The 67,868-nt window shown below is 42.0% G+C and overlaps 4 protein-coding genes across 4 annotated transcripts; 2 read left to right on the top strand and 2 right to left on the bottom strand.

Moving 5' to 3' along the window:
- Positions 1 to 2,263: 2,263 nt before the first annotated feature.
- On the bottom strand, positions 2,264 to 3,725 carry pou4f3 (POU class 4 homeobox 3). The gene is made up of 2 exons (XM_061086246.1): positions 3,615 to 3,725; positions 2,264 to 3,178 (listed from the first exon to the last, which is right to left on the bottom strand). Exons 1-2 carry the CDS (start codon positions 3,723 to 3,725, stop codon positions 2,264 to 2,266), a joined length of 1,026 nt encoding a protein of 341 aa, XP_060942229.1.
- A 4,350-nt stretch (positions 3,726 to 8,075) lies between these two features.
- Positions 8,076 to 25,302, bottom strand: rbm27 (RNA binding motif protein 27). Its single transcript, XM_061086245.1, has 20 exons — positions 25,142 to 25,302; positions 23,501 to 23,619; positions 22,275 to 22,402; positions 22,028 to 22,104; positions 20,871 to 21,064; positions 20,070 to 20,381; positions 19,173 to 19,421; positions 17,359 to 17,505; positions 17,092 to 17,245; positions 16,158 to 16,311; positions 15,767 to 16,000; positions 15,536 to 15,670; positions 15,209 to 15,334; positions 14,947 to 15,021; positions 14,669 to 14,830; positions 14,351 to 14,455; positions 12,397 to 12,624; positions 12,191 to 12,274; positions 11,902 to 12,021; positions 8,076 to 10,622 (listed from the first exon to the last, which is right to left on the bottom strand). The coding sequence occupies exons 1-20, from the start codon at positions 25,198 to 25,200 to the stop codon at positions 10,530 to 10,532; spliced, it is 2,955 nt and encodes a 984-aa protein (XP_060942228.1). The 5' UTR covers positions 25,201 to 25,302; the 3' UTR covers positions 8,076 to 10,529.
- Positions 25,303 to 26,401: 1,099 nt separating this feature from the next.
- Positions 26,402 to 46,838, top strand: lars1b (leucyl-tRNA synthetase 1b). The gene is made up of 32 exons (XM_061086068.1): positions 26,402 to 26,503; positions 26,888 to 27,009; positions 27,613 to 27,700; positions 27,824 to 27,904; positions 28,302 to 28,439; positions 28,701 to 28,862; positions 29,193 to 29,305; positions 29,653 to 29,716; positions 29,986 to 30,074; positions 30,238 to 30,463; positions 30,574 to 30,661; positions 31,262 to 31,338; positions 31,715 to 31,768; positions 31,855 to 31,995; positions 32,590 to 32,667; positions 32,807 to 32,892; positions 33,130 to 33,195; positions 33,351 to 33,433; positions 34,704 to 34,842; positions 35,345 to 35,557; positions 36,079 to 36,136; positions 36,506 to 36,569; positions 37,755 to 37,938; positions 38,435 to 38,525; positions 38,789 to 38,929; positions 40,065 to 40,205; positions 41,715 to 41,825; positions 42,034 to 42,144; positions 43,717 to 43,821; positions 44,987 to 45,082; positions 45,617 to 45,749; positions 45,896 to 46,838. Exons 1-32 carry the CDS (start codon positions 26,498 to 26,500, stop codon positions 46,099 to 46,101), a joined length of 3,555 nt encoding a protein of 1,184 aa, XP_060942051.1. The 5' UTR covers positions 26,402 to 26,497; the 3' UTR covers positions 46,102 to 46,838.
- Positions 46,839 to 48,736: 1,898 nt separating this feature from the next.
- On the top strand, positions 48,737 to 50,836 carry plac8l1 (PLAC8 like 1). Its single transcript, XM_061086494.1, has 4 exons — positions 48,737 to 48,789; positions 49,204 to 49,436; positions 49,734 to 49,870; positions 50,279 to 50,836. Exons 1-4 carry the CDS (start codon positions 48,764 to 48,766, stop codon positions 50,408 to 50,410), a joined length of 528 nt encoding a protein of 175 aa, XP_060942477.1. The 5' UTR covers positions 48,737 to 48,763; the 3' UTR covers positions 50,411 to 50,836.
- The last annotated feature ends 17,032 nt before the right edge of the window (positions 50,837 to 67,868 follow it).

Genomic DNA, 67,868 nt, shown 5'->3' with positions numbered 1-67,868 from the left:
CAATTTGCGTAGGGATCGAACCCCCGGCTGAAACAACCCGGCGACACTCTCACTGGGAAACCCACACAGCCCGCGGTCGTGTTGACTGTGGGAGGAACCCGGTGGAAGCTTTTCATTATTTTGTGTTCATCTTAGTAATTAAATATATATATATTTATACGCACAGCTCTGCGAGAAAAAAGAAAAAACTCTCACGCAAGTTTATCCATTTCTATTATTTGACTATTTACAGTTTAAAATTAAAAGATGTTGTTCTGTTGTTTCATTTTTTAACTACTGACAAAATTTCTCCTAAATTACAGATTTAACAGACACATGATTTAAATGGCTGCCATGACATGTAAGATCTCTTTATGTTTCCTGAGCTAATTCTACTCTAAGAACATCTTAAAAAAGCACTGTTCTTAAAATTGTTTGACTGAAATAGGCGAAAAAAGATCTATAATAATAATAATAATATAGTAATAAGAAGAATTTACCCCTTGGAGGCCTATGTTATATCGAAATATATGATCATATCTCCCCTGTCCACTGAAAGTAAAAATATAACAAGAAATCAAATGACAACAACGATAACAAATACAAAAAAAGATACTTACTCAGTCAAACAAAAATAAATAAATAGTCCTATGATTAAAAAAAAAAAGAGAATAAAGTTCTGGAGGCCAGGTGCCGCTGTGACTTCTCCCCTCCGTCCTCAACCTGTTGTCGTGAATCCAGCGGCTCGTCCCCAGAGTCTCCACATAGCTCTGCTCCCAGCTCCTGCACATTACTGCGCTTTATACCCAATATGTACAATTAATATTGCATCGTCATGACTTAATCATCTCAGGGCCGCGACATAACCCGGTGACATGAGGCCATCCATAATGCACACGGCTCTAATTAGAGAGGAAGGGGCCATTAGCGGCGGCGCTGCTGTGAGGACGCAGGCGCTTGATTTTCCAAGGCGCTTATATCATATATACGACAATACATATTTAATCCCAACGGAGGTTTGGGGATTCATAAATAAAACAGAAGCAACACTTTGAATAAATGTGTTTTTACAATTTTCTTTGGTGCGTCTCTTTCTTTCTTCAAATCTAAACTGCAAACACACATGTACAGGCCTCATCCCACAACATCAACCTTACAAACTATAATTGCACAAAAAATAACAAACTCGCTGCTTCAGAGGATATTTTTCTTTTCTTTTTTTTTTAGAAAATAACCAATCATTTATTAAGTTTAAACTTCACACGTTATTTTTTTTTTTGTTCAAGTGAAATAAGGAGTGAGGAAAAATAAATGAATAAAATACTTAAAGCAAGTGATGTATAGGCCTATATATATACTGTATGTCATATCTGGGCTATATAATAAATATATAGCTCACCTGTAATGCTCCAAAACATGTCCACGTCAAAATATTCAAATATAGCAGCAGCCAAAAGCCACACGGATGTGCCTCATACAGCCTATAACAGTGTCATTGTATTATTCTATTTAATAATTAAAGATAAATAGATTCAGTGTGTGAAATACCTTGTGAAAGAGTTACTGTAAATACTCTTTTTTTGTGTGCGTAAAAGACGATCATAAAGTTCAGGAAAAAAGAGCAGATTCGTTTGCAAAAAATTGTGGTGCTGGTTTTATAAAAGTGTGAATATTTTTTTTTAAACTCCTCTTCATCGTTGAATTCCACCAAAGTCTTGATTTTCTGGAGTTCAAATAAAAAAATAAAGATAAATCAGGTGAAAATACAGTCGAAGATGTGATGGTGAACTTCTGCATAGTGAGCCAGTTAGTGACGTGAAGGATAAACCTCAGCCAACGATACAAAACCAATCATCTTTTCAACAAAAACCACAATTTCCTCGTCTTTCTTCACAAATCATCAGTGTTACAAACAAACGGCGTCTCAACTCTTTAAAAAAAAAAAAGAAAGATCCCTGAATGTGACGAGCTGTCGGGGGTGACTTTACAGAAAAGTGTGCGCGGAGATACACGAGACCCACAACACTGAAATCAACCCTGATCACAGATCTATAACACACGTCATCGATTAGTCCCGCATCCCAAAAACCAAAAAAAACAACATTTGAAAAAAGTGCAACGACGAAGAGTGAGTGACACGAAATGGAAAAAAAAAGAGAGAGTTTTTCTTGGAGATAATCCCAGATGAGGAGCTGCTGATAAATCCTGTCAGTGAGGCTACTCGGGCTTATTATTAATCACTCGATCAAAAATGTAGTAGGCTATTTTATTCATGATGTGAAAGTCAGTGCACCGCAGAGTATTTCATTCGTTTCTGTTTCTGCCGCTGGTTGCAAAACCACACTCGAACCACGTTCTTTTTCAGGTCCAGCTTCTCCGCGATGGCCGCGATCTTCTCCGAGGAGGGCCGCGGCTGGATGGCGAAGTACGCCTCCAGAGACCTCTTCTCCGGCGCCGCGATGGAGGTCCGCTTCCGTTTCCTCTCGTTCCCGTTGAAAAGGTCCGGCTTGTTGCTCTTCTCCCGGTGCGCAGCCTCGGCTTCCTCCAGCCAGGCCTGCAGCACCGGCTTGAGCGCGATCATGTTGTTGTGGGACAACGTGAGGGACTCGAACCTGCAGATGGTGCTCTGGCTCAGTGACCCCACCCCGGGGATCTTGAGGTTGGCCAGTGCACCCCCCACGTCCGCCTGGGTCACCCCGAGTTTGATCCTCCTCTGCTTGAACCGCTCCGCGAAGGCTTCCAGCTCCCGGGGATCCGACTCCACGTCGTTGACGCACGCCATGCCGCCGTGCACCGACAGGGAGTGGGGGTGGGCCATGTTGGCCATCGCCTGGTGCAGCTGCCCCATGGTCTGCAGGTGGTGGTGCGGGTGCTGGTGGTGGTGCGCCGCCGTCATCCCCCCCGGAGGCTCCGGAGCACCCATCCCGGTCACGGCCAGGCTGGTGGAGAGGTGCTCCAGGAGGTCCCCGGCATCCAGGGTCTGTCCGAGGTGGTGGTGGTGGTGGTGGTGGGAGATGGGCCCGGTGGTGGAGGACGAGGAGGAGGCTGAGGTGCAGGGGACACTGCTCATGGTATGGTAAGTCACGTCGGGTTTGAACGGGTGACTCTTGCCGTGAGAGACGATGCTGTCAGCAGCCGCCAGAGCCTCTGCCCGTGCCAGCAGGCTCTCATCAAAGCCTCCGAACAGATTGCCCTGCAGCTGCAAGCAAGAGTGCGCATCATAGTGGAGTCAGTGGGGAATAGTGTCAGGAGCAACTCTCAGGATCTACAAAAAAACAACTTTTCCAACAGGCGAGCAGCGCCGAGGAGAGGAGAGAACCCCCCCCCTCCCCCTCCTCAAAGCGCAGGTCATAAAAATTAATATGAAAGCAAGAGCAGACGTGGGATGGGATGGGGGGGGGGGGGGTTGGGTTGAATGGGAGGGGGGGAGAGGGGTAGGGGAGGGGGGCACAAACAGAAGAGAGAGTGAGAGAGAGAGAGAGAGAGAGAGAGATGGAGGATAGAACAAAGTCCTGTCAAATCAACTTTAACATTTCCCAGTGTGATAGTTTCTCTCTCCCTCCCCCCTCCCCACTCCCCCCCCCCACTCCTCCCCCCCACCCACTCCTCTACCACCTACCGGACCCTGAACGTACCTGCGAGGGGGGCAGACAGACTCTGCGCATGCCCTCCGAGCCCGAGTGCAGGCCGGGGTACTTGGGCTCGTGGAGGGCCGGGTGCATGGAGAAGTGCTGCTTCCCGTTCATCATCATCCTCCTCCCGCAGCACGGTGCTGGGCCCTGGACACATCAACTCCTCCCGGGGACCGGACACACGACACGGAGCTCCCTCTCTGCTCTCACCGTCACCCGGACTGAGCTGTTTAACACCGGCTGCGCCTCCCGGCATCCCACCACCTCCTCCTCCTCCTCCTCCTCCTCCTCCTCCTCCTCCTCTTTCAGCCTCCCTCCTCCCACCTGCTCCTCTGCTCAGCTTACAAGTTTCTAACTGTTGGCCTCTGTGCGCAAGCGTCAAAGGAATCCAACCCAAGATGGATGGACAGACAGATAGAGATGGATGGATGAATGGACAGGTGGATCCTTATTGATCCCAGACTGGGACAGTACTGAAAAATACTTAACATATTTTTAATTCATGAATTCGTTAAGAAAATCTTGCGAAATTCTTACTTTCCCAAAAGTTTCAAATTTTTTTGTGGCCTTCACAAACGTCATATACAAGATCGCCCACTTCAGAAAATAATCTGAATATTAGTGCTCCTCTGCTCAGCTTACAAGTTTCTAAATGTTGGCCTCTGTGCGCAAGCGTCAAAGGAATCCAACCCAAGATGGATGGACAGACAGATAGAGATGGATGGACAGGCGGATCCTTATTGATCCCAAACTGGGACCATACTGAAAAATACCTATACTCTATTAACATATTTTTAATTCATGAATTTGTTAAGAAAATCTTGCGAAATTCTTACTTTCCCAAAAGTTTCAAATTTTTTTGTGGCCTGCACAAATGTCATATACAAGATCGCCCACTTCAGAAAATAATCTGAATATAAGGGTTTATTATTCTCCCATTTTCCAACATGATTCATGTGGGGATTTGGTGCCGTGAAAATACAATTCAATTGAAAATGTTATATCAGCATTTGTTTTCAAAATCGTCACCTTTGTAAACGAGGGAAAACAGTGAATTTAACTATGTTGTCTGTTCAGGATGATTCACATCTTCCCTGAGTGTGTTAAAGAAATCAACTACAGGTCTTTGTTCCACCAGAAGCACATTTGTCGAACAGCAACAGGAGTTTGGTCAAGACATGTGAAAAGGACATGGATTCCTCCACCTAGTGTTTCAGCACCATGGACAGATCCCTTCTGCTCTGTCCATGGTGCTGAAACTCAGTGGCTCACACAGAAGCCTGAAGTGACCGAACAATAGTTTTGACTCTGTATGATTCAGGTTTGTATCTGTGTCCTGTCAGGTTTCCCAGCAGCCCCCCCACACCCCCCATCCCTACAGCTGCTTTACAGCCTTCTCGTGTGGCTGCCTGCTTAAAGCCCGAGAAGCCGGGCTGGACGGAGCCGAAAGAGGAGCCAGTCGGCAGAGGTGGACTGATGACACCGCGGGTCCATCCGATCCCGCCGGCCTCCTCTCTGGTTCCCCAGACTCTGAATAATTTAGCAGCACGGTGGCAGGCATCCATTACCACACTGGCATTTTCTTATTCATTACACAGATTAAAAGAGCCAAGGACTTTTTTTCTCACCATGCAAACCTGTTGCAGGCCGGATACCTGCTTGGGGATAGTGGAGAAGCAACACAGGTCTATGGACTTGATTGTCAAGTCAACACGTATCGATGAAGACAGGAGACCCTTTGAAAATATAAGAAACGTTTTGTTGATATCTTGAACCACAGAGTGGATGTTTTAGTTTGCTATGATTTTCCAGCTGGCGAGTGTAAATGTGAGATCAAAAAATAAAACATTTTTAACACTGCAGCCTGACCCTTTGATAGCTATCTTCGGTGTAGTAAGGGATGAGCTAAAGCTGTCCCGTCTCCACAAAAATGCAATTGCCTTTGCATCGTTGCATGCCCGACGTCTGATTCTGCTGAATTGGAAGGGGAAGAATCCTCCTGCTGTTCATTGGATTAGAGAGGTGATGTTGGGATTGGCTCTGGAAAAAATTAGATATACAGTACACGGGTCGGAGGTTAAATACGACAGAACCTGGTCACAGTTCATGACACATATCAAGAGCTTGCCTTTTGCCTGAATCCTTGTTCTTATTTAGTATGTATTTATTTTTCCTTCTTTCCTTCTCTTTCCTAGTCTTCTCAATGCTTATATTCTGACTGTTGGGACTTTTTTCTTATGTTAAAGGTCCAGAATGTTGGTGTTATGACCATAATGATCAACACAGATTGGATTGAGGTTTTGTTTTTTTTTTTCCTTTGGCCTGTCTCTTTTTTGTATTTGTCTATATTTGCTTTCTTCTTTTGGTGCTCTGTCTGTCAGTGTGATACGTGAGTGTTTTTGTGGATATGTTTGTGGGGATGCCACCTGGTTGGGGTGGGGGGGCGGGTGCACAACTTTTGTAAGAAATGCCTAACTAATGATGTCACTGTAGTAAAGTTGTAAAAAAATAAAACATTTGTGTTTAGACAGAGATGTGAGTGTCCTATTGAAAACAGGACACGTGTGAGAAGCTCTCAGGAAGCTGTGCCTATGGATCCCACTGAATTTCTAAGATGTTAAAGTCTGAATAAAGCATGAAGTCCCTTTTCTCACCCTCCCCTTTTTTCCCTTCTTAATAGCTGTTATATAGCTGGCACTATTCATAATTGAATGGTCATTGTTTACAACTCTGTCATCTCAGTGCATTTCATATTCTGAAGATTGCATCCGACATGTTTTGTGAAGAGTGCCCACATATCAGCTCTTCGTCTGGGCTGCATATAAACATCTGCAGCTCCACTCCACCGGACGACCTCTCTACTGTCACAACACTCATCCCTTCATGGTTCAGTAAAAACAATCTCCAAGTAAAGTCTGACTGGAAGAAGTTCAATCTCTTCTCAACCTACTCAGAAAATAAACATGTGCTTTGCTCATGTCTCTATTTCTTGAACTTCATTTCTGCCAACACGGCTTTATTGAAGCAACAGCGTTTGGTTTCAATTGATTAGTTTAGAAAATATTGTAAATATCTGTATATAATGTGGCTATAATGTGGCCATATCAAGTTTATTCACTAATTTATGGACAAATGTATGAATTTCACATATATCCCATATAAAATGTTAAAATGCCCAAATTGAAAAGAGTTGTTTGACTAATGAGCTCCAAAAAAAAAGAAAATCACTTTTAAAAGAAAATAAAACATTAAAAAGTAAAACTGTATAACTTGCATTCTACTTTTTATTATTATTTATCTACAAATATTTATGTCTATTTTAATTGTATTTATTACAATTATATTCATTTGGCGGGACTTGGCTTCCACAGGGCCGCCCTTCTACCAGAGCTGGTTCTTCACCTCAGTTACCGGGTTCTGCCGGGACTTGCCAGGAGATGAGCACTGCTCAGGCCCCAGTCTGAAATCCCTTCCCCCGGGGAAGAGCCAAAAGCTCTTGCATTAAACCAAACTGACTCTGAGTGTTTTCACTTGACTTCCTAAAGTAAGAAATGCTCATGTTTTATTCAGTGTTTTTTTAATATGTCATATTCACTGGGTGCTTTAATTGAAATGAGTCAGAGGTCAAATTCTGATGTGGTGGGATCAGTTCAGGGCCATGGTTGTGCGTCCATGAGTCACAATTAGAGACAATGGGAGGTATTGATTAACATGGACTATCCACCTAGATTCAGCCAGACATTACATCACATGTGATCAAGCTCCAAACTTATAATCCGATTCTGAAACCTTATTAAAAACCTTTAAGTCAGTTTAGCATCAAAAACATTAAATATGAATGGATTTTGATATTGAATATTACATTTTATAACCTATATTGCATAAATGTTGGATATTTTAATATGGCCATGTTTGTAATTGACAACTTAAGAGTTCATAAATACACAACCTGAAATTAACACTGTTCAGGTTACCTCGTCTTTCTAAACCCTAAAGCCAAGGGTTAAGCTTAAACAATGAATCATACATTTTGCACAGCTTTACTTTTGGCCAATGAAGTTTTATTTTATTTAAAGTAATGAATTTATTCTATAACAAATATGACGTGAGGCTTTTATGTTGCCGGGACAACTTGTCTCTGCTTAGTTGTTGGTCCTGTGTTTTACTACACATCAGGAAACTGATGAATTTTAAGTGATTTCTATTCAACATATAATGAAAGTTCTAAATAAATCGAAGTGCACCAGTGGGATTTTTAACAAACTGTTGTAGCTTTATGTGGAAACTGTTAGTTTTAAAGATCTGGCATAATGTAATTCCGATGTGTATTTGAACCCATACATGTATATTTAAGCAGATACTGGTGACTGACAGGGAAGTATTCCTGCAGTACTCTTTCCTCCACGACCGACAGCTACTAACAAATTAAAAAAATGAAGAAACGACACCACACAAGAGTTTTGGTTCATATTTTCAGGAATGCTTTTGCTTGTTTTTTTTTCTTTGCCAATGTCGACTTCCTTTTTTGGTCAGTTTTCTTTCTTCAACTCAAAATATATTTTTTTTTCCCTCCAAGATCCAATTGCAACTGATGTTTTTTTTTTTTTACTTTTCTTTCTTTTTTTTTTATCTTCTTCTAAGCACCCCATTCCTCCATCTTTATTGGCAAAAGCAAACATGCTTGTAAATTAGAAATTCCATTTTTACAAACAAAATACATGAAGAAAAATACATCCACACCCTGCAAATATAAACAGTTACAAATCCAAAACTATTATCCAATAAACATTTTACATTTGTTTTTACACTAGTGTGATAGTAGCATACAGGAGATATTACAAAAAAGTGGGAGAGAGAGAGACCATCTCTGCGTCGTCACTAACACAAGCGAGAACCCCGCCAGTATCGGTTTGTCCTTTAAAACTGCCACGAGCAAATCATAAGAAAGTACGGAGTGCTAAGGGAAAAGTTTCAGCTTTTCATCGCAAACCTAAACACCTCATTCTGACAGTGATGGTGAACTCAAAGGTTCGACTGGGACAGTAACGTCAATGGCAAGAGGCCTCGGAGCAACAGTGAGATATGAAATCCCAAAAAAGAAAACGCTACCGTCACAGTAGATGGGAGGAAAAAGATTTCCTGTGTTCACATGCAGGGAAAATACTTCACACACAGATTCCTGCCTGCATGACTGTTGCCCTCTGACTGGTTACGTCACTGGGATATGACCAGTTTACTTGAGTTATGATAAGCATACGTCTGACGACACTTCGTTAGGCTGCGTGTAAACCTTGTTAGTTGTTTGAGGGGAAGCAGCAAAAGAAAGAAAAAAAAAAGTGTTATCTTGCATCGAGCACATTTACACACAATTAATTGATTCTCATTCCTCCCACCCTGAGGATTCTAACGCACAGTCTGTGTAGAAGGTTAAACTAGTTCTGCACACTGGGGTTGTGGGTTTAGAGCATTGTGTGACCATAGTCAGCTGTAGACAAAGCTGCACTAATGAACACCTAGCAGTGGGAGGTGCATGCAGGACACCACATCCATTCTTTTCCTATGGTGGCTTTCTACAGAGTGATTCCCACAGATCAGAGCAGCTCTGAATGTTTCTTCAAACAATATGACAAACTTAAGAGAAACGACAGCGTGGCTTTGTGCTCACGAATGCAGAATTCCTGCCTCTCTGGTTTCTCTACCTGAAAACAGCCTTGTCATTCATTGCAAATGACCGAGAGAAAAAACTAAACTCAAAACAAAACAAACACTGTAATTTCTCTCACAAGCATTTACAAAATTTACAAAAGTAAATCACAAATCTTGTAAAAAGTCAGCCTTCTGCTGATTGTTTAAGGCAAAAAAACTAAATATATATATTTATATATATATATATTAAAATCAACTGTTCAGTATTACATTCAGTCACCTGTCTATGGATCTCACATTTTATGTAGAATTTTTAAATGGGTGATCTGATCCTTGTCCTGCCAGGGCCTTCGTTTGACCCGGTGACAGAGTAGAACAAGTGGAAAATGTTGGACACTCTTAGAAAATGTAGAACACCAGTTGATGGTGTTTGTATTTACACGGAGTGGCACCGGACATCGAGTGAACGACAAAAACCACACAAGGGGAGAGAATCTGTCTGTGACGTGCATGGACGCGGTAATTTGTAAACATCGTTGTTGTTCTTTTCTATTGCACTAGAATCCGTCTGTACCTGCACTGGCTCGAATGTGGTCGTGGTACAGCATCAGCCCCTTTGGGTGCTGGGGGGGAAGGGAGTGGCTCTGTTTGTTAAGAATACAACATGCACACACTAGGCTGGGTTCATGCCAGCACACAGAGGCCACTGTCAAAGAAATGTGAGGAACCATACCAAACTGTGCCAATATAGGTACGGCACAGTGGGACAATAAATAAGTTTCTCTCCGGCAGCGACAGAGAACGTTCTGTTGGTGATGGAATGGCTGTCCCTGAACGGAGGACAAGGTCTTTCAAAAAACTGGTGAGAAAAGAGCTTAAATACAGTATGTATAAAAATACCTATTCACAGTAGACACAAATGTTGTGCATTACTGATATTAATCATCTGGTAAGCACACTCCAACTTACATAGGCTTTTTTTTTTCTATCTATAAGAACAACTTAACATTTATCTTTCTCAGCAAAAGTGAGATGTTTTAAATAATTGTTTAGTCGAGGGATACAAAAATCATCGACCCCCCTAAACTTCTTGCGATGTACAATAAAGTAAAGATGTTTTTTTTACTTCGATCAGAGTTTAAAATGACTTAGTTTGAAAATACTGGAAAGGAAAAAAAAAAAAAAGTGAGTTCCGTTGAATCGATGTTATCTTCACGTCAGGGTAAGTACTGATTTCGCTGAAGAGCAGGTGACGGGCGAATCAGGCAGCCTTCACCGCCTCCATGATCGGCTTTCGTACTCGTCTTCTTCGTCGTCGTCTTCCTCCTCCTCCTCTTCTTCACCAGGCAAATAAGGGCCATCCTTCTGTTAGAATTAAAAACAAACAAAAAACAGATCATGGTGTTTAGTTTGATACATTTCTCACATCAGAAAAACACTGATGAACACACTACGTCAACATCTCATCCCACATACACATCAACCATATACAGCTGCACAGTTGTGTCACTTTGTGCCAGTGTGCAACATGACAAACCCAGGCTGGTCCTATAGAAACCACAGTTGTGTTTGTTACTGTGTGACGTCTTGAAGTTGCATTATTTACGACGTTCTTGAGTTCGGTTGCATTTAAGACTCGAAGGGCACCCAGAGAGCACACACCTCCCATTGACCATTTATTGAGATCACGTACGTACAACATGTACAAAGAAACTTTCTGCAAACTGCTCATATTAAAAACAGACACAACTTTCTGACATAGTTGAAAGGAATATTTGTTATCATACAGTAACTGAATAAAGATCAACCTCTTAGAAATACTTATTGAGTCACAAAATTAGGATCATTATCCAGATCTGCACCAAACTGTCCCCAATTCATAGATATTAGCAGTCGACATATTTGCATGAGAAATGGGTCCTCCCTGTCCCAGACTCCCCCCTTCCACCAAGTTTCAAGAAAATCTGTTCAGTTGTTTTTTTATAATCCTGCTAATAAACAGAAACACTGCCATAAAAAAAACAAAGGGCATTAGAAGCTTTCCAAAGGAAGGATTTGTTGCATTAGATTGAAAAGGTATGTCTAATAAAGTGGGTGCCATAAAAAGGAAGCAATATTGGCAGCATCATACTGAGGGTTTCTGGAAGATATTTAATAAATGATGCACCTCACACTCCAGAACAAGTTGGAATGAAATGAGATGGGCCTCGAGTGTCTCTGAGGGAATTTCTCCCCTTGCATTAAAACATGTGTTCAGTGATTTATCATAAGAATTGGAAAAGTTATGAAATGCCAACCGACGGGATCTGGAAACTTAACTTCGACACAAGGAAGACCCCCAACCTCATGAACGCAACTCAAAACATGAAAATACAGTATGAGGATTTCATCTGACAGTAATGCAGTTTTACTCAACGGGCTGAAATGCTCTTAGAGGCTCGCCCTGATTTTCCATTGGGAGCAGCAGTGAAAAATTTAGAAGCACTAGAATAAAATGTACAAGTAAAATCTGTGAATATAACTAAAACTTCCAAAAGTTTCCCCACTTAAAATCTCAGGTTGGACTGTATATGGACGTCCTTCCTGGTTTCTCTCAGGCTGCACGTTACTAAATCATCAGAAATCGAGAGTTTGTATATCGTACCTTATTGTCCTCGTCTTTAGCTTCTTCCTCCTCTGGCTCCGTGTTTACAGAGGGGGTCTTGGGTTTGTACCAGGAAATCTGCAGTACTCGACCTTTGAACTTAGCTCCCTGGTTCGCTGCCTAGAAAACCAAACGGGAGGAAAATGGCAAGTTAAACTTAACAGTAAAACCAAACATAATTTTCTTTATTTTACCACACAAGTAATCAGAGAGGATTACAAGGAAGAAAACAGTAAGAGAGTAAGAAAAAGGGGAGAAACAGACTCCGATTTGGAATCATGTTACTTACATTCTCTGCTTCGCTCCGTGTTTTAAACGTCATGACGACAGTGTTAGCGTCTTGTTCACGGAGATCCTCTATCTCCCCGTATTTCTAAGATAATAAAAGGAAAAATAATTTCAGTACTTGTAATATTCAAAACTGTGACTACCAGTTTATCAGTTACTGCGACACTAACTGCTCGGCCTCTTTAAATAATACAGATGGTGACTCACCACAAAGTGCGGCATCAGCTCCTCCTTCTCCTGCTGAGTGACCCCCAGAATAGCCAGGGCTCTGGGTCGGTGGTCGACCGACATACGGTTCACGGCCCCGCCGCGACCCATCATCTCCCGGCTCCGGCCCCTCCCCCGGCCCATGTGCATCGGGCCAGGCTCGTGGGCCATCTTCCCTCGACCCCGACCTCGACCTGTTGGAGGCCGGATCAGCCCAAGCCGCGTCGCCTATAGGAAAACAAACAGGAAGGTTTAATTGTATTCAGAAATCAACAGTCTGAATATAAAGATGGACAACACGTCTTCATTTCCTCCCATGAACTGGAGATCCAAGCTATTTACTGGATGCTTATTCATCGAGTGTTTAATAAAAAAAATAAAAATGGCAAAATCAAATCTTAATTTAATCACAATTAAAACCCCTACACAGCACAGGCCGAATATTGCACATGTATCTTCAGTGATGAAATATTCCCAACACGCTTGACTCTGGTCTCCTCCGCTGTCACTCTCTGCCCTTTACCATTAGTTGTCACTCCTCCATTTTTAAAGTGACATCTCCTCACTTCTGAACCACTCCGCAACCTCACAACCACTCTCTTACATGTGTCCCTCCCTCACTTCTCCCGACTAATTGTCATCCCGCGATTTTCCTACGAGCACCAGCGGCTCAAACTTTAATGAGACGAGGCTCCATCAGTGTAGGACTCGTGTCTGATTTGGCTTCGTTAGCGCCTGCTCCTCTGGGCTTGCTTAAGTGGCTGCGGTTTAATGTGCAGAAGGAGGGTTGGCTTTGGATGGATTGGGGGATATGCATTTTTTAACAACAAGCTAATTTAGGACCCGCGGGAGTAGAGTAGGGAAAAAAAACATTCTACGCTGGGTGTTGCTAACAAAAGCTCTGCTCGTGTAAGGCTGAACTTGTGACACAGACAACCGATCTCGTCTGAGTTTGTATGTGCTGCTTGTTTAGAGGCTGGAGGAGATGAGGGCCAAGCCTGAAGTGACTAACACCCACAGATGCCACTTAGGACTAGGAAAACAAAATTTCATTTGATTTCCTGATTAGCAAGCTCAGCAAACAGATTCCTATTCAACTGTATATAGTCTTCCTAATTAGTTGCATATGTCATAATAAATATGAAAAAACTGCATCCGGGGATTTCCACCCATATAAAATGATGCTGAACTTAAAATTCAGGCTGATAAAAGCTGTTTGACTGCATAATGCTTATAATTATTAATAATCGTGTAACATACATCAACACCTTTATGATTTAATGCAGCTTACACTTACACTCGGGAGAGAGCACATGCCTCCTCCAAGGCCCAACAATATCCTTAAATACAATCCAGCTGCTGCACCAAATCTAACACAAATTTGTTCCTTATGGATCGAGCCAAAATGAATCTGCAACAAAATGCAGTTACCCAATATTCGTGGAAATCTGTTTAGTTGTTTTTGTGTAATACTGCTTACAAATAAACAAACCAAATAAACAAATAGACAGGGGTGAGAACATAACATCCAAAGCGGAAGTAACTCAACATCCCTGAAAGTTTAACTTCTATCAACACTTTTATCTTGTCTTAGTTTCAAATCCACCAAATTGACTTTCAGTACCCTTGTATTTATATAACAGCTTTGCAATGTACAAACTCAATTCAAATTGTCAACTAAGGTCATAGCATATGATTTACATTATATCTTTTCTTAAAGCATTCAGTGACCTCCTGTGCCCTGTGGATTGGAGCATTGTCATGCAGTAGTTTCTCTTTTCATTTTTCAGGTTTTGTTTATCATCCGTTTGCATCTCCTCACTTCCTCTGAGGCATTTCGTGGTATCACAGCGTCAGCACTCTAGGAAATAGCTGATGATGCAGCCTAACGGTAGTGACGGCTATCTTTTCAGATCTTCTCTGTGGTTGTGTAGCATATGTGCGTCTGCATTACCTCCACTTGTAACAGCCCCAGTTTTCTCTTGAGGTCTGTCGTGTCCTCTCCAGAGCTCATCTTCTTGTGAATGTCCAGCTCTGCATCCAGCAGTTCCTTCTGGGCCTGGTTGAGAAAAATTAAATACAAATATAGAGTGATGACAACTTTCAAAGTACAGCCACAGTAGCAGCAGCAAACAGAACTTGGTGGGAAATGATCAGATCAACTTTTGTGGCCCCGACATCTAACCAGAGGAATCAATGAACAACAACAGTTAACACGTAGGATCGGTGCTGCAAATGGATTCACTCCATCGTGTTTCTGTGCTAAACTTACATCAGTCTTGGTCTTGGACTGACTGTGGTTGGATTTGGAGTAAGGATTCAACTCATTCTGCAGCTGCGTGATCTTGTCCGTCATCTCCTTCAAGGTCTTCATGATGTTGGCTCTTTCCTCGGGTTTCATCCCTCGGTTCTTCTCCAGACGGTTTATCAGGGTCTGGAAGAGGAGGAACGAGCAGTGAGACAAAGAGAGGGGTAAAGGTCAGGGAAAGGAAAGGATGAGGAAAGCGGTCAGAAGTGCACAGATAAATGGGGGGCTGGGGCCAGTCCTACCTTCTGACACTCGATCCGTGTCTGTAACATCTCCTGCTTCTTCTTTCTCATGTCCTGCTGCAGTTTTAATGACTCCTAAATGAAGAAAAAAAAACAGTAAATACACAATCACAGAGGTGAAAATACAAGGCTTGTGTTATCATTTTCTCTCTCAGTGGCAGCCCACTTCTCACTAGTTGCCCCAGAGAAGAACAAATGACTAATCCTCAGTGTTCTATTCTCGTAGCAGTCAAAATATGTAGTAAAACATTAAGTGACATGCCTGTTTCTTCTTGAGGACTTCCTGTGCTTCTAGTGCTTTTCCCGTTTTCCCAAAGCTCTTGGAGGACAACTTAAGGGCTGTGGAGGTGTAGGGGTTCTTCTGGGGGTTCGTCAGCGCCAGCGCCATCTAAGTGGCAACACAGAGAGGGAGCGACACTTTTAGGTCATCAGAACAAGATGAGAGACATTGGTATACATAGTAAAAAAAAAACGAGAATACACTGTTTAACACGAACAACCAGTTTACACAACATCTCACCAAGGTCTGGCATCACCTGACACAATCTCACACACACAGACACGCTCGAGCAAAAGGACTAAAACGTACATAGGCGGCTTCTGAGTTTGGGTTCAGGTGGTCTGGCCTGGTTCCAGCTGTGGCCCCAGCCGCTGCTGGCAGGCGGTGCTTTGGTACAGTCTTGTTCAACACATAGGCGGCTGGACAGTGCTGTTTTATTCCCTGCTGATAAAAGATTACATTTCAACATTTAAATTGGATGAAGGGCTTAAGAAATAAAAAGACCAAGGGCTTCAATATGTTTGAGCTCTCTTGACTGACCTTATGCATGTTGCCGTGCTGCGGCCCCTGGCTGGGGGTCAGACCAGGCAGCTGGCTCCCTGAGCTCTGCTCCGGCTGCTGAAGCCCGGTGGGGTTGGTGCCGGGCTCGCGGTGCCAGTACACACGGATGAAGCGGTTGTTGAGGACCGCCTCGATGCTGGATATGGCCCGTCTGGCCTCTTCATTCATCGTGTACTGAATCAACGCTGCCTCCGGGTCACCACCAAACACAACCTGCAGTGAGAGGGTCACATCCAGGTTCAGTGCGTGTAACTGACAAAACTCATTTTCTGTCTGAGTTGAAGTTTGTGAATCGTTTTCATATTTCTGTAATGCATTCTAAATATGCAAAGATTCCAATACCTACAGAGGAGACAGTGATGCACTTTACCTGTATATTGACGATGGTTCCAAACTTGCTGAAGTGCTCGTTGAGCTTGGTGATATTGTTGAGGTCTCGAGGGATCTTGCGAACCTCCAGCTTTGTGTTCACGTAGTGATTCCTCTTAGGAAATGTGTTCTTATGTTGGTTGTTAAAGTTTGTCCTGAAACAGAGAGCAAAATGGTTTTATTTTTTGGGGGAAAAATAGAAAAAGACAACAGCACTAATAACTACTGATGATAGTCAGTTTAATAGAACACACATTGGTGACCTGGAGGTTCTAGACTTTATAATGAGTTCCTACAAGCCCTATGACAGTTCAGCCTGAATAAAGGACTACTTTTCATTCCGCTTTACATTTAAAATGCATCCTAGACCCACGGGACGTTTGTGCACACCTGTTGCACAACTCAGGCAAAAGATCTGCTGCTGACCTATGAGTCACTCCGCTCTTAGCAGTAACGGGAAATGGGGCAAGGCGTCAATTTGTTTGATCAAATTTCAAGAGGCCATTTATCTTGTCAATGGCCATGTTGAGGTTTCCAGGTCATTAAGGTACTGCTGACATATTCTGAGGAATAAAGGGCAAATATCAAAGCTATATACCTCATTTCAAATATCCATCCGTTTTAGTATATGTAGTTTTTTATCCATCTGCAATAACTACACCATCCATAAATAATTAACTAGGGGACAACCTCCCCTCACTCTATCCCTGACATGTCTGCTTGTTCTGCTGCAGCACATGCTCTGCAGAGGAGGTGTTACGCCAGAGGACACGGACCCATAACCAAAGATCAGGGCAAGCCAGGTCTCTGCAGTAGAGATTATATGGAATCCTACATCTTTTCCTGCATGATCTTTTCCCATTGGTCAAATTTGTATTTCTTATTCAGCAGGGAACTCTTCAAGTGTGTGTGTGTGTGTGTCACAGAATCCTTACTTATCCATCCAGGGTTTTTTAACTGCTGGTCCTTCAGCTACACTATGTCCCATGGTTCTCTTCCTGTTGTCCAGCTCGGCGTTGAAACGGGGCACGTTACTTCCGGGAGCACTGGCTGCAGGAACTGGCTCTGTCTGAATCACTATGTTTGCAGCTGGAAGATGTTCAGAAAGGAAATATAAACCTTCAACAAATGTGTATTTTAATAACACAGGCATTCGTCCAATATTATAAAACTTTGTGTGCCGAGAAGAGAATGCCTGCTACCTCTGGATCCTTGTCCTTCGTTGGAGGTGAGGCCGATGAGGTTGGAGCGCTGGGTCTGCACCCGGGGAATGAACTGACGGTACTGGTTACGACCTGATGTAGTCAGGGCTGGGGATTCTGGGTTGTAGCCCTCCGGATCATAGTTATCTATGATGGAAAAAAGGAACACACACGCACTGTTAGTTATGATACAAAACATACAATTAAATTACACAATAAAACAAAGGAGATTAAATTAACAGTGGTAATCAGTGACTTATTCTTGCATTCAGGTCGAATAGTCTCTTAGGTAAGAAAACAGTGCTACCCTCTGGTCAACAGCTGTTACTGCAGCACAAAGCAATCCACGGCAATCACACAGTGCCAAACACCACACACACATACAGACCAACTTCAAATGATAGAAAACACGAGCACAGAAAGTCAGACCTCAGAGTCCAGAAAACGTTGCATAAATCTGCCATGCCATTATAACTCAATCTACTGCGATGATTAATATAACACAAGAAAATGAAGGTATATAAATGATCAATAAAAGGTGAACTCCAAATGAAAAGCCACAGCAATGTCCCCGTCCAAGCACACAGTCCCAATCTGAACAGGAAGAGCATTGCTGCTTACATTCAGACTGGACATATTGGGGATGAAGGGACACAGACGAGGACGAAGGAGGAGGAGGAGGTTGAGGAGGAGGAGGAGGAGGAAGAGTTGGTGGCCGTCCCACACCAGGCGGTCCACCAGGAGGAGAAGGAGCGATTGCCGATTGGTGGTTGGGAGGATCGATCCCACTGGTTGCTATCAGTGGGGGTCCTGAGGGAGACACAAGCCCAAGCTAATGTCTCAGGAATATCGCAGGTATGTCAGTGAGTTTCTGCTTTGAACTATTGCACCGGTTGCTTTAATGTTGCAGGGAAGGCGGAAGGAATTTTAAACTCATGCGATGACACTTTACAACGGGCTATAGATTTTGCTTCTAATTTATAGCAAATCACGTCACAGGCAGACAACACTTCAAGAACCAGTCTCATCAAATCAACAAGCAGTATAACACAAATAGACTGCAGTGTTTAAATCCCCATCAGCATTGTTTTTAAGAAACAAATGTTGGACTGAAATATCTCTTTCGTCTTCAACTTCTCTTCAACCAGCAAGAGTAAAACGAGATAGAAAGGTAAATGAATAATTTAGGGAATTGTGGCTGAACCAGTGTTTGGTTATTATATAACAACACATCACCATCAATTTCAAAAGAAAACAACAACTTTATCTTCCCTTTCTTGTGTGCATATAATCATCTAGTCACAAAGAGTTTCTAATGTAAGATGATCCCAAACTGTGGAACTGAAAAGGCAGGATGACACATTACGATTGGTGCAGAAGCAACGCTGTGCCGTGGAAAGCTACTTTCCTCCATAAAATGTTTTTGTTCGATCCCTTTAAATCAACTATTTACACATTCATGAATACAAGTAAAAATGCAGATAAAAATAAGGACTACATTTAAAATATTTCTTTGTCAGACATTTTACCACAACATGTAATTACACTGTCTCACATAAACAAAGAGTAGTTGCCTAGAGATGACCAGAAGTGACAGGTGTATTTTTTCCAGATATAAAAAATATGATAAAAAAAAAAGTTCTCAGGAGAAGAATAAGAGTTTTTTTCCAGCGGCTGCAGTTCTTCGTAGAAACCACAAGTTGCTTTTATAACTGTATTTTACTTTGAAATCTCTACCACACATATCAAAAAGCAGAGCATACACAGTTTCTACAAGTTACCATCAAATGCAACAAGGCAGCGGTAGCACTCACCATTTAATGGGAAGACGCCCGGTGGTGGTGGTTGGCCGTAAGGTGGCATCGGAGGTATCCTGAGGTTAGGGGGCGGCTCAGTGATCGGGGGCATGGGCAGGCCAGTGGGGGGCATAGGCAGGCCAGCAGGGGGCATCACAGGTGGCGGCGGAAATGGAATCATACTTGGTAGATTGACATCATCCACGATGAGCGGGTCGTTGCCGTGGTCGAATAGACAAAGGTCACCACGGACGCAAAATCCCTTTTCTGTGGAGAAAAGCAAATGTCAAAACATTGGTTGTGTGTCCCGATGTGTGAAGTTATCGGTAACTTAATTCTTCTGATGGATTTGGGCTCCTGTGGTCAAATTAAAGAACCGATTCACATAACATTTATCTCAAAATAAGAACAAATAAACAGCAATGGGAGGAACTAAACAAGATGCATAATCGTCTAACTTCTGAGCGAGAAGACATGAAGTGCATGTATTTACCCCACAGTCTCATTAAGCCTCAGTCTCTAATGAATGTATTTGAGCACAGTGACAGATAGCAGTAACCTTCAGGGACAGTGGGTAAGTTTAAACCCTCTTGTGTCTCTGTGGAGAGTTAGGTTCAAGCCTGTGTACTTGCTTGCTTTTCACTGGGGACAGTAGAAGGAGTGCTAAACAGTGGTCATTAGTGATGACACTAAACAAGGCAATCAATAACCCTCATGGGAAGAAGGAGACAAAGGTAGCCACAACACACCGTACAATATCATGTACAAGAACAGACGTAACATGTTTTCTTTCTGCCGTATGTTTCTCTGTGAAGCTAGTTTTCAATGCAGAGATTATGTGATATCAGATAACGCAATATATAAAACAACAGAATTAAGGATCAGAGGTTAAAAAATGATTCAATATATTCTTACCATCATAATCCCTGCAACGCTGTTTGAGTGAAACGACCTTGTTGCTGAATGGCTTCACGACCCCATCTTGCCTCTGGGCGCCATAGTAGCCAGACCAGCTGTCTGTGGTGCTGTCAGGCAGGTGAGCCAGTGTTGCTGCGGGAACGCCTCCAGGTCCTGAGACGCCAGCGGCCGATTGAGAAGAGGAGGAAAAGGGGTGCGGAGGTGTGGGAAGGAGGGGCGGAGGGTGCTGCTGCTGCTGGGGGCCGGACGTGGTTGAAGAGTTGTAGCCGTCGGTATCTTTTCTTTCCACCTCAAACTTTGACTTAAAGTCTGTTAAAAGATGAGAAGAAACAGACAGGTAGTTAAACAACAAAACAAACAAATATTCTACAAAAGCAGCGGAACACATCAGACATAAAAATCATGTTTGATTTATAACAGCTTCTTCTAGAATCATGCCAAATGCTTACCTGGCCGGTAATAAGGCCAATTCCAGCCTAAGCCGTTGAAATCCCACTGATTCGATTGTAAAGCTATCCACATTGTTCCTTATTGATAAAAAAAACACCCAGTAACACTGACTGACAATCTGACACTACATCCAGATCTCCGTTCAGCTCCTTCTCAAGCCCACACCCAGGAAGTGTCCATCAGCTCCTCTGCATCACTATCGACTGTGATAACATGAGCATCAGAAACTTTCTACACCTCCGGGTCTGGTCCCCTGTGCTGTTGTTATTGGCTGTGGATGTTGCAGGGGGTGGGCTGTGTGTGTGTGTGTGTGTGTGTGTGTGTGTGGGGAGGGGGGGACTTTCTTACCTCTGCCTCCTCTGTGCTCCCTGTCTTTTCCTCGACTGCCACTCCTGCTCCGGCTGCGGCTGTAGCTCCTCCCCCGGGGGCTTCCCCTGCGGCGCTCGTGCCGCTCCCGCTCGCGGTGGGAGTCGCTGCTGCTCTTCCCGTGTCGCTCGAAGTCGCGTCGCTTGCGCTCCTCTCGCCTCCGGTCATCACGGCTCCTGTTTGGTCAGACAGTTAGATTGATTGACCTTTTGCCCATTTTAAACGCAAGATGATTTTAGCAGGATGGTGGATGTTAATGAAGATTAACTAAGAACTCATGAATAATATCTTAACCTGTATTGATTTGCAACTGGAAATCTAAATCAGACACCAATATTTAACAGCACAGAGAAAAACAAGTTGTTAATTGAGACAAGTTGTTATTGGTGATGTTTCATCCCCAGTGGTTTCCCGTTTTTTCCCCACTTAAATTTAAACTGGATGGTCCCTGGTTACCTAGTCACAAACTCTGTAAACCCCCCCTTCTCTCTGAACTGCTCTAATGAACTGAGTATATTTACTGTTGCTGCTACTTGCTGTTAATAAGACGCCATTAAAGCTGCCCAAATATTTCTAGGGGCATAATCCCTTTATCTGCTGAAAGGCAGTGAGTATTTCAAACCTACAGGAACCGTTGAGTTTCATTAGCAACGGCTTTAACACAGTGAAGTGAACCATAACCAACCCCTAACCCAGAAAAGAGAAACCCAAAAGGAAGTGACATGTGTGGCATTGCCATGTTTAACTAACTAAACTCTCAATTGTAATTCACACAAGCAACACAACACATCAGCTACTGTTTTGAATGACAGTATAATGCTTATCGTATAGTCCTCTCTGTTGTGGACTAGATGTGTTATAGACAAGGGACAGGCTACTTGACACCAGGGTTTCACCAAGGTACCAGGAGGACTCTCGGGATTTGAAAGTAACCCTTCAGATACGGCCAAATGTTATTATCTTAACACAACTAGGGCTTGTAAAATAATTGGGTTTTCATCAGCAGTAAGTAGGTGTACTGGACATCTTAGTATTAGGAAAATAAATCAGTGATGTATATTTTCCATGTCAGAATAACATGAGACTTGTGCCTGGTCATTAAGACGAGCTGAAACAGATCCCCGAAGCCGCAGCCATACCTGGACTCAAAGTCGGAGCGATTTCTCAGAGGACTTCTCCTCCACCTGTTGTCTCTCTCCTCCTCTGGTGTTTCAGCCTTGAGGGAAAAAAACAGTTGCAACTTTAACTCGCCTGTTTCACACTTTGAAAATAGAAAGAGATATAAGGAGAGAATATTGGTTATAAAGTCAAAATATCTGAGTGAGTGCGGCATCAAATAACACACAGTGCCATATAGAATTACTTAACACTTCCATCTTTTCTTACCTCCACAGCATCCGGCTTGGCTGCCGGCGGTTTCACCTCCTCTTTAGGAGTCTCCTTGGCAGCGGGAGTTCCCAGGTAGTTCTTGGTCGTCAGACATTCAAAAAGTTTATCAACAAATCCTGTTGTCTCTGCAATGACAATATGACTGTGTGTGAATAGATGCAGTCTTCACTGCAATCGGTGTGCAGTATTTCCATCATTCTCCCTCAAAGAGCAAATTGGTCCTTGGGCATGAAATGAGCTGCAAATGTATCTGCTTCTGGCTGCGCTAAATATATCCAAAGTCTAATTAACCACAAATGAATAACAGACCTGGAAACAACACAGAGGGGAGGAATGGGAAAAAAAACCTTGATAAAAACACAAGATAATGAAAAGGACACAAACGAGTAAACGGAATCCACAAATAACTGAATGAATATTCAAGGAGTTAATTCGAACCATTTATTTGACTGCAATCTTGTAGTGTGTTAGAGTAGGAGTTGTGATTGCTAAGTTTTAAAAACCTTCATACTAAAAGATAAATGGCTGAAATGTCAGAGTTGTAACAAAAACCAAAGTGCAAAGGCATAGACCCAAATAGTGGTATTAAAATGCAAAACTCATAACCTTGAGATAATCGCTACGACATGTTTATCCATCAACAACCTAAAACAAACTGGTAAACACAATATTTTCAATCTGTGGTTGTTATATTATACGATTTAAAAGTGAAATCCCTTAATTATATAATCCATGCAAGGAAAGTTGATGCTTCTTCCAGTGAGAATACTTTCAAATGATAAAACATGCCCTCTACTGGCCATATTGGAGAGCCACAAGAGGGAGAGAGAAGCCATGTCCAGTTTATGCCTATATGAATACATAACTTACGCTTATGGTTAAGAATTCAATTTCAAATTACAGTGTAAATGATTGTGCACTTTGACTATTCACTATTTAAAACCCCATCCATTAATATGATGTCATTGTTGCAAACAACAGTGTCATACTGGCTAAGTATGACGATGCTTAATGAGCTATATTTTGCTCTCTAGGGTAATGAACAGTTGTTTTTCAAGCAACATTTTGTATTTTGAGAAAAAGACTATCTAAGAAAGCCAGTAATTAAAAATCTTTACATTACATAAACTACGTGGGGCCACGAGAAAGAAGAGAAAGACGTGGCCTCCACGGCATGCTGCTTTTAATCACACAAGCAGAACGGCTTTGTGTGGATCTCTTACCTTTTTGTAAGAAAACATCAAGCTGATCAGCGCAGAGTGCTTTCAGCTCCTTCTCCACTTTGTCCTTTTTCACCAGAGCCACGACATAGTTGGCTAACGCAGACGGGTCAGCATCACATCTGCAAAGTAGAGGGTCAATTTTACGATGCAATGCAAAAGAAAACATTCCATAGACTAAAAAAAGTGGACGAGAACATTTTATTCAATTGTATTATTAAACCAAATGTAATGTGGGCCAGTTACCAACTATTTGTGCTTGTAGAAAACCCTTAACGGTGCATACAGAGCTCCTCACTGCTGCAAACCAGTTTAACCATCCTAACAAAACCAGTGCTATCAGATGTCCAAACAAGGCCTTCAAGTGGTGGGGCTAGCACATATCACAAACACAAATAGCCCTCGGCAAGCCCTTCAGACTGGTAAAAAACAACATATAACTGACTACATAACTTCTATCTCCTAATTCAGATAAAGCTGACCCCCATACCTTCACATCCAACCAACACCTTGTATTAACATATAAAAACAGGGTTCAGACAAAAACCTGACCAGTCACAAAATTAGCACCTGAAATGGGACACAAATGCAAAGGTATTGCAAATAAGGCTTCCCCCAGAGGCTTTGCTAGGAATGGGCAAGTTAATTATAAATGGAGAAGATTAACCATAACGATGTCAAAGCTGCAATATTCAACCAAGTGCACCACGGGAAGCACACAGTCACACAACGTGCAGCATCAAAGGCAGCACGTCCAGAAGCATGAGTCCATGTGTGTCATCTGTTACTGCACGACCTGTTTACCAATGCACCAGGGGTTACTCACACTTCTACACAACACACAACTGTGCATGTGTGTGCGACATTTGTGCAACAACTGCGTCCATAACTCATCTAACCTTTGACAGAATGGAAAAAAAGTTTTTAGACTAAAACATGTCATTCACTACAATAAACATCGTCAGTTAACAAACTGTTCATAAGACACACATCAGATCATCTTTGTCTCTTTATAAAAACAAACACCCATTTAATCAGTTCAAGATACACAACATTTATATACGATTCTTACACTCTGGTTTCTATGTAAAGTACACTTTTTCATTCTTTATTAGAATCCAAGAGTCTCAGTTATTGTTTGTGTGTTGAAATGGTAATTCATTATTCCCCCTACCTAGTATTATTTTACTCATATTTGGGAGTAAAATAATACTATGGTAACTTCAAGAGGGATAAAGTCTGGCTTATTTTATTTATTTTAAATCGTAGCACCACTCATGTTAAACATTAACTCGCTTAAGCTAAATTGAAATCAACACACTGAGCTGTTAGCTGTTAGAGAGTGAATCTGTTTGCTGCAGGGATGAGATAAAGTGACATGATCGTGAGTCAACTACGTCAATAACTGAGCTAAAATAACAAGACACAAGCAGACGAGTTGCACGAATCGTTTCTTTGCTTGATACAAAAAATGGCCAGCTAGCGAGTAAAGGCTGCCCCGCTAACTCGTGTAAAGAATCTGCCATCAGCTCCTCGCCAGAGCCTCCATTGATGCCCGGCTAGCTAGCTAGCTAAACCCCCCCCCCCCCGCCGCCGGTGGCTAGCTAGCATGCAAGCTAAATGTCATTCGGCTTCAACACTCACATTGGCTCCAGGAGTTTTGCCAGCCACGACTTCAAGGCTTCCACATTCTCTATGATCATCGTGAGGAGGACTACGACACTGGTTATAACACGGAGGGGCGCTGGGACGAGGCTGCTCTCATCGTCTATGAACGTAAAAGCTCCCAGGCCTTCGCTCTCTTCACTGGCAGCTCGGCACGAAGCGCTTTACGGCACGATGGCAACACAAGGCGAGCTGTCGTAACGCGGGGGGCCCTGTCGTCACGTGTTTCCCCGAGTCACACACGTTTCGTTATAATCGCGTAAAGCCACGGTGCGGTTGTGTGTTCGATTAAAAACGTGTTCGCAAAACACAATATCGCGAGAATCGCTGCTTTTCACTATGTTTGAACATAGACATATATAAAGGCTAGAAATATCGTCTGCGTTGCCGGCCAACGGAGCCGGACGTCACCACATGGCGGCCATCTTGCTAGGGGGCAGGCAGCTCGCTCACCCATAACATTGTGTTGGTAGTGGTAAATAACCATAACTTACTCAATTTTCAACCGATTTTGAAACGGTCTGGTTTGTTATAAACGTCAGAGATGTAGTTATGACACTGCATAAATTATTATTTTTTTTTTTAGAAAATAACATAATTATTCATAAGTATGCAGTGTCATATCTACATCTCTGACGTTTATAACAAACCAGACCGTTTCAAAATCTAATTCTCTTCTTTTCTTATCATAGGACTATTTATTTATTTTTGTTTGACTGAGTAAGTATTTTTGTTTGCATTTGTTATCGTTGTTGTCATTTGATTTCTTGTTATATTTTTACTTTCAGTGGACAGGGGAGATATGATGTGGATTTCAATATAACACAGGCCTCCAAGGGGATATCATTCTTATTATTACTATATTATTTTTATTATTATTATTATAGAACATTTTTCGCGTATTTCAGTAAAACAATTTTAAGAACAGTCCTTTTAAAAATCTTTGAGTAAAATTAGCCCAGGAAACATAAAGAAATCTTACATGTATGTCATGGAAGCCATTTAAATCATGTGTCTGTTAAATTTGTAATTTAGGAGATATACAGTCTATGCTACCAACACAATGTTATGGGTGAGCGAGCTGCCCCCGTAGCAAGATGGCCGCCATGTGGTGACGTCCGGCTCTAGTCTTTATATATGTCTATGTGTTTGAATGTGAGTCGACGCGACGCCCGCAAAGTCGAGAGGACTACACTTACCAGAAAACCTTGCGAGAACGTGCTCCTTTGGTGTCGTCAGCCAGGCACCGGTGGCGTGTGTTCAGCCTGTCAGACCGAACAACTAGTTGTGCTGTTCAAACAACCGAGCCACAACCTGCTGGTAACATAGGTCAAAATGACGGTAGGTTCGAATCCTTGTTTACAACCTGCAGAAAGTGGTACACCCGCTTTCAGAGGAGGTGGATGCGTTATATCAGTGTGTTAAGTTACTGTAGCTGTTAGCTGAGTTAGCTAACAAGCTAGTTGAGCTAGTCGAGCCCACTGCAGAAATGCATCTGACTCAGATGGACGAGAAGTAACAGCTGTTATCAAGTGTTCTTGTTGTTATCTTCCCTCCTCGTATATTCATCTTTATTCTCATGTATGAACATGTCCATTAAAATGTGATTTATTTATTTATTTTTCTTTGTCCTGGCAAGTGTGATGAGTTCCCTTGCAACAATCACCGCACTGTGTCTTTCCTCTGATGAACTCTCTCCTCTCTGGTTATCTTTTTTTATTGCAGGAGCGGAAAGGAACAGCGAAGTTGGACTTCTTGAGGAAGATCGAGCTCGACATCCAGGAGAAGTGGGAGAGGGAGAAGACATTCGACCAGGATGCGCCCTCAACAGTTGGGGAAAGTAATCAGTGAGTGAAATTTCATGAAGAAGAAACCTGTTTGATTCCAGAGGAGGTTTACTTCCTTTTACACACTTGAACCAGGTATTGTTATGTATTCAACTAGACGGTTGTACTTGGGAACGTCTTCCTTGAACTGATCTGATACAACTGCGACTGCAACAAATCCTTAAAAGTGTTTGTATTGCTGTGGTTATGTAGTAGAGCCTGACTGCTACAGATATCTTGGGGTTATACAGATATGAGGGTGTAAAATTGATATCGGCCGGTATAAATATTATAAACAGAATGGCACTCAGTAGCAAGCATACCTCCAGTCCCCTTGCATTCAATTAAACCACACCAGATTACACACACTGATAGATCAAGATCCATGAATCCATTCCCTAGAAAATTGGTGAAGATGTCAAAAAGTACCCTGTCTCACAATATCAATCTGGAACCCCACCAAAGATGTTTGTTCCCTGACCAATGCCTCATCCTTCCACCTAATTTCCCTGGTAATCCTGCTAACTGGCAAACGCAGATGAAAATATCATCTTCCCGACAAATGAAAGATCAGCAATGATTCTTAAGATGTGGTTCTCAAACATTGTGTTTTTTTCCTTCCAGCAAAAACAAGTACTTCGTCACCTTCCCCTACCCGTACATGAACGGCCGGTTGCACCTTGGCCATACGTTCAGCTTGTCAAAGTGCGAGGTGAGTTTGCAAACAATAGCAGGAAGCAGTCAAATTAACTTTGTATTACAGATGTTTGAAATGCAGATGTCAAACTACGATCACTGGTGTCTGAGTTGCTTCTATTCATTTTTTTCCTTGCAGTTTGGTGTTGGTTATCAGTCGCTGAAAGGGAAAAAATGCCTTTTCCCATTTGGGCTGCACTGTACAGGAATGCCGATAAAAGTAGGTTTATCTTATTTCTCTCCGATCATTACTTTAGTGTTGTGATATTTTAGGAATGCCAATTGTCAGCATTCCCTTGTAACAATAATAAACGATCAACATTTTTGCATGACCTTCATTATCCTCCCACTTTGTATTCTACAAAAAACAACTGATGCCTTTTAAAATGTTCTTGCACAATTAATGAAAAAAAGACAAGTGGTATTCATTTAACCAGCACTGTACTTTAACTAATATTGATATTTAATACATTTATCTGATTATTCCCTATCCATCACACACACACACACACACACACACACACACACACACACACACACACACACACACACACACACACACACACACAGACTTTTTCTTCCTTCTGGTTTTCATACTTCAATATCATTTCCACCAGGCCTGTGCAGACAAGCTGAAGAGAGAGATGGAGGTGTATGGAAACCCTCCACAGTTTCCAGATGAGGATGAAGAAGAGAAGGAGAAGCCAGAGATATCTGATGAATTCATCATCAAGGACAAGGCAAAGGGCAAGAAGGTCAGTGATCTGAGGGACCAGATTTATGGCATTTTAAACGATATGCAGTGGAGTAGATAATCTGTTCCTTAAAAATAATCGGAGTATTTTCATTTAAAAGCACGATGTGATCGAATCCCATAAAGTACTATAAACATATAGGACGTGATGTTTTGAACATGTATCTTGCTCATGCATCTCTCTTATCCACATTATACCTTTTCATCCAAATGCTTCACCTTTTATTTGTAATATTTCCAACCTGTCTTCTTCCTCTTATAGAGTAAAGCAGTTGCCAAAGCTGGATCCTCTACTTACCAGTGGGACATTATGAGGTCTTTGGGCCTGAAGGACCAGGAGATCACCGGGTTTGCCAATGCTGAACACTGGCTGGACTACTTCCCTCCTCTGGCTGTTAAAGACCTCAAGATGATGGGTGTCAAGGTAACTAAATATATTCATCTAATTCAAGCAAACAGCTATCTTACTGTTTCTGTATCTGTCTGTGTCTGTCACTTGTTTACAACAGAATCCATAAATCTGTGTTTTGATTTACCTTATTTTTTTATTCCGTCATGGAATATAAGGCTGCTTATTTATTTTAACAGCTGTATTAAGAGGCACACACTGCACAGCGGCCTTGATGTGCACATAGTCATGTTTTTTGATACCTTATATGTATCCGCCAGGCTTATTAGCCTTGAGGATAATAAGATAGAGAATTTAATTAAATAGATTGTACCTGAACTATGTTTACGTGTTATCATGTCACAGGTGGACTGGAGGCGTTCATTCCTCACCACAGATGTGAACCCCTTCTACGACTCTTTCGTCCGATGGCAGTTCATCACACTGAAGGAGAGAAAGAAGATCAAGTTTGGCAAAAGGTGAGATGGTTCTAGAGGTTTTTAATAGAATTTAAAGGTAAGATTTTTTTAACTTGCTTTGTAGTGCCATTCTTCCAGTGAAATAGTGAACACTGAGAAAATAAGGAACACTTTCATGTTAGCTGTTGTCACAATCATTGAATCGTATTGCCTGGGAGAATGTGTCGGTGTCATTTGGTTTAATTGGGTTAGGCATGGAAATTATATTTGTATAGCACTTGTCTTAATGCGGTTGATAGATAACTGACCTTAACATTCTCCTTTTGGTCTCCAGCAGTTTAATATATCTTTTGCGGGATTACATTTTCTTTTAGTTGTAAATATCACCTTGTTTGACTCCTCTGCAGGTACACCATCTTCTCCCCCAAGGATGGGCAGCCCTGCATGGACCATGACCGGCAGACAGGCGAGGTACACTCATCTGGCTCAATGAAATGAAATATTAGTTGAGAAAAAACTGTGATATGCTTATACGATCACTTGTGGATCCTATAGAAAACATTAAAAGAGACTGAGCAAACACTACTTCTCACATCATAGGCATTGGATTTTATATGAAGTACCTTTTTTTTTGTTTGTGCTTGTTCTGGCTGATTATTGTGGAAGAAGAAAATTCCTTTTCTTTGAAGTTTGTAATTCAATATTAGGAAAATGTAATAACGTTTCCTCCTCACCTGCAGGGAGTCGGACCTCAGGAGTACACTCTCGTCAAGATGAAGATGGTGGAGCCGTACACAGCAAAATTCAAGTCCAAGGTCTTTTACAGCAGGTGACAAATTACAAACACAGCTCCTATTACCAAAAATTCAGGTTGGGAAGCACAAGTTGTACATGCACTTAAGTATGTTTCTGATACTGATAAATACAAACTAAATACAACTACGTCTAGCTGTGATTTTGAAGTTAAAGTGTCGATGCTCTCCTCCCCGCAGTGGCATGAAAGGGAAAAACATCTTTCTGGTTGCTGCCACTCTGAGACCAGAGACCATGTTCGGTCAGACCAACTGCTGGGTGAGACCCGACATGAAGTATATCGCCTTTGAGACGAACAACGGAGACATTTTCATCTGCACCAGTAGATCTGCCAGGAACATGTCTTACCAAGGCTTCACCAAAGAGAACGGAGTGGTTCCCTTGGTCGCGGAAATACTGGGACAGGTACCCATTTTCTTTCTGCTAGTTTCTGCTGCCCCCAAGTGACCAAAGTTAATGCGGGTTCGTCTGATCTACCAACCTTCAATCACTCAATCTTTTCTGCCTCTGTGTAGGATATCCTTGGATGTGCCCTGAGTGCACCTCTGACCTCCTACAAGATTATCTACGCTCTGCCCATGCTTACTATCAAGGAGGACAAAGGTACGAGTCAAGGAATTGTGAATATACTGATAGTGAAGAGATCAATTCATCAAGAGAGGTTGTGTTGTTAGATCTATTTTTAAAAGGTTCTGAAAGGCAGAATAATGTCACATTATGCCCTGGCTGTTGAAATGATTATTTGTCAGTTTTGCTCAGAGCAGTCAGAATACCCTTGAGCAGAGGGATGTTATTCTGATTTAACAGTAGACGAAAGGTTCAAGAAAATGCTCTTTAAATGCATCAAATATATATTTTTTTCCAACTCTTGTCACTGTAGGTAAAACTTGATGCACAGGGCTTGATCCCTCATTCTTCCTTGACTTATTGAATTGTTGTTGGGATGTATGAGGAAAGAGTTTCGAAATGAACAAGTTGAAATGGAGACATTTCATTGAGGTGCCATACAGCCTGGGACATGGAAAGCAATGAGTGAGGTGAATTGTAAATAACCCCTTGCCCACTGCAGCTTGGCAGTTGTAGAAATATGGAAATGAACATTTAATAGCTTTACATTTATATAAGGTATTTTTAAAGTATCCCAGGGAAACTTAACTTCCTGATTTCCATTAATACATGTTGTGCCCTGTCTGTCTCCCTTAGGTACTGGGATTGTTACCAGTGTCCCCTCAGACGCTCCTGATGACATCGCTGCACTCAGGGACATCAAGAAAAAACAGGTGAGGTTACAGACATTTAAATAAATCTCTGCTTTGCTGCCATCCAGGTTTTCTTTTTACCTCAAATTAAGTTTGCTACCAAGAAACACTGAAAACTGAACCTATGCATCTCTGTGTAAGCTCAGGTTAGGGTTTTGTGTCGGGTTTGGAATTTCTGTGTAAGTGATTTGTCTGTTGTCTAAGAAGACTCAACAAAAGAAAACGGGTTTATAATTTAAAATGCATTTTGAAAACCAATATTATTAAACATTTGAAGGCATTGAGAAGTTGTGACGGATTAAATTCTTGGTTCCTGAGGAATGAACTATGTGGATTTAAAGGCACATGATAGATTTTGATTTGTATTGATGCTATTGATGCTTGTATTCCTTAAAAGGCTCTACGGGAGAAGTATGGAATCGAGGACAAGATGGTGTTGCCTTTTGAGCCGGTAAGCTGATCAGCTCTAGTTAAAAGACATAAATGTGATAGAGATTCAGAAAACTTAAACCAGTTTTATTTGTGCACACATATCAGATCCCTATCATAGAGATTCCCGGCTATGGGAACCTCTCAGCTCCTCTGGTGTGTGATGAGCTGAAGATCGTGAGCCAGAATGACAAGGAGAAGTTGGCTGAGGCAAAGGAGAAAGTCTACCTGAAAGGGTTTTATGAAGGGGTGAGTCGACTTTACAAGGCTTACAAGCAAAACAAAATGTCTACGTAGGTCAGCAGAAATCAAGCCCCCCTGCAAACCCCACATGGATTAAACTGAAGGTTTGAAGTTTGAGGATTTATCTCCCAGACACAAACCAAGTGATTCACACCTTGAGGCACATCAATTATTCATTGGCCGGCTAAGAGTCATGTGTTGCTCTCACACAGTTTGGTTCTGTCTAGTGGTGGGAAAGTGTGTTTGAGAGCATCCTGAATTTGTACAAGCTACGCACACACAGATGGGCCTCAGCGCTCTTACTTTTCATCTTTTGCTAAGCCCCCCTTTTTTTACTGTCCCAGTATTGTGACATAGTTTATTTAAAAAGGTCACAAGACTGTAAATCTGAAAGAGATGGGAACATAAGTGTAGGCACAATCTGCAGGGGGCGATGCAGCACCATCTCAAGCGGAGCACATATGTGTATGTAATGAGGACGCGTCTTCCCACTGAGTCGTTTATGATCATTTGTGATTGAAGAGCAAACTGCAGAGGTTCAAGAATTGTGAATGAAATGCACCAGTAGAAATGGTATGCTTCCGTGTGTTCCTGTCCTAGATAATGCTGGTCGATGGCTACAAGGGGCAGAAGGTGCAAGATGTCAAGAAGCCCATTCAGAAGATGCTGGTGGAGAGGGTAAATAAAGCATCACGTTACATGTGGCAGGACAAAATTGAACCCTAGCTTTATCCTGGATTGTGAATGGAGCTTTCTTTTTGCATTGCTGGATTTACATTCATTTTAATGATGTTCTCTCTGTGTTAATTGATCACAGGGCGATGCCATGATCTACATGGAGCCCGAAAAACAGGTGATGTCACGTTCAGCTGATGTGTGTGTCGTCGCTCTCTGTGACCAGTGGTAAGTATTCTGATCATAGGAACCGTGGGCTTTATAACATTGAGTGTGTTCATTAGTGATAGCAAGAAATCAGTTTACAGCTATGAAGTAGCATATTGGTCTTTATAAACACTAGTTGAGTGGAGGTGAATTCAATGTATCTTTGTTATTTAAGTTCATGACAAAAACTCAAAGTATGTTGTTTGATTGTTGTTAGCTGTCTATTTGCTCAAGTGTTCAATGTTATGTGTCTTTCAGGTATTTGGACTACGGAGATGCTGAGTGGAAGCAGAAGGCCGGCGAAGCACTCAAAACTTTGGAAACGTAAGTCGGTGTCCAGTGTTCATGGTAGAGTCTAGAAACTATCATTTGTCATGTGTAAAAAAATATTGTCTCTAGAAACTATAATTTGTCTAAATACAAACAACTGCATCCTTGTGTGTTGTTGTTTAATACAAATGTAATGTGTGCATTTTTAGATTTTGTGACGAGACCAGGAAAAACTTTGAGGCAACTCTGGCCTGGCTCCAGGAGCACGCCTGCTCCCGTACCTACGGTCTGGGTAAGTGCTTTCATCCACCGTGTCAGGTCTCCAGTGAATGTTAATGTGAGTAATCTATACAGCTTGGATTTCATCTGCGGTTTTCATCTTCATGTCATTAAAAAGCAATGTTATATATTGTGCTAGAGGATCAGAGGATCAACAGCTCCAGTCGTCCGGTTGTCTTATTGTCTGTAGATGGAGACAGAGGACTGCTGATAAAGCACATAACAACAGTACGCCTCTCTGCTCCTACAGGAATAGATGAGAACTGAATGCCAGCTGGTGCACAGCCTAGTACAGGACAGTGCAGTACAGTCTATGCTTGCTCTGAACTACTGTAGAAATTTCCCATCACACTTTCAGAATGTGTTGCGCAAACTTTCCAACCAGCATTACACATGAACAGGCTAATCTGACGCTCAGAGGTTTGATTGCAGCATATCTGTTGTGAAGATTCCTCTCATTTCTGTTCGAATTATAGAAGCAAAAAATACTTTTCAATGCTCAAATATTTCTCGTACGCAGAAAGCTCCAATTCAGAGATGCAAATCAAATGTGTTTCTAGATCGATGTGATCACAGAAGTTTTGAGGCTATTTTTCGCCACATGAGCCACAAACAGACTGTATGGCAATATGAGGATAGTAGATAAATGTCTTTAATTGTCTTTGTGGGATCTGTACCGTTTCTTTTGTAACTAAAGCAAAGCAAGTTACCTTTGTTTCAATTAGAATCTGTAAGTAAGTGCATTCATTTTATTGTGATCTGAATTTGATATTTAGTCTTGGCTCATGCTGCTTGTAAATGTTAATGACTCCTCAAGCATGCAGTAAGTTTGAGTTTCAACCATAGGAAGCAGGTAAAGGCTCTCAATGGGATCTCTCTCTACCAACACGGTAGAGTGCTGCTTTTCGTGAGACTCTAGTTACCGTTTCTTGCACTTTATTAGCCCTAAAACAAAAAAGTCAAAATATAATTTAGTGAGAGAGAAAAACAAGTTGCCGTTGTCTGTAAAAACAACAGGTTTGCCACATGTGTTTTGGTTTAGTTTATTTGACAATGAACATTTTCTCTTGTTTGCCAAGGATAATCCAATAAATCCCAGGATTTATTCCATTGTGTGGCTGTTTTTCTTGGCACTAGCATGTAACCAGCTTTTACAGGGCGGCCAATACAACAAAAGATTGTGTCAATACAATGCAGGCAACAATTGCTCTTCATAATTTTTGACTCCCTTTTTCTCATGATCATGTGTGTCTGTGCGTGTGCACGTCTCCTGGTTACCATAGGAACGCGGCTTCCTTGGGACGAGCATTGGCTTATTGAGTCACTCTCGGACTCCACCATCTACATGGCTTACTACACTGTAGCCCACCTTCTTCAGGGAGGCGTGCTCAACGGACAGGGAGCCTCACCACTGGGCATCAAGTACGGACAAACACACACACACCGAAACAAACATGCTTAGACCCTAACTGATGCTCTCTTTAATATTTTTAGCCTTTTCCTGCCCTTGTTCTGCCGTCAAACATCCACAGACGTGTTTCACCTTGGGCAGAAATTACTCAGATTAAATAACTGAACTAAATCATTTCAACTGACAGATGCTGCCTGTTAGACATTTTATATGATGATTCATCCATTAAGTAAAAAAAAAAATATAATATGTATATAAACATACACTCAATAATGAATGCTGCATTTTTTGCAATTTTTTTTATCTGTTCCTAGCTCAGCTTGCATTTAGGCAAACTCATTTCCCCTTCTCAGCACTGAGATAAAATGGAGAGAAGAAATGACACTGCATGACAAAAAAAGAGCATAACCAGGCTTTTAATTACTTCTCAACTCACTGCAGCCCATTACCCCCCCCCCATTTTAACCTTGACCATTCTCGTTACTTTCATTTATTTCGTGTTATCTCTCACAGGCCACAGCAAATGACCAGAGAGGTGTGGGACTTCATCTTCTTCAAGACGTCGCCGTTCCCCAAGACTGACATCCCCAAAGAGCATCTGCAGAGGCTGAGGAGGGAGTTTGAGTATTGGTACCCTGTGGACGTCCGTGTGTCGGGCAAAGACCTGGTTCCCAATCACCTGTCGTATTACCTGTACAACCACGTGGCTATGTGGCCAAAAGACAAGTGAGTTTGCAATCTTCATAGAATAGCAAGTAAATGAGAGGCTCGATTTGATGCATGTAATAAAACTCACAACAACACGTGGAAGGAAATGTAAATAAATGTTTTGATTATATATACGTTAGTGATATCTTGTCTAATGTCAAAATTCATAGATTGATAAAGAAGTAGTTTGACAGACTTACGTTTGTGCAGTAAATGTGACGCTAATGTGAGTAGCTTCCTTTCTTGGCTTTAGCCTAGAGGCAGCTCCAAAGCTCACAAATCAACATAGTATTTTAACTCACTCTCCACTTCTTCTTGTTGTGTTCAGTCTTGTGCTGAGTTGGTTAGGACACTAGTTTGTTATTCTGAGATGCAAATCACTATTGGAAAATTGATTATGAAAATATCACCTAGCTCTAATGTGCATTCGCTCTTCTGTGGAAAGGCTCAGAATAACAAGGCTAATGATTGAAAAAGGTGAGCAGCATTGATGATGATGATAACGACAATGGCGCTAATGAGAACTTTCTCTTCTACAGTGGGAAGTGGCCACAAGCAGTGAGAGCCAATGGACATCTGCTCCTCAACTCTGAAAAGGTGAAATATTAACCTGAATGTTTAGTTTTTTATAATAAATGTATATATTTCTCTAAATAAAGTTAGAATCTGAGGAGAAATAAGTTGCTTACAGATTTTGCCCATTAATAAGTAATACAATTAACATATTTGTTTTTGTTGAAACTACTCTTTCTTTGTGCCAGTAATTGTTGAGTGTTTGAAGCTGGAAAAATTTAATTACTGTGCTTCTCATTTGCATTTTTTCTTTTTGCTTTGTCTTGGATTGAAACACAGACAGTCTGTGACTCAATGATTTTATTCCTCTGTGCTTCGTAATGAACTCGGTTATACTTGGGTGGGCGTACTTGAAAGACTGTGGCGGCTAACATCTGTTTTTCTATTCACCAGATGTCCAAATCAACTGGAAACTTCCTCACTCTCACCGAAGCCATTGACAAGTTCTCAGCAGATGGTACGTTCAGATTTGTCTTGATATGTGTCTCCTGTGCTGAGTTTTCTTATTTTTTTACTCTCTCATCATTATTTTTTCAATTTCTATATTTCTGTCACATTTACTGAAAAATATGAGAGCAAACCCATCAGGTGTACTTTTAGAAGTGATTACAGTGAGTCTCCCTAGTGCACGGGCCATTATGTTTGATTATACTATAAACATCTTTTATCCCACGGTGAAGATAATTAGAAAATGCCCCGTCTTCATAAGACGACCGAAGTGTTTATTGGATGCTATGAACCATTTTATACATCAGATCCCTTATTGTGGGCCGCAAGCAGTGAGTTTCAGTGTATTAATTATGTGTACTTTAAATATAACGAGTAAGGCCGCATACATTCAATGTGATCTCTCAACCAGGAGAAACAAGATAATGTCCAACAGCTTTATTGCAACAGATATGTTCCAATCGGTGATTGATTTTCATGTATTTGCGTAATCGTTATTCCTGAAAAGCAGCAGCTACCGTCGGCCTCTCCATGGGACGAACAGTTCCAGCGGAAAAATTAGTGCGCTGTGAAGTCAAATATTTATAGGAACATGAGAGGAAGACAAGATTTCCACAGAGTTCTAAGCCCAAGAATGACAATTGATGCACCGTAGCAGGATTGGTTTCTCAAAATCTAAGTTCAGAGTAAAGCCTTTTGTTTGAGGGGAGCTTATGTTATCTTATTTCTAATTAGATTAACCCTGATATCCATCCCTGCTGCCCTCAGTACATCTAAGCATCAGTTGATCTATCCCCTCTATTCTTTTTAATGTTCTGAGAGAGCTGAATAATGGATAGATGTGTCTGTCGAGAAGCTGTTCCACCGCGGGGGAAAAGAACCCTATGGCCTGACAGCAGATAGACCTATTTAATTGACTTCCTGTCTAAGAGCTTGGAGTCATATCTGCGAGGTTATTTTAAGTTATTCAGACCGTGGAGTTTTCCCACTAAGTCTGTGAACTTCGCCTGGTTGTCCAAAGTATTTTGCAGAAGAGAAAAGAAAAGCTAATTTCCCTAACGTAGGCTCAATTTGAGCAAATCACAAATGCAATGGAGAGAATGAAGCGGATTTGTAGGGAAAAACTTGAAAACTGGCATCTCCTCTTCCAACCTCCTCTTACCTGTTTGCCACACGTCTTTATTTCCTCTCGCAGGTATGCGTCTGGCTTTGGCCGATGCCGGCGATACCGTGGAAGATGCCAACTTTGTAGAAACGATGGCAGATGCTGGCATCCTGCGTCTCTACACGTGGGTGGAGTGGGTGAAGGAGATGATTGCCAACCAGAACAACCTGAGGACGGGACCCGCTGACACCTTCAACGATCGGGTCTTTTCCAGGTAGATGCAGGAATTCATTTGGGAGGTGGTGGTAGCAGCTGACAGGCACCAATGTTTGTAGTTTAATATCAAATTCTGACATCAGTTGAGGACATATGTTTAAATCTTGGGGGAAGCAGAGCTGAATTTCACATCCTTGAGCAAAGTCAATGTAAAGGATAAACACGAGAAACATAGATAAGTGATGAATGGAGAATTGGAATTTATTATCAATCAATGGATTAGTCTATTTTCAACAAACTACTGGATAGTTAGGGTCAGGGTTCTACACCGGTCCGCTACATCGGTTTATGTATTGTAAAGTGAATCTCTCCATGTTGCATTGCAGCGTGAGTTTATAAACTCGGGTGAAAATTGATTATTCTTTTGTAAATAAACAGTAGACACTCAGGACCTTTGATTCCCTCGGAAGATGGCGACCTTGTGGAGTTTGTGGAACAGGAATGGAACATTAGGTTTTTGCAGAGTGATTGAAAGGACTTTGTTTTTTATTCAGTGAGATGAATGCAGGCATCCTGAAGACGGACCAGCACTACGACAGGATGATGTACAAGGAGGCTCTGAAGAGCGGCTTCTTTGAGTTCCAGGTAAATAGAAAAATGTTCTTGTATTAATCCTTGCATGTGACAGACAATCATCCCAATGTTATGAGATGACATAATAGATGCTCAATTGACAAGCTAAACAGTATTTGGAGCACAACAGGACTGAGAGCTCATTCTGACCATGAGGTGCATTCACTGGATTGAATACAGTGTATGGGATAGTTTAGGAATCGTATAATAACCAGCGAGGACGACCTTTTTAATATGTTTTTCCGTGTTTGTTTGTTTTTTGTGTGTGTTTGCAGGCAGCCAAAGATAAGTACCGTGAGCTGGCTATTGAGGGAATGCACAGGGACCTTGTCTTCCAGTTCATCGAGAGACAAACCCTGCTGCTGGCCCCCATCTGCCCCCACCTCTGTGAATACACCTGGGGTCTCTTGGGCAAGGTGAGATACATAAGGATTTGGCATCATGCTGTTGTTTTCGTGTTCTGACGGAGGCTTTCATCCTCTCCCTTCCCTTCTATTTGCGGAGTTAAAACAGAAACTCTCAAAGGAGACGTTTTATCATCTTGTGTGGAGTAACATTTCATGATTACACCTGGGATCAACAATGTGAAATGGATACACGCTTCATGCGGTGGTGCTGAACCCACTGCTAGTTACATGTGTGAAATAGCTACTGACACATTTTCCCTGCTTGTGTCCACCAGGAGTTTGTCTTTACACTTTGAGCTCATTTCTCTCTTTGCTATGGAAGGACGACGCACACCGCTTCACGCTCCCCACAGAACAGAGAGCCAAGAATATATTTAACACTCAAATTTATGAATATGAAAGAGCGCTGCTGCTCTGTATATGGGCTTTTCAGTTGTCGCTTAGCAACAACAAAAGCCCCACAACCAGTGTTTTTCAGCAATCATGTGTTCAGCACCGTGAGCTAAAGAGCTACGAGGCACTCATTGGTCACAGCAGTGCACAAAACAGAGAGATTGGCACTAGGGCTGCATGATATAAGGAAAACATGCGTGTTACAACCCAGTTTTGGAGTCTCGGAGTAAGGGAAGCAGCACAGCACGGATGGTGTCTGGCAACGCAGCCTTTTATTGTGATAGTGCCAAAACGATTTACATAAACAAAAGTGAACGGTGAACAAAAATGAGACACAAAGGGTTGAAGCGGAGGGTGACGCCAAATTATAAAATACACAAAAAACAAGCCCTCTTCCTAAAGCCGGTCCCTACTCCCCTGACTGACCGTTTCACACAAAAGAAAAACTGTCTGCTAATTAAACTAAACCATCCTTCATATAAGTAACTGAATACATTCAGGCTGCCACCCATAAGGCCTAGTGAACTAACAAAAAAAAATGTGGTTTTATATTATAAAAAAAATCACACCTGGCAAAAGACGCGTTCCTCCTTTTGTTATCAAGGTGCATGAACCTCTAGCTTTGTTGTTTAATTGCCTCCAGTGGGCCTCAAACTTTTGTATTTGTTTTAAACACTTACTTAATATTAGAATTCTCCAACAGCAGTTTCCTCTAATCGATAGCCTTCTACCTTCCTCTCCCCCCCGATAGACTGGTTCTCTGATGAAGGCGTCCTGGCCTGTGGCGGGACCAGTCGATGAGATTCTGATTCGTTCGTCTCAGTACCTGATGGAGACGGCACACGATCTCCGACTGAGATTCAAAGCTTACATGGTTCCTCCAAAAAGCAAGGTACGATATGTGTATACTTCACTCCCACTCTGCTGCTGCAATGGATTGTTTTAAGTGACTGTGTAAAGGATTTGGAATTTATGGGATTTGTTTTAACAGTTTTCATGAAAAGTCTGGCTGTGTAATTAAGTGTAGTAATTAAATCACAGAGAGTATTATATTGGAGTCTTTTCTCTCTCATGTATTGTTTAACAGTTTCATTGTTGTTTGATCGGAGCAAAATGAGGCAGAGAATGGAGAAAAAATTATCAGGAAGCAGCAGCCAAAAATAGAGCTGGGGTTCTGCAGCACTCTGTCATGTCTGAAACAGGGTTCTTAACAAATATGAATAATTCCAAATCCCTTAATGAATCTATTCCTGTTTAAAAATAGCTCGAGCTTCGTTGAATAACATTTGCTGTTTAGATAAATGATTTCCTGAATATTTAGTACTTTCCACAGTGTGGGTTTGACCTTGAAGTGGATTAGGAATGCAGCTATTTCAAGTATGAAACAATCACCTTCTTACAAAGAGAGGGGACTTCCCACTTGAAAACTTCACATAACAAATATTTGTTAAACCAAAATGAGTTCTACCTGACTTGTGCTCTCGGGGTATCCCCATCCCCTCACCAGTTTCTCTCACCTCGTGTCACGCATGCTGACATGTGTAGAAATCCCTTTCAACATGTAGCAGCTGTGGATATTGCTTCTACTGAAGAGATTATGTTTCCACCTGTGTCTCTTTGTTTGTCACTAGGATTATAGGAAAAGTACTGAACCAATTAGCACTGACCTTGGTGGAGAGATGAGGCATGTGCCAGGGAAAAAACCCTTTACAATTTGTGGCAGGTCCAAATGATTCACTCACTGTGAATTTTAATTTTTGTTTCTCTGAAGTTGACACTTCTGAGTCTGAGTGTCTTTCTGGTTGATAGTATCACCTTCTGTCTCTACCATGACATCCTGAATCCTTTTAGACACAATTAAAAAATGTATTTTATGGTTTAACAGGTTGGAACTCCAATACTGACTGTAGAGGGGTAGGGATGAAAGCAAAACCAATATTGAAAGTATTTAAAAAGGGCGACATCTTATGCTTACAATCACTGTTATTTGTTGCAAATGTCTTGGTGCCACAGAGACAAAAAATAGGGACGATGGGGAAGATGAGTGTGTATTTCCTTTTATCCTCAGACATTGATACATTTAAAGCTGTATAACTGTCAGCTGTAAAGGAAAAACGCATTGTGTGCCTATTAAGCAGCTTTCTCTAATTTTCCTAATGTTTAATTTATAGACATAACATTAATGGGAACACACAGTCATGCATACTGTTCAGGAATAGAGTCGACTTGACAGCTGTCATGTAATATAAGTTCACAGATGCCCATCTTCATCGTGGAAGATCACACAAGCACACGCACCACAGCTGGCTTCTTGATTCATCCAAACGCACAGTGTGCTGCTTTGCCTGATGATCAGAATGAATGAGTTGAATCTGAATATCTCCTTTTTCAATATTAACAGAAAGGAGACACAAAGCCCCCAGCCAAGCCCTCACACTGCAACATCTATGTAGCCAAGAGCTACCCTCCGTGGCAGCACAGTGCCTTATCCCTGCTCGGCAAGCACTACAAGGTGAGAAACAAACAAGCCATCATTCATACCCAGCATGTTTAATATGTATGCAAAAGTACAGCGGTCCACAGCGTAGTCTGTATTCACTGACATACCTTAAAAATTGTGTCTTAGATGATCATGTTTTTCATCAGTTGCCAAGTTCCCGTCTTTCTCTCTGCTCCTGTTCATCTTCTCCTGTCTTTGTTTTTTCTTGGCTTCGGTCCAGAGCAACAACGGCGTCCTCCCTGACAACAAAGTGATAGCCACCGAGTTAGGAGCCCTGCCTGAGCTGAAGAAATACATGAAGAAAGCGATGCCTTTCGTAGCCATGATCAAGGTACGTCTGGAGGAGCTGGAGGGGACAATCAAGTACTGTTTGATTGTGTCTGTGTAAAGAACATAGACTGGATCCGTGACGGACGTAGAAAATAATCAGTACATATTTCCACAGGTTTATGTGCTCGATGTGTAGTTTCAAGTCGGATGTTCGTTTTGTAATTTGTGGCCTCATTAAGAGTAGAATAGATGACCATGCTTTGGGGCGTGCATGTCCCAGGTGGAGGTGGGGAGGCAGTATCCTCGAGCTCTAAGTCGGGCTCCACCCACCACTCCTCTGAATATGGTTACATCCGGTTTCCTAATACCAAGATGGTGCTGGGCAAAATACTAAACCAGCAGCCTATAAACCAAATAGTGACATCACCGTGGGTTATCATTTTCAAAAAAAGGCACGTTCTGACCACCTCTGACACAGGCTTCATTATAAATATATATATAATATATTAAAAAAGAATTCACATTCGAGATATTGAATGTCAGTCGTCGACACGCACGTGCCATAATGTCTTATCTGTTCAAGCTGAGTTTGTTTACCGACTCAGAAGCTCTTTACACAATGTGTCTGTGAGGTGGCTTATCTTTTGTGTTTGTGCACAGCTTTGCTTCTGATTAGTCCAGAGTCTGCTCTGGTAGTTCTGTTGAATTGTTTTCAGTCTGCGTTTTTCAAAAGCTCTTATGCTTTGTCTCTTTCTCCCTCTCTGTGACAAACAATGGTCAAAGCTGTTGCCAATATATCAAAACAGTTTGAACATCATTACACTCTGTAGATCAAGTGCTCCAGGAGTTTCTACAGAATTTCTATGCAAAGTGTTTAGTAATGGAAAGCTCACTTTTCATACTAACTTGTTTGCCGTGTTCATAAAAATTCAAAAAAAATGTGTTGTCTTTTTATTAAGCAACAACTTGGCCACGACTCTTTACGTCTTTGTTAATTCTTATTCCAAGCTTTCGCAATTTAGCTGCTTTGCATTCTAAATATTTAAATTTCGTTGAAAAAACCTCATTGCTTTTAGATGAGGTTTTTGTTTAAAGTTTAAAGTCTCACAGTAGTTATTGTTTCCGTTATATATTAACTTGTGGTCAAGTTGCTAATAGATCACAGGGTTGGGGCTGATTAATATTCCCAGGTTCTCAGGGCTTTGTTCAGGTGTTTCTGTTTTCTCCCACAGTGATCAAACTGAATGAAACTAATAAATAGTCATGAGGAGCTCTGTGTCGGACCGTGGTTTGTCTCTCAAGCCTTTGAGCTTTTCTCCCCAAGCTTTCCTTTTGTTTGATGGTTTGTTTTGGCATCTTTTGTTCACATATTTTTTCTTAATCTTGTGGCGGCAACATCAGCAAAACAATGGACATTCTGCATAATACTGAATTATTTCTGATGTTTTCAGTGTGTGGATTAAATATCAATTTTCCTCTTATTCTACAAATTGCTGGCATGTTAGAAACCTAGGAAATTAAAACTCAACGTGTTCACTTCTTGTTCATTTCTCAGGAGAGTTCAGATTATTTATATGAATAAACGTCCATTAGCGAAGTCAGCATCTCATGTGATTCTGTTTGTGTTCTGTAGGAAAACCTGGAGAAGAACGGGTCCAGGGTTTTGGATCTGGAGCTGGAGTTTGATGAGCGGGCAGTTCTGATGGAAAACCTGGTCTACTTAACCAATTCTCTTGAGGTGCGTTGCCAACCAGTCCAAGAATTAGAAAACATTCAACCTAGATCAGAGGGGGGTGCTATCCAATCCATTGACCAAAGATTCATCCCCCTCGTTAACCTGCCATCCCCTGTCAGTCATCCCCCCATCCCCTTTGAGTGAGAGGCTGTGTGTCAAGGGGAACATCCTACAGTTCATCCTGCTAACTAAATCACTGGATCTACAGTTTTATTACATTTCTCCAACATAATCAGGCTGACCATCAGCAGCACAGGGAGAAATCCTACGCACTCTGGTGGCCATTAAAACATCCATAAAGATTTTACTGTCGTTGGCTGCCAGGCAGGATTCTGTGTAAACTTTTATTGTGCATGTTAACACCAGCACACTGTTCTCTAATGAGGTGGTGTCGTCCCCCACACCCTCATCCCTGACTGGTCAGCTCCAAAGGGTAAATCGTCTGGAGATAGTATCCAAAGAAATATCAATCCCAAGTTGGTGGAGGACTGTCCTCTGTGGGAAAAAAAGGTGTCTGTCCAAACCAAACGCACACCTGAGGGGTCTGAATTTTATTGATACAAAATTTGTCACGGTTGGACAATAACCACAAGCAACCACTCATTACAAACATGTGTCAATAATTGAAGAAGTTCTGTTTGTCTTGTCTCTGTTTGTTTTCTTCAAAATCACCTCCATTTTAAAGCTTTTCACCACTTCTGCAAAAGAAAGTTGACACAATCCTGAGATCAGCTGTTGGTCAGGAAAGCCCTTAATTCTTTTGTCTGCACAGGAGCTTAGTCAAGTCGAAAACTGAAGCCCTGAGATAAGTTTGTAAAACCAGCACAGAATTAACCACAGGAAAGAGAAAAACAACTAATACCCCACCTGAAACCATCTCCCACGTGTCTGAACGATCACAGCAGAAGACGAATGGTCACAGAAACGACTCCAAATCTGTCTTTTGTGAAACAAACACCACAGGCTTGAGAGGTGGCAGTTAATATGAACGATCAGCAGAGAAGTGCTTTACGTGGTTTTCGATTTTTTTTCCTCTGCTGTAAAAACTCTACTGTGTTGAATTCAAGCCGGTTCAGTGTATATTCAATGAAATGTGACTGAAGGGTTTTCTTCTAGTTACAATCTTGTTATTCTGTGTACTCTCTTCTTTCATTCAAATACACTACAGTTGGAGAAGATCGACATCCTGTTTGCATCTGAGGGCGACGACAAAGTGAAGGAGGAGTGTTGCCCAGGGAAACCGTTCAGTGTTTTCAGATCGGAGGTAATTTCTCTCAGTGCAGACTTTGTGCGTGTGTGTGTTAGACAGGTGTAGGTTTATGTCTGATATCTCCAATGGACACTTGAAGGCATTACACAATCCAGCCTTGTTCACCCTGCTGCTGTCTGGCAAGTAATACAGAAGAGTCACTGCCGCACCACCAGACTTCAGAGCAGTTTCTATCCAGACTGTGAGATTCCACACTCTACCTTTATGACTTGATTATTTATTGATGACTCTTATTAATTATTCAGTCTAGAATATAACTTTTTTTAAGTAGCATTAAGGGAATGCATTTGTAATTTCTTTATGCAATCTATTGTTGCATATTAAATGGGATCTTCAATCTTTTTCATTCACATTTCAGCTTTAAGATCTCATTTTGCTGCAGTTGCATATTTGCTTTATGCTTGCACTTGCTTTTTCTTTTCTGTATGTGATTGTTCAACTGTGTGCATCATTTGTGATTATAACAGTTGTTTCACATTCAAACTAACGCTTTAATTGCGCATTTGTGTTGTTCCTTTGTCTACCCAGCCTGGAGTGTGCGTGTCCCTGATCAACCCTCAGCCCTGCAATGGCATGTTCTCTACGAAGGTTGAAGTCCGGCAGGGGGACAGCAGAGACAGTCTCATCCGTAGACTGTCCAAGGTCAACAGACTCCTCAAAGGTTTGTAAGATAAACTGCACCAATTCATTTACTATAGTTGGCAACCAAAATTGTTTTTTTATGTATAATATACAAAGACTATTGTTACAATCAAAGAGGGTTAAAATATTCTATACATCATTGTGTGCCTCTGTCTCTTACACCAGACCTGTCCAGAGTGAAGCTGATGAGGTATGAGGACCCCATGATGGGGCCTCGCCAGGTGCCCGTCCTGGGACAAGAGGAGAAGGGGAAGCTGCCCATTTCCAGTAAATCTGTGTTCAGCGTCAACCTGGAGGAGAAGAGAGTCACTCTGGCTGACAACGGCCTCACCGTGGACATCGGCGACTCTCTGGTTTATCTGGTTCTTTAGAGAAACTCAAACACAGATGCATGGTGGCACATTCAGCAGAGAAACATTCTGGAAAAATGCATCATGAAATATGATAAAAATGTCATTTTGACTCATATTCATCGTACACTGACTCAAAGGTGTATTTATGTTTTTATAATCAGTGTTTCTGCACTTGCAGACTTTGTTACAGCACTTTTTGTTAGATCTTAAAGATAACAAACATAAAAACATCCTGGAATAACATATTAAAGGGAGAAACACATATTTCCAAGTTGATTCTAAGATGTTAAAAGACAAAGAAATTAAAATAAACATAAGATGTTTGAAATAGAAAAAGTGGCAATACAATGCTAAAGCCTGACACGTATCACTGATGCGTTGCTGCCTCAGGGAATATCTGACTCTAAATGGGATCTTCTATCTTCCTTTTTTTTTTTTTTTACAGCAACAACTCATCCAGTTGTGCTCTCACATCTGGGTTTGATCTGAACACAACAGATAGTTTATGGTTTTTATAACCTCTTCTCACTGTTAAAATGCTGTGACCATCCGGTCTTTATTGCATAAATTAGGATCTTTAATGGTGTGAGAAAAGCAAGACATAAGCCAAATATCTGTAGAAGCTGGAGAATGAAAGTATAAGATCAGGATTTTTGTTCTGTTTGTTCATTGTCTGTTGAAGTTGACGTTTTCTCTTTGGGCCATTTCTCCTGTTTGATATGACACAATAAATAAACAACTATTTGTATGATGAAGCTGTCAAATGTTTTCAATGAACAAACGTGCACCACCTTGCCTGTTTCGTCGCTGACCAACCACTTATTTTATGTTAATACAACGTCACTGCTCCTGCATCTTCCTTGATGCCTGGTGTTTTCATATAGATGGTAATTTTTTTCTGCACTGATGTTTTATACATTGAAGGTGCGACACGTCGTTCCCTCGTGTTAAGTCAGACAGCTTTCCTGTTTTTCTCAGCGTGGGTGGCACATTGACTTGTGCTTTTCCAGAGAAATAATAAAAAGAAATATGAAAACATTCTCTGCCTCTCTTTAGTCTATCTTTTCTCTGTGCTGCTTTATTTCCTCTGAGGACAGGTCTGATCTCAGCTCATCTGTGTCGTGGTTTCTGAGGTCTCCAGAACGTTGCCTGTGTAGTGTCTGAGTTAGTTTACAGGCAGAGAAGAGGTATGAAAAGAGAAACCTCAACTAACTGACTCAATTCACTCAACCAATCAGGCGAGGTACATCCTGAACAGAACATACTGTATCTCTGGCAAACTCTAAGAAGGGTCCAGAAAGAAATCCTCTTACAACCTGAGCCTGGGATGACCGTTCACCTTTCAGCACAGCCCTGCAGTGGCCGACAGTCGAGTCTGACTGTCCCCGAGTGGCCAGACTTCTCAAAGCTCCACAGAACATCTGAGGAGAGGACTTGAAAGATGGCAGCTCCCAGACTCTTCCTATCCAATCTCACGGAGCTTGAGAGGATCTTCAAGGAAGAATGGGATAAACTGCCCAAATCCTACAGTGTGCAAATCTTGTAGAGACTTAGCCAGGAAGTCTCGAGGCTGCAGCCGCTGCCAAAGGGGCTCCGGCAAAGTACTGACCTAGAGGTTGAAAACATTAGTAGATCCATTTTTCTATGAGTCGAAACTGAAAAGTGGCAAATTTTACCTCCTTAAAAGGAGCTTTAAACAAGAGGACGCATCTGCTTTCGATGTGCATGTGTGTGAAGCATCTGAGCCTCTTAACCTGTGGTCTTTTGCCCTGTGTCGTTTCCTCCCCTCATTTCTCCATCTCATTCAGTCTCACACACACAGGCACACGTGCACACTAATGCTGTACGAGTCTCAATCTAAAGGTCAGACCACAGGAAACGCATGAACGCAGTCCGTCCCCTCTAAACGGGAACGTCAGGTGTTTCATATGTTCTAAAGTGCGTCTCTCACTTCCCAAGCTCTTCACTCTCTGCGTTCCTGCCTTAAGGGTGAGTCTAACATTTACTGTGCGTCTTTTTCAATACGTCGTTTTAACAGAGAGACGGCGGTGAATGCTTTTGAATGTCATGGGGTCAAGCAAGCCAACTGTTTGATTAGATTCCTTATTGTGTCGGAGCTTGTGTTTGACCTACATCCTCGGAATAAATGACTTCATCTTGAATTAGAATGAATTCCTAATGAGATAACGTCATGAAAAGTGAATTGTATGACTAATATCTCACACTTCATATGCATAGCACTTCTCTGTTATGTTCCACAGACAATCCTGTAAAACAATAATTACTTTTTCACGAGATCTCGGCCCATTGTGACCTGCTGGTGTGCTGCTTGTGTGTGGTGCTTGCATCCATTTACATCAGATTATTTGGCACCATGATGGGCATCTAACCCTCTCTGCACATAGCAGAGAGTGGGGGGGGGTGCACACAGTGAAGACTCCGGACTTATCTCTGTCACACAGCTCCTGGCCGGGCCTGGTTTATCTGCTCCGGCACACACCCTCTCTCGCTGGGGAAGTGTCACTCGACCGCCACCCATCCCACCCCACCCCTCCACCACCACCACCACCTCCTCCTCCTCCTTTCTGCTGACTCCCTGCTCACCCTCTCCTCCCCTTCGTCTCCTCGCCTCACCCCTCTCTCCTCTCTCTCTCTCTCTGGATGCCAGCAGCTTCTCGTCATGGAGCAGAAGACAGTCACAGACCAGTAAGTGTTTCTTTGTCCCACAGTGTTGCCATCCCAGCACAATGGTTGTAGCAGCCAACAGCTCATTCACTCTTTTCTTTCTTTACAGCTGCTGTCTGTGTTTCTTCTTTCTCTGCCTCTGTGAATATCACTAAAGCTCTGAATGAGATGAAAGCTAAAACAAAGGCTGCATTATCTACTGTAGTTTAGCCGTGGAAAGATACATTAGTGTCATTGTGACGCTGTGCTGCTGAAGTTCCATAAAAGCGAGTTGAAAGGAAAACATGCTGCTCTAGCAAACAGCTGAATGAAATACATGAATTTGTGCTCACAGGAAACAAGAGCTGACTCATTTGGTTAACTTGAGTTTTGGTGACATGAATTTATCGAACATCCATCCATCTAAAGATAGACTCATTAAAAATCTAATTTCAGACCCGGACCGTCACTCACCACACACTCCCCATCAGCCTTCGGAGAGGAGGACGCGGGGGGGCTCGCCACAGGAAGTGAAGCCAACCGCAGGTCAATCGACGCCCCTGCAGCGACAGACCCGATACTCACACAGCCCGGCCTCGGCGTCACCACGACAACCATCACCACCATCACGCAGACGGGGGGAGACTGGAGCTCGGGCTTGTTCGACATCTGTGGAGACACAACCTCATGTAACGCAGACACACACTGCACCGACTTTCACGAGGCTCTGATTCTTTATATGTTTGCTTTTCCAACTTTGTATTTCTGCTAAATTAATTTCATGTAGAAAACCAATTAATTCTCATCATACGTCATTAGATTAGAGTCACTCTGACAGAACATTTTTAATAGAACATGACTGAGATAAAAAATGGATTTGTACCAGAGAATACAAACTAACTGTCTCTCTCTCTTACACACACACACACACTCACTGACACAAACACACACACACACATTGTGTTGACCTGTGTCTGTGCTCGCAGGTGTTCTCGGGGCCCTGGTGCCATGTTGTTTAGACCTGAGTTTGGCTCACCAGTACGGCGAGTGTGTGTGTACGCCTCTCTTACCGGGATCCACGTTTGCCATGCGAGTCGGGATCAGGGAGCGGTACAAGATAAGGGTGAGTGTGTGTGTGTGTATGGGTGTGTGCATGCAAAAAATACATTTGTCAATGGGAAGTAAAGAACGATCCCCAAAGACACCAACAGAGAGATTTCACAAAGTGGTTCCAGCTCATAAAACATCACAATACATCTTTTATATGAATAGACCCTAAAGGTGAGAGAAAAAGGGAAAAACTTAAAGCTGCAAGTAAAAGAAGATGATCGTGTTTGTGTTATCAAACGCACTCATATGTTCTGTTCAAGTTGTATGAGTGAATTCTTCTGATTATGTTTTTATGTCTCATTTCTCACGACCCATTAACCTCACGGCTCCGGACGTGTCCCCTGCTGCGTTGTGTCGTCTGCTTCCTCTCTGCGTGTGTGTTTGTGTTTTTGTGTGCGCCGGTGCATGTGTGTGTCCACAGGGGAGCGTGTGTGAGGACTGGACCACGGTGTACTGCTGTTACCCTCTGGCTGTGTGTCAGATGATAAGAGAGATGAAGCGGAGGTTGAAGACTCAGACGTATCATGTGTCCACTGCCCTTGAGTGCTCCTGAGGAAACTGGAGACAGTAAATGAGGCTTTTCCTTCTTACGATGCAGCGGAGAGCGGCGAGGACCTGCTGAGATTACTGGTACCAACAGGAAAAAGAATCGATACTATAAGGTTTGAACTTACTCTCAAGTCCCCTCTGAGGACGCCTTGGACAATAAATCAAACCTGTGACGTTCAGAGAGGGCCGGAGAGGGTAAACCTTGAATAATAGGGTAAACATTCAAAACTTAGACATTCTTTTACACTTCTACTCTTCTTTCAGAGGCGATGGTTTGTTAAGTATATTCTAAGACAAGTGAAAAGCGGGTGGTGAGACACAATTTGGTTTATTTGTTTTTTATTGTGAGCAAATAGCATTGAACACCTGATGTAACTCTCAGTCAAATACCAGCAAATAAAAAATATACTTTTTTATTTAATTTCCAACACCATGTCTGTTTGTTGCTTTGTTTCTTGGTTTCATTTGACTGCTGATCCGTTTCTACAGAGCTTGGTGGAGGGACATTTGGTTAGAACCCATTTCCTACCGGCTTAAATAACACATCCGGTATTTTCACCTTCTTTAACAAACATTTATAATGGCACTCAGTATAGAGCACAAACCAGTCATCTTTTTAAATCTTTATTTGGATCTGCACCGAATTCAACACTCAACAAATATCGGCCCCCTAAACCTTCTCTGAGAAATAAACGGAAATATTGTCCATACCCTGATCCAGATCTGCACCCAAATTTAATTAGTTCTTCCTTAGGTCATTCCCCACTTTTTGACCTCTTCCTTTTTTCTTTTATATTTTGACTGTAAGAACCAGACAATCATGTTTGTTCAGCCTTGGTGGAAGTATCTGCTCGACTGAGTTCCACTGTTGTTTTAAACATGTTCACATCTTAACCCAAACAAGGCAATACTCCAATAACTTAAACCCATGTAAGCAGCTTTATCTGCTAATCATTGTCACAATAAGGTCATAATAAGGTCATTAAACTCAGCTGTATTGAACATTTTCTGTATGTTCACATTCAAAGGAGTGACACTGAACTTTTATTATGATTCTCACGACAGTGAAAGACTGAGAAAATTCAGCAGCGACACATCCTTTCCAAAACACTGTCCTTCACCTTCTCTATATTCCATGAAGGTCACTGCCGACAGTTCTCAGAGAGAAAGCGGTACAGATGAGCTGAGTGCAAAATTTCTATACCTGATTTGTGTGAAACGGCCCCTTTGATTCTGTCTCGCATGCCAAAGGTCACCAGACACATTAATGTGTTCCGTCGCCCTGAGACATGAAGGGAAAATGAAGCGAGGGAACATAAAGCTTTCTCAGACCTCGGAGAGCAAACTGTGAGTCGGCAGAGTCCACATGAGGGATAATATCTACAGGTTAGGATAAGAAAATCGTATTCTTGAACTCACCATAAAGCCAGAGAAATGTGGGTGTCACTTCAGTTTGATATGAGTAGTCACTCGGCTTCTCAAGCGTAGGATGAGACAAGTGTGCGAGTTCTCTCTCAGTGTGCAGAACCACCTGTTTTACCCGAGCTCGGATTACAGTCAACAGTTCAAGTACAGTCTGCAGATAATGGAGCCGATTTCCATTTTCTGTTATTCTTTTTATCCTCCTGTTCCTCGGTTCAGCCTCCGGCATCCAATCATGCTATTAATCCAGTTCTGATTGCTGTGGTCCCCCCCCCCCCGGAACCTGAAATGCCAACCAGCGAGAAACGCATATGAAAATGTTATTTATACACAAAGCAGATGGGTCCTCAAAGGGCAAATATGTAATTTGTTAACTTCTACAGATGTGGTCCCCCACCTGCCAGCTGCTTTAAATGGAACGAGGGGGGGTGTGGAGGAATTGGATTGGTGTCAGGAAGACGGGAGCAGTGAATAATCAAACCAGATGATATTCCTCATGAGCTCCTCAGGGCGTCATTCTGCTGTTTGCAAACCAGTTCTGTACTTTAACTAACACTGCAGAATGAAGGATAAAACAAAGGGTTCATTCACACTCGGTAATTTGGCCTTAGCTATAAAGCTTGATTTCATTTAAAGGCACTGTTGGGCTTTGCTGGATTTTCATTTGAGGAAGTGCAATTCTATTTTCTTATAAAAATTCAATATTGCTAAAAGCTTTATTTTACAATGTTAACGAAAGCAGAGAAAATAAACGAATCCTGGATCCGCCCCCTGACAGGAATCTCCTCCAAAATTTAATTTATTCTTAATTGGCACATACCCCAGCCTCCCACAGTTTTCAAAGTTTATCCTAATCCTACTAACAGCAGTGGAAAACTAACCTCCTCGGCTAAAGTAAAGTAAAAGATTCAGATTATAGATCCTGCACCATTTGAACGCAGAGGTCTGCATATCATTTCTGCTGCTAGTTCTTGAGAGGAGAACCACTTTGCTTTGCATCAGGAGCTGTTTTCACCCACACTTGATGTCCCTCTGTGGACATCTTTAATCAGACGATCAGCAGCAGCCCATATCATACTCCTGTGTGCCCGGGCTGATCAAAGAAACATCGGCAGACGAATAAACAGTTTGCAATTCAGAAATATTCCCTGCTGAAAAGCATTCTGAAAATATGTTCTTATCTTTGTTGCCCAATTATACAAACTCTTCTCATACTGATTATACACAGAATAAACTACAATACTTTTCTGTGGGTTTCAAGATTATTATCAGGGTAATAATGGCGGTGATTTCTTTACTGATGTGTACATTCGCCTCCAGTGTTTCCACATCGGTCCAGGATGGATAAACGCTCCTGCAGACCCTCTGTTCTCTGTCTACCGGGGGTTGTTAGTGAGCAGGATGTGCCTGGAGCTGAGCTGCCTTCAGGCATCGTGCAGCTTCTCCCCCCCCCCCGTGCAATAACCAGATGATATTACTTCAGCATCACTGCTTCTGAATTGGGTTGTTAAATCGGAAAAACTATTTGCTTAGCAAATCGAATCTACACACTCAAACGTTATATCTATATTGACACACTTTTCTATTAAGTACATAAGGACTTATTACCTGCAGCCCTTAGCTCCTTCCCAATTAGTGACACTCTTTTAAAAGCCCTCATTTAACTGAGTGCCAATGACTTTGTCGGGTCACCATAAAAGTCGGTTTCCCCCTCCGCTGAACAACAGGACAATATACAGACCTTGTTGTTAACAGCCTCATTGGAACGTCGAGCAGAAGAAATGGACCCGATGGAAACGGTTTCACGGACGTCTGGAGCTTATCCAGAATGATGGGGGGGTGTTGGTTCTCTGGAATCCGATGCTATTGTTGGACCTGCCGGGTTTTTACTGTGAGCACCAGGAACAAAAACCCTCACTCCCTATGCTGTGGTGGAATCTCAGAGGCTGAAAGGTATGTCAGTATAAAGAAAACACACAGGGACGTGACTTCTGAGGCTTTATATTGACGAACATTGATGTCCTGAAGTCTTACTCCAACCTGAACCATAATTACTAAATGCCTAACCCTTACCTTAACACTTGAGGGATAGTTCACCCAAAAAATGAAAATTCACTCATTATCTACTTACCTGGACCTCCATCTCTCTCTCTCTCTCTCTCTCTCTCTCTCTCTCTCTCTCTCTCTCTCTCTCTCTCTCTCTCTCTCTCTCCCTCACACGCACACACACATGCACGCACACACACACACGTACACACACACACACACACACACACACACACACGCACACACACACTCACACACACACACACACAAACACTGAGCCTGGCCTTACGTCATCCCTCATGGACACACATCCACCTGTGAACCATTAGAGGGCAGCGTTGCCCCAGATCTGCGCCCCTGCTGCCCATCCTTCTCCTCCAGCAGCTGCTCAGTGGGGTGAAATAAGTCTTTACTGCTGATCTGGGGTCAGGGTTGGGATCTCCGCAGCAGCAGTAGTGGGGGTCAAGATTTGGAGGAGCGAAGCCCATCCCGAGTCAGCAGTTGGACAGGGACCATAAAACTTCTTGTGCCGCGTCAGCAGAAAGACAATAACCATCCCTACAGAGGCATCAGGTGTAGAGCACAGGCTGTTATGGACCACGGACCCCTTGGGGGTGCAGTGGTTTTTTGGCGGGGGCGGGGGGGGTGTGATGTATGCAGATGTATCAGGCTCTCCCCAGGATTGTGCTCTTCAAGAACTCAGACTGAGCATTTGTAAGGAGAATACAAACCATGACACTGGCAGAAACACATCACTCCCTCCCATGTTGAACACACAGAGTGTGTGTCTGAATAACAATGTGGAGAGTGGTTGTGATTTCCCAAACTGCACCCTGGGATTTCCGAGATGTATTTTAACGTATTTCCCTCCTCTCTCTCTCTCTCTCTCTCTCTCTCTCTCTCTCTCTCTCTCTCTCTCTCTCTCTCTCTCTCTCTCTCTCTCTCTCTCTCTCTCTCTTTCTCTCTCTCTCTTCCCCTTCCTCTGATTGGCACACTTGTATTTCCTCTCCTTAAGTCTTTTCATCCTTTCCCCCTCTTTTCCTCTTAGTCACCCCATATCTTTGCCTCCCTTCACTTTTCCTTTGTTGCCCCTTTATCATTTGATTCCTTTCTTCCTCTTTTCCAAACTCCTCCTTGAGAAAGAGGGAGGGAGAGAGAGGGAGGGAGGCCTGCAAAGCTGGAGCTGTCGTCCCCCTGGTGATACTTCTATCCAGGACAACAAGCACCACCTGGGGTTTACATAACACACACACACACACACACACACACACACACACACACACACACACAAACACACTCTCTCGCTCTTCATATCTCTTTCTCTGTGATGCTCTTATGTTCCCTCCTTGCCCTCCCAGTGTCTCTCGCTCTGTTTTTTCCTTCTGCTGCTGTTTAGCCCGAATCCAGAAGCGTCGGCAGTTTGTGCAGCGGCCCGTGTTTTGGATTGTGGTGTGTGTTTGTGTGTGATAATGGAGGATTGGATTTTTTTCCGTCGCACCCCCCCGCTCCTCAGACTAAGCGGGCTGTTGTAAAGATTTTGTTCTTATTTTTTTCCCTCACAAGACACACAGGAGGAGGATTTTGTTGTAGGAATGATTTGACTTTAAAAACCACTGTCATACACAGGGATTATAATGCCAGAGATTTGCCTGCTTTTGTAGTTTTTGTTCCACAGCGGGACTTTATTCTTCTCTGCCAAAGAATTTATCCTTAAATTCCTCGTCTGACAAGAAGAGGGAGGATCATTTATTTTCATTTCGGCGGCTTTGTGTTCTTTGAGGTCATTAAATTCGACGGTTGCCAGAAGTAGACAAACTTGGCAGATCCATTTGTTTCCCACCAGCATTAATTAGAAAAAACTAATATGGGACATGTTTACAATATGGCTCCACCGAATTAGGTTTTAGAGAAATTAATGTGTTGAAAGAATTAATTAGACCAGTTGATGATGAATTCAGGAGCAACAATTCTATTATAACATGTTGTATTCCACCTTATTTGGTTCCTGAATGTTAAACAGTTTCCAAAAGTCAGCTGAGAAATCAGATATAAAAAGACTTCAAAGCTACATTTCGATAAGAGCTGCGTGTTAACTTCAAACAATGTTGGATGTGACCACATCCATATGTGAGCTGAAGCAACATTCGGCAAGTAACTCACGTCAAAATAGGTCAAATCATAAAAACAAGAATGGAACAGTCCCCTTGTGAAACCAAATTTAAATTCACTAGATCTGGATTTTTTTAATTGGATCTGCACCAAATTGAACTCACTCATAAATATCAGTCCCCAAAAACATGCCTGTTTTTTTTCCCCCCATAAATTATTCAATGAGAATTCAATGAAAATGGTGAAGAACGCTCACAATTGGAAAGGAAGTGAAATAATAGTCCTGAAACTGATCCTGATCTGGATCCGCACCAACATTTAATGGAATCTTCTTCGGGTGAAGCCTCACCCCCTCCACAACATTTCATGAAAATTGGTTGGTTTCTGCATAATCCTGCTAAAAAGCAAACAAACCCAGATGTAAACAAACCTCATAATCATGAGAATTTCAGGTTCCAAATAATCCACAAGGATAACAAGAAACACTTTGATGTATTTTAATACAACTAAACAAGAACCTTTTTACTTCCTCTGTTTCCAAGTGAGAGTAAGGGGCCTCCATGCATAACTCTGAGTATTTACAGCCGCGATAAGATATTTTAAAGAAAAACAGAAAAGGGAATATATCTCTGTTGAATCTCGAGAACGTCACTCATTCGTGGTGGAACACCCCAGAGAAGGAAGCCGCTACATCATTTTCCAAGACTCATTTTCCCTCCTGCACAGATCCTTTTAATACGGTTATGCCTGGATGGTGATTTATACACTTCTCGCTCTTCTCGTAGAGCTGTAATTTTCCACAGCGTCTCTCTGAGCACATGTGAAGTTCCACTACGGGAAAAATCAGATGCTCTCACCACCACTGGCTTATGAATCTTCCTCTTTGAAAGGACAAAAAAATATTTTTGATGTGAGCTCAGATTGTGAAATCATAGGAAGGTTTCGTCTTTTTGTAACTGTGTGATCACCTTTACCTTCTGGCTGCAGGATCCCCGCCGCATGATGTCAGTCGTCCTAAATGTCCAACAGAGAACCTGAGGGGACAAACAGTCGCTTTGAAGGTGTCACGATGGCGCCTCCATTGCCACAACTTCAAAGTGAATGTTTAGGTTGAGATTTTCCATTTCACTGCATGTGCAATGAGAAATATTAATAGGAGACACTTCACACAGCAGCTCTTGCTTGTGCGTGAGAGGAGCATTTCCATCCACGGATGTGAGGAGCACAGACCTGAATGACATTCAGTAGGAGGGCAGACCTCCACCAAGGCCCATGCAGCAGTCCCTTTAAATAAAATGAATCCCCTAAAAAAATTCAAACATAGATATCAATCGTTTAAATATTCATCAAATTGATGAATTAGTCCCTGGAAGAGGTGAAAATATTCTTTCTTGCAATATTTTAGACAATATCAACTGTGTTTTGCCCAAAAATGTAAATTGCTTCTTTATTGGTCCATGTCACATAATTTCATCAAATGAAATCCTGCTGACAAACAAACAAACAAACAAACAAGAATAGAATAGAACTGAGTAGAGCGCAGAGAGGCAGTGTCCTTCTGAAACTGTTTTTATATTTAATAGATCCCTAAAAAAGACAAGATGTGATCACACTACATCCCTCCACAGACAGACAGACGGCATAAACAGCATAACTGGGGCCGAGGAAATGAAAAGTGTAAACGGTTTGATGAGTCAACTATTTATGTAACTTAGTGCATTTACATTTGATAACAAGTCTTCAGCACATCATCTTCCTCCTGCTGTGATGTGTGAAGGGGAAACAGATGTTTCTGTATCGTCTGAGCTGAAAAGTGTTGTATTTAACTTCCTGTTCTCCAGCTGTAATCATCATTTCTTTTCAAAAAAACTATCTTTCATCCCTTAATTGACCAAGACTTCTTTGTTTGATGGTCCACTATCTTCCTACACACAGATCAATATATTGAGACTTTCCTTTATAGATCATATGTTCTTGATGTTTTTGGAGGTAACTTCGTCTTATCTACATCATTTTTTTTAAAGGAATAATTCAACATATTTTAAAACGTGTCTGTTTGCTCCTCTGGGCTTTTACTGTAACTATTTCTCAGTGAGCAGTGCCGGTGCCGGAGTCTCTGAGTAAAATCACAACTTGTCATTTTTGTAATTCTGTTTGCTTCCAGCCTTTATGCTGAGATAAGCTAATCACTCCCTGGCTCCTGCTCCATTTTTATTCAAAATGCAGAGACATGACAGTGGTTCTCTCGCAAAGAAAAGCAATTATCCCCAAATGTCTTTCTGTCTTTCTTCTCTTCCCCTACTTTGTGGTAATTCATTTTGGGATATAAGACATTTGTAAAGGATTGTAAATAAGCTTTAAACTGCCTATTTCTTATTTTATATAATTTTGTATTTCAGAATTTGGTTGCTCTGCATTAATGCTACTGCTCAAGTAAAGTACCAACAATTTTCTTTTTATTGTGACACCATTTTTGCCATGAAGATGAAATTAAAATAAGAAAATATCAATAAAAGCCTTTATACCACATTTGCATAGTAATTACAACCATAAATCCTGCTCCAAAGTAATAAAACAATATATTCAATCTCAAAGAACTGTGTTGCTGCAGCACAGGAGACGGCACAGAGTGGTGGGAACTGTCAGCACCGACCAGACCCGGGAGATTTACTCTTCATTGTCCACTGTATTTACCGCCGGCTGATGCAACATATGCGGCTCTGACAGAATGATGCTTCACTCTCAAGCACTGGGACTTGCATTCTGTAATATCTCAGTGTCCGGTCAGTGGGCAACGGTAAAAGACTCCTTGCTGCTAAAATAAAATAAAGCTCTAAAAACTACTCTGCCTCTCATCATGTTTGCCAGGAGCCTTTTCTGTGCAAAGCAGCTTCCCACTGATTGTGCAAACAGCAAAGAGGTTAGAGGATTTTATAAGAATTCATTCTGTGTAGTTTGCTGAGAAATAAGCAAATGCCTCCTAAAATCGAGAATTTGACATTTGATTGATTTCACTGATAAAACTATTATCTTCTGCCAATCTTACATTCTCACATATTGGTAACATGCTGATATCTAGTCCACGTTATACATTGGTTACATCATTGTGTACTTCTGTTGTGGGTGTTTCTGATACATAAATCATAATTGCATGAACCACAAAGGCGAACCCCAGCCACGCTGCCACCCGTTCATCATCATCCTGCAGGCCGTTTTCCAACTGTCAGTCCTGTCACATTAGTTTCCCATGTCTCCTGTATGTGTTTCCATACAAATAAACCAACTAGCACATGACCTATAAGTGTGTATACTGTACTTGTGTGTGTGTGTGTGTGTGTGTGTGTGTGTGTATGGTGCCTGACAGGAAATGAAGGGTTGTTACAGGCTGGCATGTGTTGCATAATGCTTTTATCTCCATGACACATGTGCTTCCACCGTCCTGCCATTGATGTAGGTGTTCTTTCATCTGCTGGCAACTCCAAACCCTGTGTGTGTGTGTCTGTGTGTGTGTGTCTGTGTGTGTGTGTGTGTGTGTGTGTGTGTGTGTGTGTGTGCGATTACTACATGTCAAAAGGCTGCAATTCCTGTGTAAGTGTGGAAAAATGTGTGGGCGTGCGCATCGAAGGCAGTTGCAACGGTGCACGGAGGAAAAGAGAGTGCGAGAGCGAATGATGCTCAGTCTTTGGGATTCTTCACCTCCGTCCTCCACTCCTCTCCTCGCTCCCTCTCTCCCTCTCTCCTCCATCCCTCACTAGACTCGTGTAGCAGCTTCAGATGGGATTTTTTTCTACATCGCAACTACAAACAAATCCGCTGCAGAACACTGAGCAATACAATATATACACTGACACAACCTGCAACACACATAAAACACACATTATTAGAGAGATATGTTGATTAGTAGTGTTCCTTCTGCAATTGTCCCATGTGACTCAAACTATTTATCACTCGGCTTATGAACACATCAGCAAAATGACAAATGTATGTGAGTTAATCAATCTATCAAAGTAGACCTAAAATATGTAGGAATATCTTTTTTTATATAATCTGATATTGAGCTTCTTCATTGGTCACATTATTATCAGGCCTTCGCAGTCATTTCAAATCTGGACAGGTCGCCACTGTATCGTGGGCGCAGACACACAAAGACAAACAATCCTTGACTCTCACTTCCACACCAACTGAATCAACTTAACCTCACACTGCATGTTTTTGGATTGTGTGAGGAAGCCGGACTACCTGGAGACAACCCACACAGACAAGGGCAGAACATGCAAACTCTGCACAAGCTGCATATCGAACTGGGAACCTTCTTGCTGTGAGGCACCACGGAGCCTATTTATATTTAAACCTCACATCTTGTTGAAGCTTGTTAGTAGTATAAAGTATTTGCTGTGCACCCAAAATCATCCTGTGTAATACTGAGCCTTTTTCCAATAAATGTAATTTGTAATACTGAATAAAAGCTTATTGTAAAGAACTGATTACTTACGCATTGCAGAATGAAAATGAAGACACTAGACAAAGGATTTGTTTACATGCACATAATAATCAGAACAATGTCAATAATCCGACCTGTATCACACTATTGAGGTTGTTTACATGGATTTGCTGTCCTGTCATTTGTTTCTGGTACTCCAGCCTGTGATTAATGGCTGAAACACGTCCTCAGTTTGACTTAAAGGTCAAAATCTCTGTAACATTCAAGTCCAAACCTAAAATTTCCCTCACAACACCACTGTGGTTTTACCTTTATGAATATTCCAGTACTGAGCTGTTGTTTTTAACAGCAGATCCAGCACAGTGGCACGTGAACAAAGATGTCCTTTCAGAGCAAGACCTGCGTTTGTTAAAGGGCACAAAGCCCCACTGGAAGCTCAGGATGTTAGTTTTTTGCATAGAGATGATGATAAATAATGAAAAATGCACAATTTTAAATAATTCAAGGGAGAGAGTGTTCTTACAAAAACCTGCTTGTTCATTTTCACAAAATGTGGTGAAAATTCACATTAGATTAAAGCAAAAAGTAACATTTCCTTTTGATGTAATACTAGTTTTTACATTCTGAATGTTTTCCTCTGCTTTGTTTAACTTTACTCTCGGTCAGTGTTCAATCCTTGATGTATTTTGTGTTTCCTGATGTTGGATTTTCCGTTCAAATATTCATTGAGTGATTTATCGTTTCTTTCAGGATTTTTCAAGAGTTACTTCTTTATTCATCGAGACATCGAGCTGCAGGCCGCCTGCGCTGTGTTTTTCAGAGTAAGGTTCTTGTTATAAGGAGCCACATCAAATTAATTAATAAGCAACAAATAAAATGCCTATACACACAAACACACACACACACACACACACACACACACACACACACACACACACACACACACACACACACACACACACACAGTATCCTAAACCTAACCTTACGTGTCCTCACCTGAAAATATAAACGTAAGACTTTTTTTCCCGATAAGAAAAACAAGTCCCCATAATGTAACTGAGGAAACAAATTTATGTCCCCCACAACACAAGTTATACCTGAGAAGCAAACACACAAAAACAGACACACACTGACACACACACCCACACACACACACACACACTGGCAAACACACACACAAAGCACAAGAACAGATGAAATGTGCATGGTTCCAAATGTACCAGCATGAACAATAGAATAAAACATCAAGTAGCTCTGTGGGCCTCATTAAGGAACACACACACACACACACACACACACACACACACACACACACACACACACACACACACATCCACATGCACACACACACACCTGTCACAGAAGGGGGTTCTAGTTTACTTTGAACTTAACTTTGAATTGTGTTCTGGTCCATCTGTCATTGTGTGGGTGTGCATGTGCATGTGTGTGTGTGTGTGTGTGAGAGACTCTTCTCCTGCCCAAACCTCAATCCTTTTTCTTTTTGTGCTGTTGTTTACGTAACCACCTGAATTATTGTCCTTCTGTCTGCATTCATTTAGTTTAATGCTGTACATGACATTTATTTTTCAAACTAACATTACTCTCACTCAGACAGATTCTGAGTGAGTTTGTTTTGATGGTGTGAATGGCGAATTACCTTTAACGCTTGTCACAGATATTCTACTAAGTTTTTAAAAAATGTCATAGTTATTTTGCAAGATTTAGATTTATGAGCATTTTACCGGCGGTGGTCGCCATCTTGTTTCACTTTGTCGATTCGTGAAACATTCTGGAGTTTCCATTTCCCTTACATCACATAGAGAAATGGGACAACACCCCTTCAAAACGTAGTGGTAGGACTAACTGTAAACATCTATATAATCTATAAAAGTCTGATATTTCTACTGACTCGTTCACAGTCAAACTAGTAGACCTCTCAATCCTGAGCTGTTTGAGAGCATGTGAATGAAGAACAATCATACCCGCCTCCTGGATGGAGTGGAAACATTCTGCTTCTAATCTGTGACGGGGTTGAGTTTTCTTCTCGCCACCTACATGTGCTCACAAGCCGATTAATCGCTGGAAATGCTAAAACTGTAGGTGTGTTCGTGAGAGAGTCACAGGGAGAGATGAAAGATGAAAGCTGCTTTCCATCGTTCAGCATGATAGCAGGACAGCAGCCTCCACCATTAAATGGATTACACCATCACAGACCCCTATGTGATCATCACATTTGTCACTTAAAGATATGACCAGAGCTTTTTCCTCACAGGTCGGTGGGTTACTCTTGTTCACCCTTCTATACATCTCACTCTCTTCTGTCCCTCAATCAATGTGTCTACGTCTCTTTAAATGTGCATTTCGTTTAATTATTCAAGAACCAATCAAAGTGGCTTTTTAAAACAATGATGTGTCTCGCAGCCCTTTTGCAATCACGACATTTACAATCCAGTTCTTCTTCTGTTTTTATGTGAAACTGTAAACTGGACAGTGCCCAAAGCAAATTTCCCCATGGGGACAATAAAGTATATCTTATATTATCTTTTTGAGTATGCTAGCAGCTTAGATGGCACTTTTCAATGTTCCCTTTATTGATAGAATAGTTGATGTGAAATTTGGAGAGAGAACAGACTCTATCATGCTCTCAAGGACAATGTCAGCAGATATAATGTTCCCAATTTTCAACATCTTAGTTGATTTGTTAATGACAACCACACATCAAGTTCAACTGAGGGTGATGCAAACGCTTTTGGATATAGTTGTAGACGACATATAGTAGACCATTTTATACAAAACAAAAGATGCAATGATGGTGCTAGAGGAAACCAATATGTTTTCATCCTCTATTTTCTTATTCGCATTTGTAATATACATAAACGAAAAGTGGAAAGTTAGGAAAAAATTCGATACCTCAGAAAAAGGGTTTTGACACTTGTTAGACATGAAAGACGCAACAAAGTGGAAACATGGTGAGATAATTCATGAAGTCACCTCAACGTCCAGCAAAGACACAAACAATTGCGGCAGATGACAACAGGACCAAAACATGATTTAATTTAAGTTAATATATGAAAAAACAAGCTATTAAAGACATATTTCCAATCCTGATTTCTATATCGTCTTCAACACGTGAGGTTTGACAGGTGTTATTTTAATTACATCATCTCTTTGCAAGCTGTTCTTGTGCAAAGAGGTGGAAATGGAAAATAAGCAACACCAGTGATTTATCCCAGTGAACAAACTCTTAGAATTCAACAGTAGTGAATGGAAACATGTATAATTTTCCTTTGCAGCTTCTGCAGGAAATGTTCAAAATTGCTACTTCGATGTTACTCTCCTGCGGCTGCTGGTGCTAAAAAAAAACCCTAATGGAAAGAGATGCGAGTAACCTAATGGTTAAGGTGCAAATGCAACACCCACAGTTTGACTCCATGGCGGGGGACCTTTGTGCCGTGTGCTGCCCCTCGCCCTGTGTTCCCGTCTCTCTCTCTCTATATATACTGACTGTCAAATAAAACCAAAAATAGTCTTAAGGAAAGAAAAACCTTTCTGAAATATGAACATGCTTTTCATTCCCTGAAAATATAACATTCTGGACTGTTCAATCTCTGACGTGACTTGAATTCATGGCCTGTCTTTGCCTACGAGGTTCTGTTTTCACCCCCATCACTTGGTTCGTTTGTCAGTGATTAGACAAAATCTACTGAATGGATTTCCACTGAATTTGGATGTTGTAGTTAATCCAGGAATCTTTCATTTATTTTCACCAATATCAAAGTAGACATATTTAGGGGACTAATGCGGATCCAATCTTAAAATTTGGATCTCGTGGATTTAAATGTGGTTTCATGTTGAACTGTTGATCCCTGGTGGAGGTCTTTGCTCTGCTGACTGCCATTCAGAGCTGTGGTTGTGTTTAAGACCTTTATTAACCAACAAGTTTAGACTCCTCCTCTGTAAAGGAAAACTTTTACCAATTGTCTGTATTGTCTTGGTTCAACACAACCTGAGGGCAGTAAAACAAAGAAGCTGTGAGACGTCTGAGACCCCGAGCTCCCTGTGTAGGGTGTCTAATCAAAACATGGTCTTCAGAGTGGGAACAAGTACGAGAGACTATAAATAAACCAGAACCAAACGGCCTGTCTGTCGACAAACACGGCCCAGGCTGGGATCGCACAAGCGTGTCCAATCTAGGGTGTCTAGGCGACGCCGACATCTTTTGAGGATGACATGTCAGTCAAACGAACGGGGAAGCATGGCGAGCGATGAGGCGTGGAGGAGAGCGACTGGTAGAGGTGTCATTCAGCGCGCAGAGGACACACACACACACACACACACACACACACACACACACACACACACACACACACACACACACACACACACACACACACACACACATATACAAGACACAAACATGCACATGTGGAAATGTGTGTACTTACACATGCAATTGTACTCGGGTGTACACGCCCAGGGATGCTCACAAAAGTTACACATGGTCAACTGTGAGAGAAATGGTGCTGACACGAAGTTGGAAAAACGAAAAACGTGAAGGGATGGGGTGGGTAAAAGGGACTGGGGGGGGTCAGGTAAAGAGAGAGAACATTTCATCAGGCGAGTGATGACACAAAATAAACACACTTCAAGAAAAGACACAGCCTGTGCGAAACGCTGCGAGAGATTGTTGCCACAATCAGAGAGAGAGAGAGAGAGAGAGGGAGTGAGGTGCACCGTGGCAACAGGGATTCAATTACAGAGGACTGTTGTGACTCCCACTCCCAGGGACAACAGCAAACACCAGTCTGTTAGGAGGCCTGGGGATGGTGTGTGTGTGTGTGTGTGTGTCTGTGTGTGTGTGTATGGTTGCAGTACAATCTTCCAAACATGTGTGTCGTCTCAGCGTGTTCTAAAAGCTCTCAGGGTAACGACATCTGTGGTCGAGACGAGTCCAGCCCCCGGGCCAGCCCGCCAGCAAGAACCAGGAAATCAATGACAAGCTCCACCCCCCCCCTCCCTCCTCCCCCCCAGGCAACACTCATCCCTTCATTAGCACAGAGAGGAGCTGCAGCAGAGGAGACCAGAAGACGAGACAGGAAGAGAGACAGCCATACAAATATCAAGAGACGCAGATTGAGACAAAGATAGACAATTTATTTATGCAAAACTGGAGATGAGAGGAGAATGAGGAATGAATGTGCTCTACATCCTCCTCCTCCGAGAGTGTCAGAGACGATCCGGAGAAGGGGGGCAGAAATGACATGTGCAGAAAAGAAAAGAGAAGGTGAGGATGAGAGGGACAGAAGACAGAAGAGGAGGTTCGCACAGACGGGTAGAAAAACACTGAGTGAAATCAAACGCAGGATAAACCAACGACAGCCAGAGTGTGTGTGGAGCATGGATCATAAAACCTGACAGGAAGTGAGAACAGAAGGATTTAGGTGAATGTAAAGCATCACTAGCTTTACGTTGTTGAGCTCAGTTCCTACAAGTGATAAAAAAAAACACCCCTAACTGGAACTTGTGGTTTTTCAACTGTTTACTGCGGTGTCTTTTACAAGCTTCCTCTGACTAACGGCTTATTTCTCACCACAGCTGAGGTTTACATCCAAACGAAAGTGATCATTAGACTCAATTGTACATTAACCACAACATCTGCAGTACAATGAGCTCAGATTTTCTCCCAAAGTGCAGCACTGCTCTACTTTTGGCTGCTCTTTGACACCGCTTATCCTTTGAGGGTTGCAAGGGGGCGAGAGCCAATCTCAGCTACAGCTACAGCCTGAACAGGTCGCCGGTCAATGAGAGGTCAAACACACACAGAGACAATTAAAAGTCCATTCATTCTCACCTATTTAGATTCAACTAAACTGCGTGTGTGAAGTTAACCCGGAGGAAACCCATGCAGACACAGGAACGACATGCAAACTCCACCCAGAAATACCCTGATGGTACAAATCCTCTTGCTGTGAACTGGCAGTGCAAACAACTGTTGCCCTATGTTGAGAACACACAGTGTTAATAAAAAAAGTGTGTCATGAAATGTGGCTTTGTGCTAAGCAGGGGCGTGCAGCAGGGTGGGCTCAGAGCTGGGAGGGGGCCCCTGAAAGACGCTGATATTGCATTTGTCCACAGCAGCGACACATTTGTGAGAACCCCCTTAAATGAACAAACCCGCTATACACAGCCCCAAACCACCAGCTCTCTGATAATAAAAGCTTTGTAATTTTAGAAGGCTGATTGAAGAGTTGGGTCTGTGTAGGTCTCTTTTTCCTCGGGCCCCCAAAGTTCCTCAAAAAAGCCCCTGGTGACAAGAAGGCATTTGGAGAGCTGAGTCTGTGGTTGTAGATAAAGTTGCTCCATTATTGAAATAAAAAAAACATCCAAACTCGACTCTAGATGATTATAAACACACATCTTGATATGTTTGCCCACGCTACACTGAGCTGCCCCCTGCACTGCCCATGACAAATGGAGCTGAACGGACAGAATGTGGCACCAAAGGGTTTCTATTCTGGAGACGACCGTGCCAGAAATATGAATTTTGCCTTCTTACTACGAGGCATTTCAGATTAATTCTTCCATGAAATGTTCCGTGCTGTTCCATATTGAAAAGACCTTTCCCCCCCCCTCACTGTGCCATACTAATATCGAGCTAAGAGAGCTATTCACAAACGGTGGGTGTAGAATGAGAAATGAAGGCAAAGGTCAAGGAATTAAAGAAGAAAGCGAGGGATGATTAAAGGAAGGGTAGAAGGAAACCTTTTCTTGCCACTATAATGGATGATATTTACCGTTACTGTACAGGTAAGGTCAGGGCAGATTCAAGGTGCTGCATTAAACATGAGAAATCGGTTCAAAGTCAAAAAGCATCATAACGATCAAAACAATTAGATCAAAGCAGCAATTTAAAAGATATTTAAAAGAGCAGAGTAAAATAGGCGAAGGGATTAAAATAGGTAAAAGAAATATAAAGGAGACATCTTCACAAATAAGTTAAAGAAGTAAAATAATACAAAAATAAAATGCTTTAGTCGTGTTAGCTGTATAAAATACACGTGGTGGTCGACCCTGCTCGAAGCTGCGTGATTCAAATCAACCACAAACACCTGTGAATGAGGAAATCAATACCTTCAAATGGTGCCTTTCAAAAACAAGTGTCCTTGAGTTTCCTCATCAGTTCTCTTCCTCTGTGAACATGGTCACATCCCTGCAGCAGTTTAACCCCGATTAGCCCTGCGACAAGAAAACGAAGTGGTTATAGCTGTCCTTTTTAAAAATAGCCAATTATCTTAGTTTCATGTTTTCTCTGGTATGTGATAACTCTGAAGCATTATCATCATCAGTTTGATGAATTTCTCTTGCAGTTACAGCTGCTTGTTTTCTTTTTTCAGTTATATTTTCAAAAGCCTTTTCCAAAAACACGATATAATAGGATATAAGA

The sequence above is a fragment of the Limanda limanda genome, chromosome 14 (assembly GCF_963576545.1).
Source record: "Limanda limanda chromosome 14, fLimLim1.1, whole genome shotgun sequence".
NCBI classification, from domain to species: Eukaryota; Metazoa; Chordata; class Actinopteri; order Pleuronectiformes; family Pleuronectidae; genus Limanda; species Limanda limanda.
Note: the sequence above shows the minus strand (reverse complement) of the source record. Positions and strands in the feature narration are given on the sequence as shown.

Excerpts from the sequence above, each read along its gene's own strand:
- pou4f3 (XM_061086246.1), bottom strand. The coding sequence starts at position 3,725 with ATGAACGGGAAGCAGCACTTCTCCATGCACCCGGCCCTCCACGAGCCC. Across the intron at positions 3,179-3,614 it reads TCTGTCTGCCCCCCTCGCAG|CTGCAGGGCAATCTGTTCGG; the intron begins GTACGTTCAGGG and ends TCTTGCTTGCAG.
- rbm27 (XM_061086245.1), bottom strand. The coding sequence starts at position 25,200 with ATGATCATAGAGAATGTGGAAGCCTTGAAGTCGTGGCTGGCAAAACTC. Across the intron at positions 22,403-23,500 it reads TGATGTTTTCTTACAAAAAG|AGACAACAGGATTTGTTGAT; the intron begins GTAAGAGATCCA and ends TTGTCATTGCAG. Across the intron at positions 16,001-16,157 it reads GAACCATCGTCAATATACAG|GTTGTGTTTGGTGGTGACCC; the intron begins GTAAAGTGCATC and ends CTCTCACTGCAG.
- lars1b (XM_061086068.1), top strand. Across the intron at positions 28,863-29,192 it reads TCAAGATGATGGGTGTCAAG|GTGGACTGGAGGCGTTCATT; the intron begins GTAACTAAATAT and ends ATCATGTCACAG. Across the intron at positions 41,826-42,033 it reads TGCTCGGCAAGCACTACAAG|AGCAACAACGGCGTCCTCCC; the intron begins GTGAGAAACAAA and ends GCTTCGGTCCAG.
- plac8l1 (XM_061086494.1), top strand. The coding sequence starts at position 48,764 with ATGGAGCAGAAGACAGTCACAGACCA. Across the intron at positions 49,437-49,733 it reads CTGTGGAGACACAACCTCAT|GTGTTCTCGGGGCCCTGGTG; the intron begins GTAACGCAGACA and ends CTGTGCTCGCAG. Across the intron at positions 49,871-50,278 it reads GGGAGCGGTACAAGATAAGG|GGGAGCGTGTGTGAGGACTG; the intron begins GTGAGTGTGTGT and ends GTGTGTCCACAG.